Source organism: Oryza glaberrima, chromosome 6, assembly GCF_000147395.1.
Source record: "Oryza glaberrima chromosome 6, OglaRS2, whole genome shotgun sequence".
Taxonomy (NCBI): Eukaryota; Viridiplantae; Streptophyta; class Magnoliopsida; order Poales; family Poaceae; genus Oryza; species Oryza glaberrima.
Window position 1 is genome coordinate 16896494 of NC_068331.1, and position 71188 is coordinate 16967681.

The 71188-nt window shown below is 40.7% G+C and overlaps 5 protein-coding genes and 1 long non-coding RNA gene across 13 annotated transcripts in view; 4 read left to right on the forward strand and 2 right to left on the reverse strand.

The window, feature by feature from the left end:
* The first annotated feature begins 2112 nt into the window (after positions 1–2112).
* LOC127776376 (uncharacterized) lies at positions 2113–24522 on the forward strand. Of its 4 annotated transcripts, XM_052302735.1 has the most exons (15): positions 2113–2535; positions 4705–4821; positions 5931–5995; positions 7005–7104; positions 7192–7263; positions 8938–8997; positions 9117–9222; positions 9331–9521; positions 9597–9781; positions 10203–10330; positions 12839–13107; positions 13467–13607; positions 17511–17742; positions 18016–18756; positions 24422–24522. In XM_052302735.1, the coding sequence occupies exons 1-15, from the start codon at positions 2236–2238 to the stop codon at positions 24520–24522; spliced, it is 2808 nt and encodes a 935-aa protein (XP_052158695.1). In that variant the 5' UTR covers positions 2113–2235. The 4 variants fall into 4 exon arrangements, with proteins under 4 accessions (XP_052158695.1, XP_052158693.1, XP_052158694.1 ...); XM_052302733.1 differs by lacking the exons at positions 13467–13607; positions 24422–24522 and adding an exon at positions 18757–18967 and having other exon boundaries at positions 9117–9521; positions 18016–18518; positions 18588–18674; XM_052302734.1 differs by lacking the exons at positions 13467–13607; positions 24422–24522 and having other exon boundaries at positions 18016–18518; positions 18588–18967.
* LOC127776377 (anthocyanidin 5,3-O-glucosyltransferase-like) lies at positions 24511–28605 on the forward strand. Its single transcript, XM_052302736.1, has one exon. It carries the CDS (start codon positions 24608–24610, stop codon positions 26039–26041), a length of 1434 nt encoding a protein of 477 aa, XP_052158696.1. The 5' UTR covers positions 24511–24607; the 3' UTR covers positions 26042–28605.
* A 1214-nt stretch (positions 28606–29819) lies between these two features.
* On the reverse strand, positions 29820–31478 carry LOC127776378 (uncharacterized). Its single transcript, XR_008018150.1, has 3 exons — positions 31216–31478; positions 30163–31065; positions 29820–30061 (listed from the first exon to the last, which is right to left on the reverse strand). It is a non-coding gene; the product is annotated as an uncharacterized LOC127776378 (long non-coding RNA).
* A 7393-nt stretch (positions 31479–38871) lies between these two features.
* LOC127777406 (probable pre-mRNA-splicing factor ATP-dependent RNA helicase DEAH5) lies at positions 38872–45347 on the forward strand. 3 transcript variants are annotated; one of them, XM_052303991.1, is made up of 4 exons: positions 38913–39246; positions 39317–39456; positions 40034–40192; positions 41903–45347. In XM_052303991.1, exon 4 carries the CDS (start codon positions 41956–41958, stop codon positions 45199–45201), a length of 3246 nt encoding a protein of 1081 aa, XP_052159951.1. In that variant the 5' UTR covers positions 38913–39246; positions 39317–39456; positions 40034–40192; positions 41903–41955; the 3' UTR covers positions 45202–45347. The 3 variants fall into 3 exon arrangements, 2 of the variants coding, with proteins under 2 accessions (XP_052159951.1, XP_052159950.1); XR_008018328.1 differs by lacking the exon at positions 41903–45347 and adding an exon at positions 41099–41895 and having other exon boundaries at positions 38872–39456; XM_052303990.1 differs by having other exon boundaries at positions 38913–39456.
* A 611-nt stretch (positions 45348–45958) lies between these two features.
* On the reverse strand, positions 45959–58687 carry LOC127777407 (uncharacterized). 3 transcript variants are annotated; one of them, XM_052303992.1, is made up of 8 exons: positions 58304–58682; positions 58022–58162; positions 57731–57823; positions 57519–57645; positions 56500–56606; positions 55942–56049; positions 46640–46725; positions 45959–46543 (listed from the first exon to the last, which is right to left on the reverse strand). In XM_052303992.1, the coding sequence occupies exons 1-8, from the start codon at positions 58643–58645 to the stop codon at positions 46324–46326; spliced, it is 1224 nt and encodes a 407-aa protein (XP_052159952.1). In that variant the 5' UTR covers positions 58646–58682; the 3' UTR covers positions 45959–46323. The 3 variants fall into 3 exon arrangements, with proteins under 3 accessions (XP_052159952.1, XP_052159953.1, XP_052159954.1); XM_052303993.1 differs by having other exon boundaries at positions 55969–56049; positions 58304–58674; XM_052303994.1 differs by lacking the exons at positions 45959–46543; positions 46640–46725 and adding an exon at positions 46957–47228 and having other exon boundaries at positions 55969–56049; positions 58304–58687.
* Positions 58688–65648: 6961 nt separating this feature from the next.
* LOC127777125 (RNA-binding KH domain-containing protein RCF3) overlaps positions 65649–71188 on the forward strand; it is a 7359-nt gene continuing 1819 nt past the window's right edge. The window contains exons 1-3 of the mRNA XM_052303650.1: positions 65649–66534; positions 68886–69338; positions 70049–70297. Coding sequence (XP_052159610.1) covers positions 65812–66534; positions 68886–69338; positions 70049–70297 — 1425 coding nt within the window. The 5' untranslated portion in view covers positions 65649–65811. The remainder of the gene's footprint in view (positions 66535–68885; positions 69339–70048; positions 70298–71188) is intronic.

The window sequence follows — 71188 nt, forward strand, 5'->3', positions numbered from 1 at the left end:
CTATGGTTAAATTTGCTTACAGGAAATCTTAAAACAGAAAACCAAAACAAATGTTTCAAGCATTCAATGGAATCACTCTCTGCCTCTCGTCCTCCACCAATTACCTTTTCTACACCAAAAGCTCCACTAAATTTCAGTACAAACTATGGGTATAATATAATGCACTCGGTACCATGGGGCCTACATAGGAAGAGCAAACAATCAGTACCATAGCCATTTCATCTCTAATAGGACATGACAGTAAAATAAACCTGGAAACAAGCACATGACGGATTTTATCCTTACTATATTAATTTTCAAAAGATATATTTGTGGCACGGGATATAATTTTTTATTTTGTCACGATACATAGGAGGAAATCTGGTAGGGTTAAATTTCTTCGTGATTCTTTTTTAAGTGTCACTAAACATGGATATTATCTTAAAATCAATTTAATACATTAATAATGCATTCAGTACACGTAACGGAAGAAAGGTCTAAAAGCCTAAGCTTATTTCAACTATTAAATTTGAGTCATATCTTAGTATGATTCAATAACAGAGAAACAACGAAACTATAGTGAAAGTATACAAATCATCAACCTTCACCAAGACCACTTTAGGAAATCAGAAATACAATACTACGGATGGACATCCATTAGTGCCAAGGTGGGCTTGATTTCTGTTTATAAGAATCAAGCTTGGCCGAGATTGCTGAACTGACAATTACGACACTTACCCAATCCTCTTGAAAATAATATCTTGTCTCCTTTTGATCATAGATCAAACTGTGGAGAACAAAAATGTTGGTTCCAATCCTCTTGAAAATAATATCTTGTCTCCTTGTGATCATAGATCAAATCGTGGAGAACAAAAATGTTGGTTTCTGCTTTCTTCAGATTCTGCAGTTAATGACCATAAAAATTAATGTGTATGATAATGATCTGGTCAGACATTGCACAACTGACACCAAATATTACAAATCAATAGCAGCGCCTCCTTACCATTTCTTATAAAAATAGTCTAGGGAATCTAATAAAAGAAGCCTGCTGAAAGAGAAAGTCGTAAGAAACAAGCTCCAAACATCAGAAGACTGATTTTCCAATAGACATAATTAGTGTCCCCTTCGGATGTGTTTCCTGTTTTTTGTACACTTTAAATGAAGATGCAATGGACATAAAAATAAAGAGCTTATCATTATCACCTTAGGTTAGTAACATCAACCGGAACTAAAGATCAAAAAGTTCTCTTCAGCTTTTTAATCGGAACTAAAAAATAATCTTTAGTTTTAATTTTTATTCGAACCGGAACTAGTGTGGTTTTTGGTGACCCAACAAAGATCAGTCTCCGGCAGTGGATCTGAACGGTAGAAGCATAATGGATCCTCACCAGGCACCGACTGCCGTAGTGTCACCGGCCACAGTGCTTTGATCAGCTGAAGTTCTAATTGACTTCTTGATTGAACGTTCCATCTATAATCTGTTCTTTTTCTTATATTGCTAAACTATTACTACTAGTTATTTAGTTTGGTTGGTTTATTTTGAAAAAGTTTAAATTACCCCCTAAACTACTGCGTCAATACGAATTATCCCCATAATCTGCAAAACCAGACATTCGACACCTTTGTTGGTATTTCTTACGTTTACAGATAAATCTACAAGTGCACTGATACCGATATAGCACTTCACTCATGAATATTCTTAAGGGTATCATATTTATATTTCACAGGGAAGACAGTGCCGTAAAGATAATTATACATCATTAATCAATCTGTAATTAATCCACCATAATCTAAAAGGGGTAAGATAATATAATTAAGATAGTAGACTCACATGAGATTCACCTCTGTATTAATGTTTAGTAGAAAAAATATTAGGGAATTATGATACAACTGTATTTTTATACTAATAATGTTTAATATATAACTAGTACATGCTTACGATACGATATAGGACTAAGTTCCAACACCCAGGTTATTTGTGCTTCTATACTGAGGAATGGCCTTTAGACAAACCGATGGGCTCTGCGGTGGTTTTCGAGTCACTAGAGCCGTTTTCATCCTAGTCGCGACGTGTGTTATGTGTATCCAGCTGTGCACTGTGCGCGGTGGCCACGGCCACACGCCTCAGCTCAACTGGGTACTGGTAACGGCTAGTCCGACGCGCCACGAAACCTCCAAACCCTCGCCTCCTCTCCTCTCTACTTTCTTGCAACCATCCATCCTCGCCGTCTCCAATTCCCTCGTCTCCTCCGCCCGATGGCCTCCCACATCCACGCCGCGGCGGCGGGGGACCTCCCCCTCACCGGGATGCACGACCTCCGCCTGCGCCCGCGGCTTCTCCGCCGGGTGCTCGCCGAGTGCCTCCCGCTCCCGGATCCGGCCGCGGACCTCCAGCCCACGCGCAGCCCCGCCGACCTCGCCCGCGCGCTCTCCGCCGTCCGCGAGCAGGGACTCCTCGCCGTCGAGGGCGCGGCGGACCCGGGGCTGCTCGAGGAGTGGAGCGCCGCCGTCGACGCCTGGGTCGACCGCCTCGTCGCGCTCCTCGCGAGCGACAGGGTATGTCTCCGCGTCTCTGCCTATCCCCTAGGTTTCCATCCTATACCTGCGAGTGCGATCCGATCACGTCTCCCGTTTTTGTTTCGTCAAGTATTGGTGAACCATTATGTCTTTGTTGGGGGCGGAATTCACCCTATTTTGAGATTTTCTTTTATGCTGGATGACCAGTGCCTAGTTCCGAATTTTTTCTTTGGTAGTTTGGTTTGATATTAGTACGACGTGACCAATGTTAGATGCTCATCCTCTCTTGAGGACGTCTTTCATACTAGGCAACTGTGACCATTAATCAGGCAAGTTGCGAATCAAGAAAGGAAGCACAATTGTTGACTCTGCAACCTCAACTGCACATAGAACGCACTGTACTTCATCATCTCTTCTGTTTATCAGCATCACTGAGTTCTTGGAAGTTCAGTCTCTGGTGCACTGGGGCCAAGGCCCAAGAGTATATTTATATGGCATATTCGCATTCACTGTCAATTTAATATCTTAGATCATGTGATTATGAGACAAGCCGTCCACAACTCTGCATAAGAGGTTTATTTGAGTTAGGTCCCTTTTGAAATGGAGATTTGTATATGTTTTACATGAGCAGTTGAATGATCAAATCCCTTAGGGACCAAGGACAGTTCTCGCATTTTAAACAGGTCTAACAGGTGTTGATGACTGTCACCCGATTATAGACCAAGACGCTATCACATATATAGTTGACTAGCTAAAGCTAATGACAGTAGCCGATGAATATGTACATGACTAAAACATAATGATATCAACAGTTCAACACTCCAGCACTGCAATTTACACAAAATTTCACCAATTTTATAGGGTATGAAGATGAAATTGCATTTGTCTGTTGATTGTTTGAACATTTGTCTTAGTGAAAATTTCAACCATTTTAACCCTCAATACTTGTTATCACCTCTTAGATAATATATGGATTATCTATAGAAAACTGATTCATTTTTCTAGCAATTATTTCTGCTCGAAAATATAACTTAATACTGTTATTATGTGCTTGGGAGATTGAGAAATTAAGGCAGGTAGAGGAGAGGACCTCCCTGGTTGCCAGCACTGGAAAGCCTCAACAGCACAGAGGACTGAGTCACGAGCGCATGGCAAAATGAGGGACAGAGAGAGATAGATTGAACTTGCTTGATTTCTCAATAGATTTGGCCGCCATTATATGATAGGTTCCCCCTAATAGATGAGGATTCAAATCTTTGACTCCGAATCGATGACAACTCTGACTCACACTCTTCTTGATATCCTTCTCATGTGCCTAGGATCATGACTCCCCAATTGGGCCACTAGCTATACTAGAGCTCAACGACATCATCTCTCCCTGCAGAGACATCTTGTAGTCGAGCTGAAATGAGGGATTGCTGTAGATCATCCTTTTTGTCTAATACAGAGAACTCCAGTTTGTGATATTGAGGACCCTAGTGCCTTCCTTGTCATCTTGCGTGCATGCTGGAGTTGTAGCAGTGCTATTTCAATCATGACACCAAGATACTGTTGGCATCACCATAAACCTTCATCTTCTCGATGTGTTTGAAATGTGCTTTATGCCTATCCAGGTGCATGTTGATTGTGAAGAGCTGAGTGTTCTCCGTATCAAGCTGCTTAGTCTTTTCTTCAAGCTTCATGGTGTTCTTCAGCATGGTGCCCTGGATTCCAGGTGTGATGGATCTTGACACTGATAACATTCTGTTGTGTGCTGGGGCAATGAGAGCAAATAGAAGAGGGATCTCACTGGTTGCTGACAACATATTATTAGGATTCAAGTTGCTTCTAGCATCCCCTGGATCAGGATTCTATCTTTGATTGTGAAGTCCGTGACTTGACAACAATGATGACTGGACCATGATTCTTGGAGTTGACTTGACTAGGACTTTTGTAGATGAAAACTACTCCCACTCAGACTCTCTTGCGATCCTTCTTGTGTCCCCAGCACTGCGACATATGTTGGCTTGCCCCACGCTAGACTGCTCTGTCCTGTGCCCGGAGCATGATTCCCTATCTTAGCTATGGGCTGTACTGTATTCCAACCATAACAAACCTTCTGCTGGTATCTTCTTTTGTTTTGCTATGTGATAATATGATAACTCAACAAATTAACAGTACTATAACTGCACTTTTACTAATATACTACCCTATTCAAATTTTGGTCAGGAACACAGTTGTTGGGTGGGCACTTCTTTTCTTGGTTTGACATTTGAAGAGTGCAGTGAGGACCGCTTTGCAAACTCATACTCTTTCTGGTTTGAGAAGATTATGAAAAAAATTAAGGTAACATACATATTTTAATGCAGTTTTAAATACATGTATTCACATTTTGTAGGTTTCATGCATTATATTTCTCATAATTCTGTTGTGAACTATATGTTTTTTTTTCACTTTTTTGCAGTTCTAATGGAAAAGAAAGTTTGACATTTAAGTTACTATATGTGTGATCAGATGATAGTGAATTTTGCTGTTATAAATATTTAGATATTTTAAGAATGTGCAGAAGAAATGAGGAATCCTCAGTACAACTCATGCAGACAATGTTGTTCTAAATATGATTTAGCACACTAGACATTCTATTGAACAATCTATTTTGGTCTTAGTAATCGTTGATCAATAAAATTCTGAACAGTGAATGCAAATGAAGAAGTTGGGTTCTGGTTCAACTCTATCCTTATTTCTTTCTGCTCCTAGATCCAGAACATTTTAGTTTGCACACCTTGTTAGAAGGCAGGAAAAAATACAGTCCAAACTTCAAATGCTTTTGGAATGCTCAAAAACAAACTATAAGTGAAGGTCAATCTGAATTTTTTTAATAGGAGGGTCTATCTGAATTAATGTAGGCAAAAAGAACTTTTATGTATTAGGATTCTTATTTTCCTGTTTAGTTATTTTCCTGAAATCTAGGAAGTAATTGATCAGCTCTTATAATGATCCACAGAGTTGTTTCTGGTCTTCCTGTAATATAAAATTACAATATTGTTCTATTTCAAGCTGTATGTGGGACTGAGATTCTGTCTACTTTTTGAAACTACATTACCTTTATTTTCAATTCATATTACTGATACATGACATGCCAAATAATTATAAATCAAGTCATTACAGTCTGTGACTGAGTGACTCTCTACATAAGGTGCTTCAGAACATAACTGCTTCAAACAGTTGTATCCATTTCAATTCCCTTTTATTGTTACTAATCAAATTAACATATAATTTGTTCCAACACATGCCAATCTACAAACAGAAGAATGGTATCATCTAAATTATTCTGTTTATGTTCCAAATTTGATTATTTATGTTGTATTAGTATATAATATGGATTGTCTCATGCATGGCATGGCTATTGTTTCTTGGAATATAAACTGATAGATTCTCTATAATACTTTGAGCAGGTCCCATCTAGCAACAAAATGGTAAGCATAGCCACTTGTACTGCTATGGCTAGTCTGTTTATGAGGTATGTGACATGTATGGCTAACTGAATTTTTTTGACTATCCTATTGGGGAGTGCATTTATGATCATTTAATAGTAAAGCATAAAGGAATACAAATGGGTTGCAATGTTTCAACAGTGAGTCAACAACTATCACGTGTGGTTTTCATGAACACATCAGCTATATAGAGCTGCAAAAATTGTACAAGTAAAATAAAAAGAATGCATAGGACATGGTAATAAAATGCAAATTCCTTCAAAGAGAAAATATATACGAAGATGAGGTTAAACCTTGAAATTAAGCACTTTTAGTGGCATTCTAACGTCATTTCATTATGGATGTAAAATATTACAACTCCTTACTATCTTTGTATGTAAAATTTGTAGTCGTTTGAACTACAAGTTTAAATGTGCAGTTTGGTAGTTTGTTATAACCTATACAGGTTGTAACTTATACTTGCCCAAAGTATTATTATATATAGCATATAAAGGCCCATATTCAGCAGGTGTACCAGTGGCAAATCTAGTACAAAAGTTACCGAGGGTCCTATACGTACTAATGATCTAACCATTGACTAATATGATAATTAGCATGGCATAAGTCAACTAGAGGAGAACAATCTACCGATGGTCCTGTGTTGTGCACATGGGAAGATATACATAGGTATGCCCCTGAGGCGTACTGCTTGTGTCTGAGAATGCATGATTAAGGTCCGTACTAGATGATCAAAACTTGGAGTTCTATGTTATTTCTGTGTTCATGACAGTAAAGTTCCTTAGTTGTTTCACTTAAGTCAAAAGAAAAATAGTGCGATTGATCATGCAGTCACCAAACTGGGTTGCCACTGAATTTTATTGAGTTCAACAATCTCAATAAAATTCTTTAACAAGGGGAGAATTCTAGTGGAGGGCATCAATGGAAAAAGCAATGTGCACCACTCCTAAAAAGCTAGCATTATTGCTCATTTGTTGCAATTTCATAGTATAAGAATGCTTAGCATAAAAGCAAGGCAACCCATATTTTTTTTAACAGATTGGCTAAGTTTTCAAATTTAAAGGACGAGGCAACATTGTTAGCCCAAAAAGTTGTCCAACCATTGCTGCGGCTGTTGGACAAGGATGGTTCTGTTGCGGTATAAGCTTCTTTACACTTCAAGCAAGATGATTTCCTAAATACAAACTTCTCCACTAAGAAAATATATTGTTGTTTATGTGTGCAGGAGAAAGCAACTGACTTACTTGGTTTAATTATGAAACTCTTCCCATCATCAGTATATCGGCACTTCAACAAAGTATGAGCTACTTTATTTGTAATCTCCTTTGTTGTTTGTGAATTTCTTTGTTTGTACCAGCCACATCATAAAAGTATAGTGAATTTCTTTCTGGTTATTGTTTTACATTTTGATTGTCCAGTGCCATTAAAATGGAGTGATTAGACAGCATTAGATGTATGCTAACTTGTACGGGTGTCTGTGGCTTTTGATCGTTCATATTACTCCTTTGCCTGATTTTCATCATGAATATTCATAACCTTCCTGTTCCTTTAGACAGGTTGATTGAGCATTTCCTATATAATACTCCCTCCATTTCTAAATGTTTGATGCCGTTGACTTTTTTAAATATGTTTGACCGTTCGTCTTATTCAAAAAATTTAAGTAATTATTAATTCTTTTCCTATCATTTGATTCATTGTTAAATTTACTTATATGTATACATATAGTTTTACATATTTCACAAAAGTTTTTGAATAAGACGAACGGTCAAACATGTGCTAAAAAGTCAACGGTGCCAAATATTTAGAAAAGGAGGGAGTATACAGAAAGTCACACTGATTGAAAGTTTGACACCAAGAAATTGCTGTTATTTCTTGAAATGAATCTCATGTTCAGCAACTCCTCCTGGTTTGTAGCAAAGACATACGGATAAACTTGTATTCCAGAGCAGGCTGGTAACCTGTCTAATGACCCCCAGGAATGAAGTCCAAAATTTACACAGATGTCACCAGGAATTAAGTCCAAGAATTACACAATTTTCATATTATTTTGGGTACAGTGATTTATTTTTTTAGGGTTGTTTAGATCCGTTTCTTCCAATGTTTAAGTGATCTGGACTTTGTTTTAAACATAGAACATAAAAGGAGCAGCATAACAATTCACCATACTTAGAAAAGGATTCATTATTGGAACAGATAATCCAAACCATCTTGCGATTCTGGGTATGAAATTAAATGAAGAACACACTTCTATTTATGTGGGGAATCTAAACCATATTTTGCTGACAGTTCTTTGTAATTTATTTTATAAAAGGTTTTTGATCATGTGTAGTGAAGTGATAACTGACGCATATCCGTCTGTTATGGGCTTTATCAGTGCAAGCATGTCCACGGAGAGATTTATTTCATGTAGGCAGTTATGATATGGTTTGGTTGGCTAACTTCATGTCCTATGATTTTGGTAACTGCCATTCTTGTATCTGTAGATGTCGGATACATGTTTAACATTCAATGGCTATTATTCTTCTATGCTTTCATCCAAAGGCTTCCAATTTTTCTATGATGTGGCTTATTGGGAATGCTTATTTTAGTAATCAGAAGTATAGGAATAGAGAGATTATAATAACCTCTACCGCTCATTCTGTCGTCATAATTTGTTGGTACCTTGAGCTCAAGTTGATTTATGAATCTAGCACGTCAAATGCATCTCTTACCTTTTACCTGGTTTGACACATTAAGTACAAAATGGAGAGCACAATCTGGCTGATCAAAGATTCACAGTTTCCATCTGGTCGGTAGCATACCCCACACTCATTTCTTATATGCCTTGCAATGATATTTCTATGTGACAATATGATATACGCTCACCTTCACAAGTATATGGATAATGCTGACATTCTTACATCAAAGTGTGGATCTATTGGTTGTGTCTCACTGACTGTAGTAAGTTTTATACTGATATTAGTAATTTCAGGTTGAATCCATCATTGCAGCAAAGATTATGAGTGGTCAATGCAATCTACAACATTCAAAGGCATGGAATTTGCTTTTATTGAACCATTTTAATTTTCATTTGATTCCATCATTGATTTAGTTTTCATTATCATCAGTTTGCCACTTGTGACTGATCCTTTCATTTTTCTCATCTTTCAGAAACTTGCGAGCACTTTAGCACTATTGCCTTGTGTCAGAGTATCACATAATAGTTTGTCACTGATGATCCAGAAGATATTGATTGTGGTCAACAATTTGTTAAATGGTAGTTGTGTTGGACTGGATGAAGACAAAGATATTTGGTGCCTCATTTTTTACCTTCTCAGTTGTACTACAATTTTGTGCAATGTTGAACCACAAGTTCATTTTGCAGGCTATACTGGATTTGAGTTGATGCCACTAATTTCACCTGGAATTAAACCTCCACCACTGTCAGGAGGCCAGACAACCTATGGAGATTGGAACTTTCATTCAGCAAAGAAATTTTGCACATTTGCAGTTCCTACAATTTCAGCACTTATACACTGCTGCTCCATGATGTTAACTACTTCTTATCCAATTCAGGTTTGTTAGAAACATTATTTTTGCTTTTAATCTTTAGCACTAACAGACATTCTTGGGCCCTTATTTTAATTGAAGGTGAATATTCCAGTGCCTGCGGTGGTAACTTTTATACAACGAGTGCTGCTGACAGATGTAACATTTCATAAATCATCACTAGTACAACAAGACACCCCTTCATGTCATCTTTCTTTTTCTGAGATTCTAGAACTGCATTCATCTTTCTTGGATTTTCTTGGTGCCATTATTAAAGGAATGCGCAGGTAACATGCATTCTTGATCTTTTGTTTCTGCCTTACTTTCAAAATTATTCACACACAAATCACCAGGATTGGTGAGTAATTGTGTGATCTTTCACAAAAAAAAATTTAAAAGAACATATGAAGAAACAGAACACATAATTCCACACGCGCGCACACACACATCATTAGCAGACAAGCTTCAGTACAATATTTGAAATTTATGATCTTTAGAAAAATAACTTTGATTTTTTGTTTGTCTAAATGATTTCCAGAAGTGCTTTATCACTTGAAATTTTGCAAATGAGGCTAATGATGATTACTATACCCCTTATCTAATTTAATTGCAGTTGGTACTAGCTATAGTATTGTAGCCTTCATAGATATCTCATGTGATGTTAAGATGATAAATTGATTTAATTTTTAGTTATAATTTCTCCTGCAGTTCACTATTACCACATGCTGGTAGTGTTGTAACGCTCATAACTGAGTACTTCAAAGGAGCAAAGCTGCCTGCAGTAAGAAGAAAACTCTACACTATTGTGCGATTATTGATGAGCTCGATGGGTGTTGGTAGGTCATTCACACTTTTATAAAAAATATACTTAACACACCACTTGCATTAGTAGTCGAAACAAAACACTGATGCATTTCTTCTGTAAGTTAGTGGATAAATAGTGTTGATGTAATGGACCTTGTAGTTCGATGAGCCAGTGGCCCAAAGCATGTATAATAGGGATACATGCGTAGAGACTACTTAAAATAATCACGATGTTACTTGAGTTCCCCAATCACAATTCTATCTGTCCATTTTGTTCACTTATTCTCTACAATAGCCCTATGGAACAAAATTTTAGTTGATTAGAACTTAGGGATTCTGCTACTGTTTATTTAAAAACAATCAAATATAAATTGATAGCCATGTATAATATCAAATTAAAGTGAATAGTATATTACTAAATTGCCAACATAACCACCGAATATTAAATAATAGAGTTGATTATGGCACTATGGGTCACCCTGTCTTAGTTCGGAAGTTCAAACTATCATCACTTTTACCATCATACTCCCCCTGTTGCAAAATGTTCTATCCAAGAGTCCCATCTAATATTTCTTAGTTAAGTATGTTGTTAAAAGTTCACTCCATTTGGTTTTTTTCCCTAAGCAATCTCATGGATTGTTTCATGAAGAACTGTAACTCCTTCCATGGTACAATGTCCAAGCTTAAAAGCTGTTTGCGTGGATCTTATAAAAATTTTGCACTCCAGCAATTCTCATTGTGGTCACTTCAGTAAAGTTTTTCTCTAAACTCACATTTAGTAGACAAATGGTTCTATATTGTTGTATAGTTGTCATCTCTTTGCTTTTTTGTAACAACATAGTAGTACCAAAGGATGGCAGTAAAAGGGAAGTGTGCCTTTGCGAATCATATACTATGGCCATCAAATCAGTCCCTCTGATCTAGAAAACTTGGTAAAACTCTAGCTGGAAAACCATATTGTCCTGGGGCCTTATCATATTCCATCCGAAATATCGCCTCCATTCTCCATAATCCACATCTGATATTTGAGGAATCTCCCTGCCTCCTTGGGCCTCAAATATTTGAAAATGATAACTAATGTCTGATCCAAATAACCTCTAATCATCTTTAGTATGCACCTTATCCTCTCGAACTCAAAACACTTGTTTTGTAACTCTTACCATTAGCTACTGTTGATGTCATTTCTGGATCTCTTTGGGGGCCTGTCTGTACAATTGTGAATAGACAGAGCACCATTGAAAATCATTTCGGGGGTCTTAGGAAATAATGAGCTGTTGAGTTTTTTGGGGGGAAAAGGATATCAAACCAACTGTAGAGAACTCCATAAGTGTTCTCAATCTGAGTTGCCAACCAATAATATGTTTTCATTTAACTTTTCTTATTAAAAGTACTAGTTTGGCATATTTGAAGTTGGGTTAGCGAAATTAGCCAACTTGTGAGTTAATCGTACAAGTGTTCAGAAATGATAGTCCTGAATGGAAATTGATATGTTTCACGTGCTGTTTTTTGTCATCGATTCTATTGTTTAATTACTTTGTTATAATAAATATCACATCTTTAATTTCTTCGCAGAGTTGCATAGCCCCCTTTCACATTCAATAGTGAATTGTCGCTTACACGTGTTGTAGGAAATTTCTATACATGTTACCACAAATTATCAGGTTCTGGTATGCACAGATATTTCTTATTGACACGACACTGGTAATGTACTTGTCACATTTCAAATTGTGTTTGTTTTTGAAAAGTTAAAAAAGTTGCCAATATTTCCTATTACACAGTGATAGATATCCAATATTGCTTGGCACAATGAAGAAGGGAGAATACTATAGTTTAAAAACTGATCGAGATATTGACATGTCCACTCTTCCAGTTCCGATGCCCGATCGGGCTAACGAGGTTAACGACATTATTCTACGCCACTCTTGTCCTCTCACAGCAGTAAAGCTCCCAAGCACTATCCCTTGAGTTCGACTCCATGTAAAATAATGTTATGTTAATCTAAAACTGCTGCATAAGTGAGCATATGCCAGGTGTTCGCTTCTGCTGGAAAGGATATATAGAGGGTTTGTACATAAAACAGGTCAGCTGAATTTTGCTTAGACAACAACGTTCGTACAAACCAGACAAGCTGGCATTCTCTTTTTCTTTATCAAATAGACAGTCAGGCTCTATATTTAGAACTGTATAGAATCTATTTGTATATTTATGTTACTGACACTAAGTCACTTTATGCCTGCTTGGAGCCTTGGAGCAAAATAAATTTTCATGCCATTAGCAGATGATCTACGAAGTTTTATGCTTGGAAAGGGGGTTCCGGGAGAAAACCTTTACTCTATGTACTTGCTGTAACTGTTATTTTTTTAGTAGTTAACATGGACGTATCAAATGTTAAACCACCTGTTGAGTCTGAGCCAAACAACTGTGGTTTTGTAGTCCAGGATACTGCATTCACTGGATATGTCTCAGATGATTTCATAATATTTCACTTGTAATGCACCTTTCTGTTAAAGCTCTTAAATTTCTTGCCACTAATTGACCAGGGATGGGTATGCACTTGCTTCAGGTGGTAGTTAGCAACATTTCTGCTGATCTGGATGATAATTCTGGCAACAGCCTATTCGTTATGAGTTCAGCTCCAATAGGAGGAATAAATCAGTCTTCATTAGAAAGATCTTCCAGCAACAATCAGGCATTGCATGGGAAAAGCTCAATTGCTGGGAGCCCTGAACCTACATGCATTAGAAAATCAATGTCTTCACTGTGTGTCAAAATAGCAGCACTGGAAACATTTGAAGTACTTCTGACTCTGGTATGTGTATAACTGTATATTTACGCATTCTTTTGCTTAAGCAATCACTTCTCATGCTTAAGCGAAATAGATTTCTTTTACTAATACATTGTAGTTAAACAAGAGTGCATAACTCTCTAATTCACCTATTTGGCTCCTCAACTAGATTATTGTAACCAAATCATAACGTCAGCTTTCTAAATGCCTTAAATTTTTTTTCCTAGTCCACATTAAATACATTTTTCCTATTGTAACTATGCTTAGTGCTTATCTGGTAGTGCAAATAAGGTCAGATGAGCGAGGGCTCCCTCATGTTTAGGCCTGCTTGGTTGGGATCAAATGGGTTCAATGAGCTGATTTTTAGTTTGGGTTTTGCTCAGTTTGAGTGCACAGGTGAAATGGATAGGTGCGGATTGGTTTCAATTAGGTATTTTCGGGTTCAGAATGATTGTAAATGGACTAAGCACTTTGAGGTGGTGAATGCCATCTTCGCTCCAGATTCTAGAACACGCACAACCTTGGTAAGCTTTTTCTCTTTGATAAAGTTTGTAGGCTGCCTTTGAATTTCACCTTCAAGTCCATTCTTCTCATCTCAGCCATCTCTTCCTTCGAGCGCCGACAGTATATACGTAGACTTAGTCCCTCCTCGAAGATGTAAGTATATTTTCACTAGTCACTAGTCCCAAGGCTAGTTGACACCCCTCACTCCGCGTTGCTCCTCAAAGCCGTAAGCCACGTAAGTATATATGTAGACTTAATTTTTCCTTGTTCTCGGGAAGTCTTCTTTTGCTGAGAGCTTTCTCTTGTCTTTGTAGGACTTCCCCTGTTGCTTCTGACCAGTCTGTTAGTCGGATGCCTGCAGTCGGGCTAGCCATTGCTCCGGCCTTCCATTCCTCAGCCCCCACGATCACAGATGCATCAGTGCTAATCACCGGTGTCGCCTGGTCATTGGTGTTGCTGGCAGCAGTTCGAGAATAAGCATCTTGGAGCCAGAGCTGGATGAGGCCAAGAAATACAGCGCTGAACTCCAAAGCAATAATGAGGCAATCAAGACCTTTCTTCTCGGTAAAGGAAGAAGGTGTGGCAAATGGAGGAGATCCAAGCTGTAGCCTCCTCCTGTTGTGGTTGCTAGGGAACTTCAAGAGAAATTTGACAATAAGCCATCCAATCCGCATGCCTTCTCTAATACACCACTAGGAGTGCTAATTTTTTTATTTCATACCACTTTCTTTCTCATCATTTTCTCTTTTTCTTTCTCTTTTTATGTTTTATCCTCCTTTTTTCGGACTGTTTTACCCCTGGCCCCACCTGTCAGGTAAAACAGAGAGAGGGAGGGTTTTACCTGTTGCTCTGCGGTTAGGAGCCAGGGTGCTTGCTGCCCTTGCCTCTTCTCGCCAGAGAAAGAGGTCAGGAGCCAGGACCAAAAATCTTATCCTTAGCCATGAACACAGTATGGTTTCCTAAAGTGACATTGTACTTGGTTTCTAAGTTCCCCCGTCAACTTCTTTGCACCCATATTTGGATCCTTTTTTAGAAAAGGAATTGCCTTCTCTGCCACCCACTAACTTGCCATTTTGGTCTTTATTCTCCCAGTTGATGCACAAGTATGGGCAAATTTGTTCAAGGTAACCCGCAACATACGCAAAAAAAAGGTAACAGCCATGAGACAACTCATACAGTCAAACCAATATTTGAAATATGAGACATTGTTTAGTTAGTTATTAGTACCCTCATGGATTTTTCATTTAGGCATCAGCCTGGCCGCGATAGCCCATGGGCATTCGTTAGCTGTGCAAAAGCCCCTAAACTCTTTTATCAGACTTCTCTATCCCAAGCTGAAATTGTCCCTTTATAGCGTGTTGCCTCACAGCTAACCTAAATTCATTCATGCTTACATATGAGCTTCCAACTTCCATAGGAGGATCATCCCTGTCATAGAAAATTTCAGATTCTCCAGGTATTACACATTAACAGCAATCTTTACCTCGTTAAGGTTCAAATTCCCTTTAGTATGAGCTGGACCTGGTGTTGGAACATAATTCCTTTGCCTCTCAGCTTCAATTCTAGCTTGCTCAGCTCTCTCATCCTCAGTTCTAAATCCAACAAATGTATACATTTCATTTTCCTCCAAGTTGATGTTGTGGAATTGGTTCTATCTCGAATGCATCCCAATCAATAGCAAGCTGAGGAACTTGGTTATGTAGAATTGGAGCTATCTCTAGACTATCCCAATCAATACAACTGCTACATTCTTGAGCATCACCTTGTCTGCCTATCACAACTTCACCCATTGCTACCTCATTGACCTATAAAACTAACGAGTTAGTTATCAACTGAATAGGCTTATCCTCCACATCAACAAATAAAATCAACTTTCTATCACTCTTCATAACAAATAGTGCATGGACTACATTCATATTATCCTTAAACGGTGTTTCCTCATCGGTGCTCATGTCATAGCCACTGATCAGAACATGTTGGCATTTTACCCTTGCTGCAAGGTCCTTTTCCAAGCTCTCCAATGTGCACTGATGATAGTCCACAACCCATTCAAGCCATTTACGCACCACTTCAACACAAGTACCATCATCAAGTTTAGTTGTAAACTGACCGAACTGAACGTGCACGCTAAACTCCACATCATGGTCAGTCCTATCGCGTACGAACAAGAAAAATGAGAGTAAAAAAATCATTAGTTTACCCGCTAACCAATTACGTCCTAGTTCTGCTCCTCAGCCCGTTAGTGCAAATAATGGAGATGTGGAGGGTTATAGCATTACCTAGAAGGGAGTTCACTTGGAATCGAGGAGCATGCCGCTTGCGCCATGATCTCCTCTGCAGCAGAACCGTCACCCCCTTTCCCCCTCTCCCTTCAAACCCTAGGGACCAGAGGCTGGCTGGCAGTGAGGCGAGGTTGGCTGGTGGCAGCGGGTTGCAGGGTGATGGGCAAGGAGGCTGGTAGCGGCGCCGGCGACGGGTCCTAGTGGCGGCGCCCGGCGATGGGTCCTAGTGGCGGCGTCTAGCGACGGGACCTGGAGACGGCGCCGGCGCAAAATAGGAGCACAACAAGTGTCGCCTCCCCTTCCCGATCCCCTTCTGCGGTAAAACCTCTCTCTCTCTCTTACCTGATAGGTGGGGCCAGGGGTAAAACAGTCTGAAAAAGGAGGATAAAACAGAAAAAGAGAGAAAATGAGAAAATGATGAGAAAGAGAGAAAGTGGTATGAAATAAAAAAAAATTAGCACTCCTAATGGTGCGTTAGAAAAGGCATGCGGATTGGATGGCAAGTTTGCAAAGGTATGCGTATTTAGTGGCTTATTATCAAATTTCTCGGAACATTCAAAGAGGTCATGAAGTCTTCAAAGTGGACATTCCTGCATCAGCGTCTACTGATCTGCTGTAGGTAGTGAGTTCCCACGGTGACTTGGTCGCCAACATTGTCATGCTTCCGGACACCCTCAGCAGGTGTTCGACCATGGTGATGAGGCCACATATGCTCTCGCCTGCGTCGTCTATTGACTCATTGCAATTGACCTCACTATGGACTTAGAGGGGATTCAAGTGGAGATGTGGGGGGTTGAGGAGGAAATGATCTAGCGGTGTTGACCAGCATGTGATGCGGCTCTCTGAAACATTATTTCTAGTCCATAACTTCTATTTGTTGGTTTTGGGTGGTTGTGGTCAGTGATTGCAATTTCAGTAATTTTGGACCCCCTCCCCTCTTGGGCAAGTGATTATCTCGGCCGAATTTTTCTGTTTTTCTCAAACTTATGCAAATTTGGTCATAATTTAGTCATTCAGTAAATTTATGTTAAAATTTCAAAAAAAAAAATCGGTCCAAAAAAACCAAATTTTCAGGAATTTCGATAGAACCGAAATGGCTGAAATTTCGGCCTAAATCGAACTTGAAAACCATGGTTGCGGTGGTGTTTTCTTTGCGCTTGTACGTATTGTAACTTCCTTTAGTGTATATTTTCTTATGTAAAGTTGCCCTTTGTATATCCATCCTTTTGTCTTCATTTGCAAGACAAGTTCTTTTGTTCATATCTATTTCATGTGCAATTCTAGCATTTTGTTTTTTGAACGGTGACTATTTGAACTGGTATTACTATTTTACTTTCACGGTGGCATTCCTTATAAGAACGGTTTAACTGTTGGTCATTAATACAAACAGAATACTGTAGAGTACCATTATCTTCTTAATCCACTCATCATTTCGTATCTCTACTCAATTGGCTAGGTTGCCTCCAAGGTGTTATTTATTGTGCCACTCTTACTTTTAGGATGTATAGACATGTGTCCCAAAAAGACTTCGTTTGTCCAGATTCATAGCTAGAAATGAAGTCTTTTTGGGATGGGGGACTAGTAGTAGATAATCTTGCGTATATTCTGTTGAAATTGGCTATTGACTCTCAACATGAGCAGGGTGGTTCATTCAGAGCATGCTACTGGAGGACACAAATAGACCTGCTTCTTATTAATGTTGCAAGAGAGTCTTTCTGTACTATGGGGATGTATGAACTAAGACCACTATTGGCAGGAGATCCAACTTTTTCAGACTTCCAGTTAGCCTTGTTAAAATCTCTATTGGCATCCTTTCTTTCTTCTCCTGACAATTGTCCTTATTTAGAACGAGGTCTTGAGCTCTTCAACAAAGGTAATACCTTCTTCCAGGTTCTGAGCCAATCTGTATTTGCTGTATTTATCATCTATTTCCACATGCATTCCAGTTTTGCTAATTCATTGGTAAAACGTAGAGTTAACGATATACAGAAGAAACCCACTAGGACACATACGCATGAAATTTGTTAAGCTAGCTAAATAAATCATGCATTTCATATAGCAGTTCATTTACTTAATTACATCCATGTAATTCTCAAAACGTGTTAATTTTGTTTGTTGTAGTATTTATCTTTTCTTGTCATAACAGGGAGGCTAGAGACTGGTACCGAGCTTGCAAAATTTTGTTCACATGCTTTGCTGGCTTTGGATGTCCTTGTACACCCTCGTGAACATTGTCTACAATATGATCCAAAGATTCCTCTCAGAAGAGCAGCTCATGGTGATCAAGGATCCCTGTCGATTGCTTCAGACAATGAAGTATTAGATTCCGGGAGATGTAAGAACCTCCACTCTGCATGTAAAAACCAAGCTACCGAGAATTCAGGAGATGAAGTCAATGAATGGCTATTCTCTACTGACGATGCTCCAATTGATGCTTTTGTGGAAGACAATACTGCGGAGAACCATGAAGTGAAGGAGATGTCCAGAGATCATTTGGTGCAGAAGGACACTGTCATCGGAGAACATCAAGAAATTGTTTTAAATAAGTTTCATGGGGAATTGCTGGTTCCAACGTCCAGTAGAACTGATGCCGATGTGGCTATTGCAGGAACAAAAGGAGGAACATACAACAGCCCTGCTGATTACATGGTGGGTTATCCTACTCACTTTTTCAATGTTGATTCAGCTCGCATCAGCATAACACCACCTGATACTCAGGATCTTGGGGGTGCTACATTTTCAAACAATAAAGACGACCAGCATGGAAGGACCATTTCAGGTGCTGCTTCAAGTAGCCAGAATGTGGTAAGGCACACCGCACCGATTTGTGATGCTTCAGGCGTGTCTGGTACTGAGTGGGACTCACTTGACCCATTCCTGGATATAGGTAATTTTGGCACTGAGACAACTTTTTCCTTGGACATGGCTAATCTTGATCCAGGCTCCAATTAGGAGGTGTCAGGTGTCATAAAGTTCTGCCTTCCTAGATTTAATTAGATAAAGATCCAGATTTCTAACATATAATAATGATATGGCTCAACATTGTAATAATGGAAGTTGCATTTGAGATGGTGCACGTTGGGTGAATATGATGCGTGTAAGAGATGCCAATTTACCAACATCACTACAGGAAGAACCAATTGATGAGGACATATTCTATGTGTGTTAGCCTGTTAGGCGTTGGTAATGTAGGAAACTCTTTACCTTGCTCGATAGTAACATCTATCCCCTAAATAATTAGATAGGTTATTAGCCTAGAGATGAGCTATTATTAGGTACTCCCACTGTCCCATTTTAAACGTCAGCCAATGATTTTCCATGTCCAACTTTAATAGTTCGTTTTATATAAAAAAATTATGATTAATATTTTTATTGTTATTAGTTGATAAAAATGACTAGCACTTTAAGCGTGGCTTATGTTTTTTTAATTTTTTTAAAAAAATTTAAATAAGACGGATAATTAAATTTGGATATGGAAACTCATGGTTACATTTAAAATGGGACGGAGGGGTATCATTTGTAAAGTATCGGTTTAGGAGACATGGTTTATTACAAAGCCCAGGTCGCCCGTTCTGAGATGATTTTTTGCTCTCTTTCTTGACAATAACAATACGGGCTCCTTTGGAACAAAAGCTTTTCTTTTTTAAAAGAATTTTGTAGGATGTGGAGATTTTCCGATATGCTCCTTCGGAACAAATGAATGCTATATAGACGAAGAGCTACTATATCTAGTAGTAGGTTGATGGGCTTTTTAGGCAAAAAAGAGTTTAATTTTAATTATTATGGGGATAAAAAAAGGAAAAAAGGAAACGGAGGTCGGATGGATAGCACGTACGTTGCGCGCGGAGGGATCCTAATTACTTACGGAGGGAGATTATATTCTTGTGAGATAAATTTAATGATCAAAATTAATGGGTTCACCAATTTAAGTGAAAATCAATGCTCGTATTTATCTATTTTATTAGTCATGTGACGACTCGAAAACGTTTTTAGAAATATATGTGAATATCGATGGTCAGATTTATCTATTTTATTAGAGTGACATGTTGTGACTCGAAAGCGTTTATACGATACCACATGGCAGCTTAGGAGCATTTTTAGAAAGTTTAATGGAATTTTAGTATATAAATTTTTTAGATTTCCTCTAATTTAAAAGTGTTATATAGATGTTTAGAATTTTTTTTAGATTTCCTCTTATTTAAGAGTGTTATATAGATGTTTAGAAATATTTACATCATATTTAATAGAGTGTTTATTAGGAGAGGATAGAGGAAGAGCTAGCTATATATCTAGTAGGTTGATGGGCTTTTTAGGCCTAAAAATGTTTTTAATTTTAATTATTATGGGGATAAAAAAAGAAGAAAGGAAATGGATGTCGGATTGCATAGTACGTATGTTGCGCGAGGAGGGATCGTTTGTACCTGCGGAGGGAGATTGTTTTCATGTAAAGATAAATCAAACGATCAAAATTAATGGGTTCGCTAATTTAAATAAAAATTGATTGTCAGGTTTATCTATTTTATTAGAGTGACATGTGGCGACTCGAGAGCGTTTATAAAATGCCACATGGAATCTTAGGAGTATTTTTAGGAAGTTTAATAGACTTTTAGTATATAATTTCTTAGATTTCCTCTAATTTAAGAGTGTTATATAGATGTTTAGAAATATTTAGATAATGTTTAATAGACTATTTATTATTAGGAGAGGATAGAGGAAAAGCTAGCTATATCTAATAGGTTGATGGGCTTTTTAGGCCCAAAAAGGTTTTTAATTTTAATTATTATGGGGATAGAAAAAAGGAACAAATGAAACAGAGGTCGGATGCATAGCACATATGTTGCGCGTGGAGGGATCGTACTTACCTACGGAGGGATATTGTTTCCATGTAAAGATAAATCTAACGATCAAAATTAATGGGTCCACTAATTTAAATAAAAATTAATTATCAGATTTTTCTATTTTATTATAGTGACATGTGGCGACTCGAGAGCGTTTATTGGGCATGTCAGTTTAGGAGCGGTTTTAGGAAGTTTGACAGTCTTTTAGTATATAATAGATGTGGCGACTCGAGAGCGTTTATAGAATGGCACATGTCAGTTTAGGAGCATTTTTAGGAAGTTTAATGGACTTTTAGTATATAACTAGAAAGTTAGCCCACGCGAATGTGCGGGCGAATGTGCGGGCATGCATTGTAAGGTTCATTTGAGACAATTATAGAAGCAGAATATTAATTGGATAACATTTGCATGCCATGCTTCAAATGTATTATTTATTCATTAATTTTCTTTTTGGCATTGCTTAAATAATTTTTTTTAACCTATCAGAGTTGTTCCAATTATCTAAGGCAATTATTATGAAATGGTTATTGCAATAGTAGCTTCAATTTAAGTGTGAAGTAAGAAGCAAAATTTCTCCAATTGGTTAAATTTACTCCCAATTGGTATTTTTTGTATTTTCTATTTATTCTATATAAATCTTATTTTAAGTATAAAATTTGTGATATGATAAATAGTAACAGAGCATTACACTTTTTTTTCAACTTTCATGGAAATTTCAATGACATTTTATATAAGTTGGTAAGGCCAATATATATTCTCATTGGTCAATAATTGGTGGATTGGATAGGACATGAGACTACACTATGTACATGGGTGGGTTTGTAGAGTTCAACATGATTATGTGGTGTGACACACAATCTATTTATGAACGCTATTTGTGTGGTGTGTGAGGCTTCACGCAACCTAGCGTGAACACAATCGAACAACTAAAATTATATAATTAGCATGCATCATTATTTTTAGAATGTGGTATATTGTGATTGTTTAGATGATTTAAATACTTTTCCATAAAAAAATTAATTTAATATTAGGAATTTTTCCTTGAGATCGACTACTATGTTATTTTAATTTTTATTTAGTTAGCCTGTACCTGGCATGTATTAAGTATATTTATATTATTATATAAAGCCTATAATACCTATCCAGTTGCTATAATTATGTTGTATCGTATCAAAGACCATAGAAAATCCCTGTGTTCCCAAGACCAAATGAATTATTTCATGTTTTTCATTTCTAGCATGAAAATTATTTGGTTGCTATACGATCATATCTAATTCCTAGTAAATATGTTACATGCTTAAAAAATACGCTCGTTGTGCCTTGTCCCATCTAATATTGATACATTATTCTTAGCTTGTCAAGACTGGCTTACTAACTCTCTCCGTACTTCTCTTTCTCTCCCATGCACTTGTTTGCGCAAGAAAATGTCTGGGTTCCAAAGTCTGAATAAATTTATTATAATTTGTGTGTATAATATATGACAATTGTTTTTAATGGTTCATGCACAAAGAAATAAATGGAATTGTGTTCATACCTGAAAGATGTAGAAAAAATCTACATATGATATATGAGGGCGCAACATGTGTTGTTGAATTATTTTGTAGCTTTTTATTGCAATTCAGACGACATGTAAAAAGGCAAGTGTTGTCTATCGATAAAAGTATTCTTTCATACTTGAATTTATAAATATATTTTTTTATTCTACTAATTTAGTTTAGCTATGCATATTTATAGAATGATCTATGTAATGATGTAATATTTGTTGATATTTTTTATCATATTTCTTTGTTATTTGGATGGCATATATAATACATGCATTGACTATATATATTTCATATATAGAAAAACATAGGTATATGAATCTTAATTTGTTTGGTTAATTATAAATAGAGAAATAGTTATATTAGAAATCATACGTGTAGCACGTAGTTTAAAAATTATCATCATTTGAAAATTACAATTATTAATTATTTCTATTTTAGTTGGATAACCAAATAATAGGAATGGGGGAAAAGAATAAATAGTGCCAGTTCAAGCAAGAGGAAGGAGCAAACAGGGATATACATGTGAGAGGAAGGGGAGGGGGAGGTGAAGTAGATGGAAATGTTTGGAAATGAATGTGGTGTTCCGTAATTATTAACTCTATTTTGTGAGAAAAGGCATAAAAAGGTATAATACAGTTTGTGATTTTTTAATTAAAATATTGTTAATACGTGATGTAGTATTTTTTTTCTTTTATTATAGAGAGCATGGATGTTCTATGTTTTATTGATCGTTGTTTTTCTCGATGGTAGTGCATATGTACGTAGGTACATGTTCTTTAATTCTTTTTTCCATCGATACTGTGCTCAGTTTTGTTATTTTTTCTGGGGTATGTACGTACATATTTTATTTTCCTTTTTTTCCCCATGAATACGTGTATATATTTACGTACGTGCATATTATTTTTTTCTTGCTTTTTTCTCTTGGGGCCACCAGCGGAGAAGTGAAGGATCATGTACCATATAGGCCAATAGGGAAAAGGAGAGAGATTGCTTATGGGGTTTTTATTTTTTTTCTAAAAAGGAATTTAATAGTTAAAAATAGTGGGTCCACCGATTTATGAGAGTGCCATGTGGCAGCTTAGGAGCTTTTATAGGGGCAACATATCCTATGCACACGGGCCCTCACGTGTACACACGTGCACACCAACTAAAAAATGTCACCAAAAAATCTAGAAAAAATCATACACATACTTTCAATTGTATTACACCTAGGGTTAAAATCTTAACGTCAAATTCATTATATTTTAGCCGTAACAAAAAAAAACAAAAAATCTGACAGTTTTAAGGTTGCAATTTTGTCAGAATTTTATCTTTTTTGTTATTCTCTATGTAGAATGAATTTGAAGATGCGACTTTGCACGTAGATGTAATACTATTGAAAGTATATGTATGAATTTTCCTAGAATTTTTTGTGATAATTTTTAGTTGGTGTACACGGTGTGTACATGTGAGGGCCTGTGTGCATAGGATACGCTCCCTTTTATAGGATGCCATGTGGTGGCTTAGAAACGTTTATATAAAGTTTAATGGATTTTTAGTATATAATAGATAGATAGATGAATAGATGGCCCAATTCATAGTAATTTTAGAGAAAATTTGTGGATTGGTGATTGAGAAGCGGTCTTTCCACCATAATTGCCACCTGCCGGATCCAGCGTGTTAGCTGTGGTCTGTGGAAGGCTAGAAGCTGACACCCATGCTTTTGATCCATCCAAGTACCCTATTAGTATGTTCTAATTTTTCCCTAAAGTATTTGCTCAATTATACAATTATACGGTTGTATTCATTTTGATTAATTTGAAAGAGGCCATAGGATTATATGTTAAAGAAAAAAAAAATCAACCGTTCAAATTTAATGATCCGTGTGTGAGAAGCCAATATTTATACGACTCGTTGCACATTCAATATTTTCGATATTTTGGTAATTGGGTTTAATGTTTAATGTAGTGGTTATTGATTTAAGGGCGATATTTTTTTAATGTGTAATTAGTTGATACATTTAAAAGTAATAAAATAGTTTACATAGAAGTGGTGAAACAACGCCTAAATTTTCAGAAATCGAACGCACAATTTGCAGTCTTCCCCAAATCCATTTGGATCATTTTAGTACGAAGTAGAAAGTTAGGTCATTAGTTGAACAGATACAGTGATATGTGTATATATTTGACAGTGATGATTAAACAAAAACGGAAAAGCAACCACGCCACGCTAGTCCACACGAAAGAAGGGGAAAAAAATGAAAAAGAAAGGACAGAAAGTCCCTCAGATTGATTAGTAGTGCATCGTCTCTATCCGTCGCGGATTGCCCACCAAGAATTCAAGAAAGGCAAGAGCAGAGGTGAGCAGAGATCCTCCAATGGCGGCTGCAAGGAGAGTGGTCTTGTTCCCCAGCCTCGGCGTGGGCCATCTCGCCCCCATGCTGGAGCTCGCCGCGGTTTGCATCCGCCACGGCCTCGCCGTCACGGTCGCCGTCCCTGACCCGGCCACCACCGCCCCCGCCTTCTCCGCCGCGCTCCGCAAGTACGCATCCCGCCTCCCCTCCCTCTCCGTCCATCCACTCCCTCCTCCTCCTCATCCTCCTGCCTCCTCCGGCGCCGATGCCGCCGCTCACCCGCTCCTCCGTATGCTCGCCGTCCTCCGCGCCCACGCGCCCGCCCTCGGGGACCTGCTGCGTGGCCCCCATGCCGCTCGGGCGCTCGTGGCCGACATGTTCTCCGTCTACGCCCTCGACGTCGCCGCCGAGCTCGGCGTCCCCGGGTACCTCCTCTTCTGCACCGGCGCCACCAACCTCGCCGTTTTCCTCCGTTTGCCACGGTTTTGCGCCGGGAGCAGCGGAAGCTTGAGGGAGCTCGGCGACGCGCCCGTGTCGTTTCCCGGCGTGCGCCCGCTGCCGGCGTCGCACTTGCCCGAGGAGGTGCTCGACCGTGGGACGGACATAAGCGCGGCCATGCTGGACGCGTTCGACCGGATGGCGGACGCCCGCGGCATTCTGGTGAACACCTTCGACGCGCTGGAGGGTCCCGGGGTGGCGGCGCTGAGGGACGGCCGCTACCTCTCCAACCGCGCCACGCCGCCGGTCTACTGCGTCGGGCCATTGATCACCGACGGCGGCGCGGAGGAGGAGAGGCACCCGTGCCTCGCTTGGCTCGACGCGCAGCCGGAGCGCAGCGTCGTGTTCCTCTGCTTCGGGAGCCGCGGCGCGCTCTCGCCGGAGCAGGTCAGCGAGATGGCCACGGGCCTCGAGAGGTCCGAGCAGAGATTCTTGTGGGCGCTGCGCGCGCCCGCGGGCACGAAGCCGGACGCCGCGATGTCTCTTCTTCCTGACGGATTCTTGGCGCGGACAGCCGACAGAGGCGTCGTGGTGACCGCGTCCTGGGTGCCGCAGGTGGCGGTGCTGCAGCACGCATCCACGGGCGCATTCGTGACGCACTGTGGATGGAACTCGACGCTGGAGGCTGTCGCAGCCGGCGTTCCAATGGTGTGCTGGCCGCTCGACGCGGAGCAGTGGATGAACAAGGTGTTCATCGTGGAGGAGATGAAGATTGGCATCGAGGTCAGAGGGTATAAACCCGGGGCACTTGTCCAGGCCGACATCGTCGATGCCATCTTGAGGCGGATCATGGAATCGGATGCGCAGCAGGGAGTCCTGGAGCGGGTCATGGCGATGAAGGAGAGCGCAGCGGCAGCATGGAAGGAAGGGGGATCATCGTGCACTGCATTCGCTGAATTTCTCAAGGACATGGAGGAGGGGAATGTTGCCATGGCGCATTCCAATCAGGTTGAAACTTGAATTTCTTCCTGAGCATGGCTCTTGACCTTTGCATTTGTCTTCCATCAATTAGGATCCATAGAAAATTGTCCAAACCCATCTGCAAGCACCACAGTTGGTCAAATGCTTGTTTATGATAAGCTTAAGTTCAAATGAAATTCACTGACCCCAAATATGTGATGACAGGTCTCTTGCTTGTTAGAAATTCAAGGTTTTCAATTTCGTAGTTCGTAGTGGTCTGGTCAATTATACATGGTGCTTCATTGCTGTTGAACAGTTGGGGAGGCCTCCAAGATAATTTCCCATTAAGGCCTTGTTCTTCGGTTAATCCCCATAATATGGGTATAATATGTACATACGAGCAAGGATAATGGTGAGCTATAAGCAAGCTAAATGCTTATGTGGAAGAGAGAGATAAATAAAAGTGGAGAGTGTTGGCTCTCATGCAAGAGCTAGCTCCACACAAGCTCCAAGAAATATGCATTAAATTTGTAGAGAGATAAAGAGAGGATGAAAAAAATAAAGCTAACCTTATAGCTAATCTATTATATATGTTAGCTTTAACATTGGCTTATAGTAAGTAGTGGGCTGTACTACTAAACTTGCTCTAAGAAAACATAAATTTATGGAACCTTGTGGAGGACAGGGGAACTTGTTAAACTCCAAGAACTAAAATGGGACTTATGATCCTATTGCATCCGAAACAAATGCAGGACGATTTTTCTCCTTGAATAAATGCCACCGGTCTTGTGAAGACGTTTCAATCAGATTCTACCTTGAGGCTCTCCTTGTGCATGCATTTATCTATAGAAAACTATGTTGTTCAGCAGTATGTTTCCACCTATCTGAATTCAGAGTTGATCATGGACTCATGGTTGTAGACTTGTAGTAGGTAACTGAAGGTATGACAAGCTTTTAGTTCAGCTGAATTTATCTGACACCCAAATATATGATCACAGGTCTTTTCCTGCTAGAAATATATGATCAGAGGTCTCTTCCTGCTAGAAATATATGATAGGAGGTCTCTTCCAGCTAGAAACTGAACCTTTTAAATTTTGTCCTTACAATAAACTGAACCAAAGCAACATTGGTCCGCTAGTCCGGTTTGATAGTTGTCAACAGTAAAGTGGTCTAGTGATAAGTACGGAGTACATTCCTTAGGTGCGTTCTAATGTAAGGATTAGAAACTTCTCTCATGTAAAATGGAGCGACTCATTAGTGTATGATTATTTAAGTATTAGCTGAAAAACTTGAAAAATAGATTGATATGAATTTCTAAAGCAATTTTTCTATAGAATTTTATTGAAAAAAACACATCTAACAGTTTAGAAAGCATGCACACGGAAAACGAGAAGTTAGAAGTTGGGAAATTGCCCTATCGCGCGGAAAACGGGGAGGTAGTGTGCAATTGGTATTATATGTGTGGTTCAATATATTCTCTTTTTTTTGTTTATAGGACTTACCAAGCAAATATAGGAGTAGTATTCCGGTTTTATGAAAGCTGAAAAGATGACACAATACTATGAAAAAATGTGACTATTTAACCGCTTGCAAATATGTGATGGTAAAAACAAGTCTAGTTATACACAGTGGCGGAGCCAGGATAAAATTATAGTAGGGGCTAAACCAAAAGTGGCCAATAAAAGTTGAGATATGTCTCATATAAATTGGCTATATGTCTAATACAAAGTATAAATATATAGAGTTACCGAAAAATAAACATTATCCATATCAAAGCAATATTGAAATGTCCAATAGATGATGCATGATGTGCGACACTAGTACACCCTATCGCCAATTATTCTTCATCAGGGGTAGTCTATAAAAAAGAAATGTCAAATTAATGAATAATGACAATTGACAAACAATAGCTTCAAATAATTATTTTTAGGTAGTAACATTCGACGCGCTTTCATATCTTCAAACCTTTGGATGATTTTTTCATTACTAATACTTCTAAAAATTTGCTTCTCAGTATAGCATATCATCAAGTCATTTAGCCATTCATCCCCCATTTTGTTTCTCAAATTTGTCTTTATAAGAGACATGGTTGAAAAAACCCTCTCAACTGAAGTCGTTGCCGCCGGAAGTATCAATACTAACTCAATGAGCCTATACACCAATGGATAAGTTTTGTTCTTTCCTGTTTGAACCATTAATTCTGCCACCTTTGCAAGATCTTTACATCCAACAAATTCTTTAGCTCTCCTAATATTGGTAATAAAATTTGCAAGTTGAGGCCGTAGAAGCAGAAGATCACCAACCAAAAAATCTTGACTATAAATTTCAGCAAGCCTCACAAGCTTATCCACATCAAAATTAGATAAGAAAATCCATGGATTAAAGGCTGACATGCATACTTAGTAACTCTGAACTAACTTCACTAAACTGACGATTCATTTCTGCCAAAATTGCATCTATGGCTGCAAGAAAGATCTCAACATGGTAATAATGCTTATTTGTTACCTTGTGCTTTCGACGTAGAGATGTCCCACTTTCATTTACCTCCTTGTCCATTTTGGGAACTTCAATCTCATGTTTAACACAAAATGATGCTACTCTGTTCATCAAAGGCTCCCATCCATTCTCCCTCATGTAACATCAATGATTAAATTCATTGCCTCAACAATGTATTGATCCTTTCTTTGCAAAGCACGTGACATGTCATCTGTTATACTCAAGATGTCTATCATCAAATGCATTATGAACACAAAATCAAACCATTGCATTTTACCCATCAAACCAAATGCTCCACCAATAAATGTTGGTTTAGTAGAATCTTTCTTAACATTCTCAAGCACATATATGTGTCGACGTTTGATGTCGCGATTCCGGTATTTGCATAGTATGGGGATCGTTGGTACCAGGGTATATGCGAGATTGTAATAAAAGAGATGGGAACGAAGATTTTTATATAGGTTCGGGCCCCTGAATTGTCAGGTAATGACCCTACTCCTGTTAGCCGAAGCTGGTCGTTGCTCTTATTCATCATAATCACACCAATACAATATTTGGGGTAGCCTATCTATCTGTTGTCGACTTGGCGGTCTGAAGTGTTGACTCGTAGTCGACAACAGGGTAGCTTTCCTCCTCGAATCCGCATCCGGCGAGATCAAAGACAGCGCTTTTGTCTCTCCTGACAGTATCCGTAGACACCATAGGGGACTAGCCATGCTTATCTCTGAAGTCGATATCCGGCATCTTGTCTTAGCGTATGTTGGCTTGTATGTTGATCTTGTGTCTTGATCTATTGTTCTGTGTCCCCTCTCCTCCTAGGGGGCCTTGTATTTATACCCATAGGTGTCCCCTTGTCCAAGTAGAACTAGGGAAACCAATATGGATACAATCCGAGTGGTCCTTGTCGTTTCCATGTAGAACTGTACTCATCCTTCCTTATGCGGAACTCCTCCTATATCCGAAGGTTGTTTCCGTATAAGACATGGTATGTGGTGGGTCCTGCCGAGATTTAGTCAACTACTATTAGGTATGTGGTATCCATAACCCTGACAATATGATAGCTTCCCACATCACCATAATGCGAAGCAAAGTTTTAAGATGTAATCCCCATCTAGTATCTCTAGGCCTAGCTAGGCTACATTCTTGGTTCAGCCCTCTTCCCGTGGTGATCTCACCATTCTCTACCTTTTCTAACAATACATCATGATGTTTTGCAAGCAAGGCATCCTTTCGCATGCAAGATGCACCCACAGTGTTGACTATTAAAGGCACATAGTTAAAAAAAATCTATCGTGGCTGCAGTGGAAGATGAAACAGTAACAACCACTAACTGTAATTGATGGGCAAAACAATGGACAAAATAAGCAAAAGGGTTTTCATCCCTAATCAATTTCTGCACACCATTAAATTCCCCTCTCATATTAGAAGCTCCAACATAACCCTGCTCACGAATCCTAGAGATGATTAACTTATAACTAGAAAGCATACCAACCAAAGCTTCTTTTAATGCAACCGTTGTACATCTCTCAATGTGTTTAAGACCCAAAAATCTCTCCATCACTTTCCCTTCCATCATTCACAAATCTGCATGGCAAAAATTAATAGGGTTAGTACTTAAAAACAAATTGAAATTTTACAATGAAAGCATCACAAAATGGCAAAAAATTAATAGTGTTACTACTAACCTCAAGATGACACCCATTTGCTCATTTATCGATACATCACAAGATTCATCAATAAGCATGGAGAAATTTCAATGTCCAATCTCATCCATAATCACGGCCGTCACTTCTTCTGCACAAGCTTTAGTAAGATCCTGTTGAATGTCATGTGATAACATTTGGCAATTTTTATTGCCCTTATGGGACCTTGTCTTTGTACCAATTAACCATCTCTCTAAATTTACCCTTATTGAGGGATGCATTGGTCTTATCTTGTCCACGGAAAGGATCACCTTGCTCAATGAGAAACCTTATAACATCTAAAGAAGATGTCAACCGAATCTTGTATCTAATGTCTTCCTCCTTGCTAACAATCTCAATTTTCCTAAATATACTTGTCCTTTGGTTCATAAAGTCTTTGCATTTTTTCCTAGTATCATTGTGAGTCTTACAATTACTATGTGTAGCAAGCCTATCTTTAGCTTTCTTCCAATTAACAAAACCTTCCTTAGCAAATACAGAACTTCCAAATTTTTTAGGTTTTCCTAGCTGAAAGAAAAGATAACAATACAAGCAATAAGCTGCATCCTTTGAAACACTATACTCAAGCCAATCGAACTCATTGAACCAAGCTTTTTGAAAGGACCTCCATTCACCACTTTGCCACTTACGAGGAAATGTGCAAATATCTGGTTGAGTTGGACCACTCAATGCATATATCCTTTTTACTTGATCTCTAATTTCAGGTTGATAATTCTCAATTGGTTTCCATTCCACTGGATCACCAATGATATCCATATGACTAAACTCTGCCCTAGGCCTCTTTGACTGACTTGCAATCTCATTATTGAGTGGAGGATCGTTGGTATTTGTGTTACTTAAACTAGAATAATATGTGAGCAGTGTTCTTTTCGGCATCTTCACAACCTAGCAATATAACAAAGTAGCAACTAGGAATCACAAACAAAATTTTTCAGTTCAATATCTCTATGATTTCTTGAAGACTTGAGCTATTAGTAACAACTAGACTTGACAAATGAAATTGATTTTAAATGACAAATCAAAAATGTTATATACCACAATTCCTCAATCTGCTGTGCTGGGCAATGGGCTGATGACCTGCTGCAGTGCTGCTGCTTGCTGCTGACGCCCTTTGCACCTTGCCCAGATGCCCCCTTCCCTGCTTGATGCCGCGTCACGCCGCCGCATCCCCCAGCTGGCCGCCAGCCCACCTGCGCCCTGCCTTGCTACCGGCCGCCAGTAGCCAGCGGCCGGAGTGCCGCGTGCCCTGGCTGCTGCAGTGTCGGCGCGCCGCCGCTGCGCTTGCGTCCCCGGACCCCCCCCCCCCCCCCCCGCCGGCCGCCGCAACTCCTTCTGGAAGTCGTCGGCCCGTCGCGCTCGTCTGCCGCCGCCACACGTCAACGGGAACGCCGCCAGGAGGCCAAGAGCCGTCGTCCTCTCTCTGCGGCTGGAGGCAGGAGATTAGGGTTGGGTGGGGTTGTGGGGATTTTTTTTGTGCTTTCTAAAATCTCAAACAAAGTCTATCTTAGCCCTCCCATAGGATTAGAATTTTAGGGGGTATTAAGGGGGCTCTAATGGTTCATTAGGGGGTAGTGGGGTCTAAAGACCCCCTACCCCACCCCCACACTGTCTCCGCCACAGATTGTACAATCGGCTGCTTACTCCTAAAATATCATGTCAGTACAATACTAAACTATTGTAAAGTATCCTTATATCATATCATGCTCTATCCCAACAGTGGGCATTGTCTGTCTTGGAGTGTATATAGCTAGTACTTATAGCATCCATATATAGTACTCCCTCCGTCCCATAATATAGCAACCTAGTACCGGATGGGACACTTGATAGTACAATGAATCCAGACATGCTTCCTGTCCAGATTCGTTGTACTGTAAAGTGTCCCATCCAGTTCTAGGTTACTATATTACGGGACGAAGGGAGTATATCATGCATGCATGGGTATTAAATGTGGGGCCTATGTCAAGCATAGCACCCCGTGAGAACTGGTGCAGTGTATAAATTGACGAAAGATATTATCACGGCCCCATATAGATTAAAACAAGATAAAGAAAACCAGTCATCTCTCTTCAACATACTGGCAAAAGACATAATTTGTCTGACATGTGGGCTCAGTCACATTCTCTTTCCATTAGAATCGGACTATGATTAGTACCCAGCTCTTGCTCAAGATTGGCCAAAAATGATACCATGCACGGTGTATGGGTGTGGCTCTATCTTCCTCCCCCCCCCCCCCCCCCGCTCTCTCTCTCTTGTAGTGCCTCCTCTAAGTGCAACACTGCATATGCTCTTAGTCGCTAGTCTGTGTTGTCTCTCCTCAAGTCCCATCTCTAGCTTACTGTTAAAACCAATGTGGCAAATTTTCAGCTAGCAATTATAGTTGGTACTTGCTCGTAAAGTCATAAGAGCAGATTTCTAGATTCCATGATTATTGGAATCGTTTACCAAGAGTCGATGTTAAACTTCTAAAATTCAGTGCGCGTAACGTACGTTTGGAATTTTGTATCCTAGCACACATGTAAGGCCAAGGGTACTCTGTCCAAGAGATAAGAGCAAATTTTTGTAACTTTGTTAAGCAACGTCCAACTTTGACGTTTCCCGAGCAATGTGGGCAGTTACTCAAGACTTGGTGAAATTTCACCTGAGAAACAATCTGTGTGGTTTGGAGTGGGATCTAGTGGAAGTCTATGGCGCAGCCCAGGTACAAGAAGCTCGCTTTGGTAAGCAAGCACACTCACATTAGGACAGCCAGACCATAATAATGACATGTTGATGTTGGGTCGAATGAAAACCGGAGGAAAATTAAGTAGGCTAATTGTGTTCTCAAGGAATTTTCAAATTAAAAATAGAGCAATTCATCGAACAAAAGATTAAGGTTCTGTAAGTGCATTTTGGATTGCTTGAAAGGAAAATTTCCTCTATGTTTTGAAGGAATTCTAGCATAAGGTCTAACCAATACAATATCCTGTCATGTAGTTTCGTTTGATTATTTAATATTATTGTTTTAAACAATAAACATAGTTATGCATAACAGTCACTAATATTAGGCTCTTAAAATTGCCACTAAGGCAAATTTCTGTGGTATAGCAAAGGAAGAGTAGAGAGAAAAGTCGATGTTGAGCTTAACATCGATTATTGATGGCTTTCCGTGCGTATTGATTGCAACCATGGTAGCCACACAACGAAACACTCGAGTAAAAGTAAAAGAAAGAAAGTTCTAGTCTAACAGGTCGTGTACATGACAACGGCTGATGTTTGTGTGTACTAGTCCAATGCTTCTTCCTACAAGTTAGTTTTAAATCAATCTAGTACTCCATCTGTTCTATACTACCAGAAATTTTAGAGTTAGACATGATTATTAAGAAAGTAGGTAGAAGTGAGTGGTGGAGGATTGTGATTGGTTGGGAAGAGAATGTTGGTGGAGAAGTTGTTATATTTGAGACAAATCCTAAGGGCTAAAAGTTGTTATATTTTGAGACGGGGGACTATGAGATATGGTCATATGACACATCCTAGTACGACAAATTTAATATCACATTGGTTTATTTTGAAATGGAGGGAGTACAACGCAGGAAATTCTAACTTTTCTTCTTCCTCCACAGGTGTTACTGCTAGCCACATATTCACTATTCACTATTCCTATATAATTGTCCCCATAAGCTGTGATTATAGGCTACCACATCATCTTATTTATTTCAACCATTAGATCAACACAAATTTTGATAATTTGACCCTTTGTAAAAACTAATTATATAAATGAACCGCGGTCAAAACTTATTTCAGAAATGACCATTTTGTTCAGCGCCAAATCGTATGGCGCTGAACTTATACACCTCAGCGCCACGTCAACTGGCACTGAATGCCATGCCATCGTGGATGGGAGGCTGAGTCGGCGTGCCAACGTGCATTCAGCGCCGTACTATTTGGTGCTGAGGTGTCTAAATTCAGCGCCATACGATTTGGCGCTGAACAAAACGGTTATTTTTTAAATAAGTTTTGGCCACGATTCGTTTGTAAAATTAGTTTTTGCAAAGGATCAAATTGTCAAAATTTGTGTTAGATCAATATCAAACTTCAATAGCAATTGTTTAAATCACTTTCCTCCTATCCTATGTCTCCGTATGCATGCGTCTATTAGAAACATCTAGCCGTAAAAACTGCCATCAAAGCAATTTTTAAACTAGAAACCACCACTAACAATAGTTAGACAATTGCCTATGGTTAATCTCATTTATTCTCTCATACGTCTCTTGCAATTCCTCCTATAATTAGGACAGTCCTCACACCCCATCGGCATCCTCTATCTTAAGAGCGAGTGTATCGTCCTTCTTGATCCATGTTAATCACAGGTCCAGCATCGGTTAATTTCCTCTACTGTTTTAGTTTTATTGATTATCTATGTAATATAGGATAACTTGCCTGTTTTTGTTATAGTGTTCTTCCCAGATTGAAAATAAATCTTAAGTGCTTCATTGCTTCTACTCCCTTATTTCTACACACATTGCAAATTTTAAGCACATCCTTTTTTTATCAAGTTTTCAAGCATTTCATTGGTCCAGTTTCAACAAATTTGCTTATTCCCCAATACACATACAAGAACAAGTTTTACTAATAGACAACTCAATCATCATACAAAACAAGACACACAACCACTTTATAGGATAGCAAATATATTTTTTTACTATATTTGTCTTTCTAGATTGCCAATATATGCTACGTTAGTTAAATTAGTTTCAGGTTACGAAGTGGTACCTACTGTCTACTAACAGTATTGCAATATAAGGGCCCCTTTGAATCGCAGGATTGAGAAAACATAGAAATAGGAAAAATATAGGATTTTGATAGGAATGTAAGTATAAAACAGAGGATTGCAAAACGCAGAAAAAATATAAGAATAACCGTTTGATTGAACCGTAGGAAAAACATAGGAATTGGATGAGAGAGATAGACTCAAAAGAAAGTTTACCAAGAGGTTGAACCTCTTACTAAATTTCCTGCAAAATCTCTATAAGATTGTCTATTCTATAGGAATTTCAAAGAATTGGATAGGATTCAATCCTTTGTTTCAAAGGGCTTCATAGGAAATTTTCCTATAGGTTTGAAATCCTCCGAAATTCCTATGTTTTTTCTCCAAATCAAAGGGGCTTTCTAGAACAAGACTTGATAGCAACTACTTCCAGCAAATTCCGCATTTTCAAAGCTTCCTCCAAATAGTTGTCTTGAAGATGATTCATAAATACAACACATATTGCAACATATATCATAACCAGTACCATAACCACTCAATTCACCTGGTTCATATCAATAGTTTGGAGGGCTTCACATTACACATGTCCATTATACCTAATTTACATAAGTATATCATATGGCTTTTCAGTTAAAGGAAAGCTTATGTGAAGGCATGTTCAAGTTTTGACTATTTGAAGTAGTTCTATACTCATGTGACTTTTAAGTTCTTTATAATGAAGTTGAGAGTTTCTACACATTGGATTTTTTTATTTACCCCCACACAAATGTTTATACCTATATATAGGTAAAAGGAAAACCCTCAGTGACATAATAGTACAAAGAGCCTAGCCTCTCATGTTTTAAGTAAAACTAGACCTACACGATCATATGCATTATTTTCCTTCAATTTTCAAACTAGGCATTGTCAAAGAGAACTATAATCATGGTAAAAAATAAAATAAACAATTATCACTGTTCAATTTTTTTCTATTTTGCACCTTCGAAAATAATTCTCCTTTTTTATATAAAAGTACCCACCACAATGCGCGGGGCATTACCTAGTTAGCTACACTTCGATGCCTCCATCATTATCTGAATCATTTACAGAGGATGTGTACACAAGGCACTTTGTAATTTGCATGTTGATCCGCTCTAAATTGTACTCTCGGTAAAAAAAAAACCTTTTTCATAGAAAATCCCTCCGTCCTAAAATAAAATAAAGCTATTTTATTACTCCACCTTTATTTAAAATGAAGTTATTTCTTCACATGCTCTCTCATCTCAAACAATCACAACTATTTTTTATTTTATATTTTCTACCTACTTTTTCTTTCTAACCAATCAAAATATTTCACCAATCATTTTTCCCATTTTTAATACTTGTGTCCACCTTTAGAAATACTTACATTTTATGACGCAGGGAGCAAGTCCTAGCCGTAGACCTTCGTACTCAACTCTATTGTAGAATGTTGGGGTGTACGGCATAGTGATCAAAACCAACATTTTTATGGCGAAAAACAGCTTCAATAGAAAAAAAGTTTTAAATCTCACATGTTGGAAGGTAAAAGGATATTGTTACATGTGCTCCACCAAGAACAACATTGTTGGGTCCTTCCCAAAATTTTCATTATTTTAGATGTATTAGATTATATCATGCAGACCAAAGCCCTTTTGGCATGTAGGATAGATCTAACTTTGAGCCCTCGGTGTTAGATGATGCACAAACGGTATGTTGTTTGTTGTCCAAGATAGTCCAAACGAAAATTTTTCACCTGTACAAACTTTTTCCATTTGTAGAAACCTTGATGTCAAGATACGAACGTTCAATTAAACCTTCAAACAGTAAAACAAATTGAAAGCATCTTTTACATAATCTTTCAACTCAAGTCGCTCATTTTCTTTAGTTTGTCCGAACTTGCAACTTCAAAATCATGAACTTACAACATAAATCACTAAAATTTATATTCCAATTCTAAAACTTTCAACACAAACGTAATTGCCCTTCAGCTTGAAAACATGAACATTGAACACGAAATCACCAAAAAATAATTCCTATCTGGAACAACTTTCAACTTTTACAATGTTACAGCCATACATGAGCATCGGCACCAGCATCGGCACCCGCAACCATGCACATGAAGGGATGGTTGATAGCTAGCTTTCCCATCCAAGCACCCAAATACAATGCAGCACTAGCTGCATTGTGCAGGTTATCCTGTGGGAGCAAAAAGCTTGTTGGTAAGGATGGACTTTACGAGCAATATAAGACCCCTAAGGGCATGGCCAACGCAGGGTACCCCCAAGTGCTACCTAGGATGGGCCAACACTCCCAAAAAGCTAACTTCCCACAGTGCAAGGGTCTATTCGGCTACTTTGTACCGCTGCTGTACTGCCACAACCGGAGAAACAATATACAGTGCTTGTTGGCTGAACCACAGTGAAAATAATGGTAGCCGAACAGAGCCCAAGTTGCTTCAGGTGGTAGTCTTATTTTTTTTATTTCAGCCCCTGGTGTTTTTCATTTTAGCCCTCACAATTTTACAATTTATATAGAAGTTCAAATTTTACACTAAACACCCCAAAATCCAGAAATTAATATAAAATCTCTCCTCCTCCCTCTTCTCCCCACCGACACCCCAATCCCCTCCCCACGCCTCTCCAGACTCCAGCTCGAACTCTCCTCCCGCTGCCTCTTCTCTCCTCCCCCCTCCCCGGTAGCGTCGGATCGACGCGGCGGCGGTTCTCTCTAGTCCACCCCTTCTCCATCTTCTTCCCCGGCGCGGGGGCGATGGCTTGGGTGAGGCATCTCCCCAACGCAGTTCCTCGTTCGTTCCTCGCCCACAAGCTGACGAAACTATGCGGTCCCGCCCGAGCTAGCGTGAATATTCGCCTTGGGACGGATGAGACCACACTCCAGCGTGGAGCGTTGGCTATGGCCTAATAAATAACTTGCACTGTATCGTTTGAGGAGCTTGGTCTAGGTGGCATCCGAAGCGCGGCAAATGCGGTGGCCGCACTGAAATCGCCCTTAGAGCAAGGATAATAGTAGAGCCAACTTCCTGCTAATACATCTTAAAGCCTACATTTAAATTAGAGATTAGCTATAAGGTTGGCTACAATTTTCTTCTCCTCTCTCTATCTCTCACTTATATCGATTATCCTACGCCTCGGTCGCCCGGGGAGGGGAGGGGAAAAATCGGTCGCTCCCTTCCCCCCACGACATGCGCACATGCGCACCCTAGCCCCATGATGTGTCCCAGTCTACCTGCTACGTGTCCCCACTACATACTCCGTTGCAACAAATCACACACATATTTTGGAAACCCTCTATTAAGGGATTTCGTTTCATTTTTTGTTCCACCAGAAATATTTCACCTAGTGTACTCACAATGTTTCACTATGTATAGATGAAATGTTGCAGCGAACTGAAACATTCTTTTGCAACAAATCAGCCACATATTTTAGAATCCCTCTATTAAGGGATTTCGTTTCATTTTCTTTTCCACCAAAAATGATTCACCTAGTGTACTCACAATGTTTCACTATGTATAGATCTAATATTGCAGTGAGCTGAAACATTCTTTCACTATTTGCTAAACACATTGTTTTTATATAAGGTGAAACAATGCCCGATTTAAACGATTGAAACATTTTTGATCTAATTAGTGAAACAATTCCGATATACTTGGTGGAACATCATGCAACATTTAAAAATAATTCAATAATAAGCTAAATTTTTTTTGTCAGAATATATCCATGTGTGGTCTTGTTTTAAAGATTTAATTGCAATGAATTTAATGGTGCAATTAAATCATGATTTGAATAAATAATTTAAGAGAAAAAAATAGTTTAAAGTGGTTTTACACGAATGCGTCATGCTTGACGTTAGCGCTTGATTTTTCCTCTTCCCCAGCGAACGCTCGATTCTAAGTTGGCTCCCACTTATACGAGTTCATCAAACACCCATGTTTTCTGACTCTTAGATCGATTCATCTCACAGCTTATATCAAGAGATCTGCCCCTCAATTAGCGATTCCCATGTCGGTAACCAGCGGTTAGCGAAAATAAAAAGAAAAGAATCCACTGACGCCGAAAAAGAAAAAAAAAAAAAAAGCTATCCTCCTGCGCGGCGCCGCCTGCCGCCGCCTTCTACGCGCCCACCGCTCGCCTACTGCGCGCCCGCCGGCGCCACTCCGCTCGCGCGCGGCTGCACCCGCCGCCGCCTCCTCCCGCCTGAGCCGCTGCGCCCACCGCCGCCGCCTCCTGCCCAAACCGCCTGCTTCCCTGCTCGCGCCGCGACGGAGAGGAAGGAGAGTTTGTGCTGCTGGTTCTCCATTCAAGGTGGCTTGGGTGTGCGTTCTGATCGATTTGGCGTTCTGATCGATTTGGTGTGACGTGTTTGTTTCAGCAGGGAAGGACTGCAAGGAGCACCCCAACGTCAAGCAGGTATCTTGGTGACGTGTTTGTGTTCCTCTGCTGCGTTGCCTGCTACAATGTGTGTTCTGATTTGGTTGATTTGGTGGTGACAAGTTCAAGTCCATGCCTGATGCTGTGAGTTCCTCACTTCCTGTGCCCATGTTCCAAACCGTTACATATGCATTTCTCACTTGATGTCCTATTGTTTGAAACTTGCTGCCTTTTAGAACCTCCTTAGTTGTCTCAATGCTTTTACTTTTATTACTGCCATGTTAATGATCTTGTGGCTGAGTCCTTCTGTTTTCATGGAGTGCATTGCATTAAAAAAGATCCCGTAGATTTTTCTTCATTTGTTAATTATATTGCCAAAACGTGCCTTGCACGCGCACGACAACATAGTCAGCTTAGTAGAAAGACTGCATTTTTTTCATTATTTGCAATCTGGTTTATTTTGAGACATGGTTTGGGCTTGATTATTATCTCATTCTTTTGCTGTACTGAAATTGGTTTTGGATTTAATTGTGGACTATGTCTGTGTCACTACAACATCAGGTATTGGTTATAATGCAGCTAGAGGAAAGTAGAGTACTTTGAAGTGTTTGAATGGTTTTCACATGTATACTCTGCTAGCTACCCTTTAGGAAGTATATTCATGTAAAGGGGAGTAATAGATCATTGCACTAATGTTCAAACTCTATTGAGATTGTCCCAGGTGTCACTTTGTTCACTGAAAAAAAAAAGAGAGAACATTTATAGGTTTTTTTTGCTGCTTGGGAGAGGATGCTGCCGAATTGAATTAAGACAGCCTTCAGAATCTGGTATATCTAATGGTCTGTAAAATTTTACACAAGCAACAGGAGGGACCATCAAGGTGAGTGATTATCTTATCCATTCACTGGCAGCGTACATTGTCTTATATGATGAGAATAGAGTTGAAATGTATTTGAGTTCTTATTTCAGTGCTTCGTGGTCGTCATTTGCTATGTAAACAATTACTAAACTAATAAAACACTTAAATGTTGCCTGTCAATTATATTTTTTTAATATGTATTAAGATTAGTACGCAGCCCACACTTTTGCTTTCTGTGGTAGGCCAAGTCCATATCCTTATTAGGATTAGGAGGAAAACTGATGCTCCATGTGCCCAAAATGTGTGTGAACTGTACAAGTTAGATAATAATAGATGGTTGGTTAGCTAGATCCAAAACTTGAGCTTTACTATGGCTTGGTGCCCTGTTATACAAGACGTATATGGATAATGTTTTCAGTATTCTGCTTTGTTTGCTATCAGTATTTTTAGTGCAGAAATGCCTCAAGCCACTGTATAATTTGTATATATAGCGCAACTTGGCAGTTAACAATTTCCTCTTTCATGTGATTAATTTTCCTGTTACAAATTTGCTTCCATATATTCGTATCCAGAATTTACTTAGCCTAAAGATATCAGAAGGAGAACATATTTATGGAGTGCCGATATAAATCGGTAACCCAACATTCATGAGCAAGTAACTATCGTGTTATAAATTTTATGCCACATTCCAGAGTTTTATAACCTTAAATTTTTTCTTATTACACACACGGAATCAGTTTTATGAGTCACAATTCATGCCAATTGATTAGGTAGATTTTAAGAATTAAGGATTTAAAAAATAATGCTTTAAGATGATAGAAAGAGAACATATGCTAGGTAACCCAGCATTGATATAAACTGACAACATGCTGCTGCTGAGAATACGTGTAACAATGCCAAAATCTCACATCATATTATGTGTAACAGGGAATGTTTCACATGTGATGGATTTTGTATAGAAAAAGGAGATTCATTGTTTGCTGAAGGTGTATTGAAAGTTGCTTGCCGATAAATAAAGACCCCATGGATAGATGCAATGATGCATTAAGCTCTTGAAGGAGGATTAACGGAAAACTATGTCGAGTTTTTAGTAGCCTTGTTTGGGCTAACGACACTCGGTTTATTGTTCTAGATCTCTGACCTAAGAATCCTGTTTTAGTTTTTTTTAGATCTCTTGCTTTGGGTGTTGTTTGCTCTAGGTGTTCTCGTTGTCCGCAGTTTCAGGTGCTTTGTAGTGTAGTTTAGTTTGGGGGTGTTCTCAAGGTGTTGTACAGTGAATTGGTTTCGGTGCTTGCCCTTTGTTGCGTTGGTGTTGTTTATGTTCTCTATATCGATGAAAGATGTTAAAGCTTTTGCCTTTGTTTCGAAAAAGATTGAAACCACATACAAATAAATGGTTGTGTGAAATGTAACATTCATGGATGCAAAATTTACCACTAAGTTATCAAATCCAGAATCATGGCATGTACTAAAATGATTAATATTATTTATAAAATCATAAAAATGCTTTACCTGTAAGATGGCATGTTAAAATTAACAATTGTAGATAATACAGAGTATGTTTTGTACAATTTATATTGGTATATACGTGCATTACATGTGCAAGATTACTAGTACATTTAATATATTTATTTAATGTATTTGTATTAGCTTGCAATAGCCTCAGGCCTCAGCCCTTAGTAACCGACTCGAACCCAAACCGACTATCGTTCCTTCCGGCTGACTTAACAGGAAAAGGTACAGGAGAACTTCTATTGGCCGTTCGACACGCGAAAACCAACCCAATGGTGGCGGCCAAGGCGTCGACCCCTACCGGCGGCGCGGTGCGCGACGGGCTCCGGCGGCTCACGCAGCTCTCGCTCGTCTCCAAGGTCTGCTCGGAGCTGGAGGCGCACCTCGGCGTCGGCGACCGCGTCCTCGCGGAGTTCATCGTCGACCTGGGCCGAGCATCCCCTTCCGTCGCAGACTTCGACGCCAAGCTCAAGGCCCACGGCGCCGACCTGCCGGACTACCTCGCGCGCACCCTCCACACCGTCATCCACGCCATCCCTACCCACGCCGACGACGCCCCCGCCCCCCAAAACCCTGCCTCCCGTGGCACCGGTGCAAGGGTTTGCGGGAAGGACAAGGCGGAGGAGCGGGTGAGAGATGGGGATCCGGGGCTGTACCAGGTGTGCCGCGGGAAGGTCACCGGCCTGGCGGACGCCGGGTGCTTCGTCCGCCTCGACGACGCGCGCGGCCGCGAGGGGCTCGTCCATGTCTCCGAGATGCCCGGCCGCTGCATCGCCGTGAAGCGCGGGCAGGAGGTGTTCGTCAAGATCGTGTCCGTGCAGGGGCGCAATCTGGGGCTGTCGATGCGGGACGTCGACCAGGACACGGGGAAGGACCTCCTACCGTTGCAGCGTGCTAGGGGGGAGGATGATGTGCCGAGGCCGATGGCGAATCCGTGGACCGATCGAGCCGCCGCCACTGGGAGAAGGACGGGGGTGTCAGGAATTGTGATCCCCGAGGACAACCAGACTGGCACGGCATCGTCGCGGCAGCCAATTAGGCGGATGAGCTCGCCAGAGAGGTGGGAAATGAAACAGCTGATTGCTTCAGGGGTTCTGAATGCGAAGGATTACCCGGCGTTCGATGATGAGGATAGCGAGGGGATGAATTACCAGGAGGAAGGTGTGGAGGAGGAGCTTGAGATTGAGCTTAATGAAGATGAGCCAGCATTCTTGCGGGGACAGGGTCGGTCCACAATTGATGTGTCCCCAGTGAGGATTTCCACGAACCCTGATGGGTCGCTGAGTCGAGCGGCGGTTCTGCAGAGTGCGCTTATCAAGGAGCGGCGTGATATCAGGAACGAGGAGCAAAGAGCATTGGTTGACTCCATCCCAAAGGATCTGAATCGGCCATGGGAGGATCCTGTGCCTGAGGTCGGTGGGCGGTATCTCGCACAAGAGCTACGTGGTGTTGGATTATCTGCTGAAAGCATGCCAGAGTGGAAGAAAGAGGCTTATGGGAAGACTGTAACATTTGGTCAGACTTCAAGGCTTTCAATCCTGGAACAGAGGCAGAGTCTTCCAATATTCAGGCTGAAGAATGAGCTTATCCAAGCTGTTTGTGACAATCAAGTTCTCGTTGTTATTGGTGAGACCGGTTCAGGGAAAACAACCCAGGTTACACAGTACCTTGCTGAGGCAGGCTATATTACGAGGGGGAAAATTGCATGTACTCAGCCTCGCAGGGTCGCTGCAGAATCAGTTGCCAAGCGAGTATCGGAAGAGTTTGGTTGCCGATTGGGAGAGGAAGTTGGTTACTCAATACGTTTTGATGATCACACTGGGCCAGATACTGTCATTAAGTACATGACGGATGGCATGCTCCTTCGTGAAATTTTGTTGGACACTGACCTCTCTAGTTACTCCGTGGTCATGCTTGATGAGGCACATGAGAGGACTATATATACAGACATTCTCTTTGCCTTACTCAAGAAGCTAATTAGGCGTAGAACTGATCTCAAGTTAATAGTCACTTCCGCCACTCTTGATGCAGAGAAGTTCTCTGGATATTTCTTCGATTGTAATATTTTTACAATTCCCGGAAGAACATATCCTGTGGAGATACTGTATTCAAAACAGCCAGAGAGTGATTACATGCATGCTGCGCTGCTCACAGTATCACAGATCCATCTGACTGAACCTGAAGGTGATATCCTCTTGTTCTTAACTGGCCAGGAAGAGATTGATCATGCCTGTCAGTGTCTCTATGAGAGGATGAAGTCTCTAGGTAGGAATGTACCAGAATTGCTGATATATGCAGTGTACAGTGCTCAGCCAGCTGAAATGCAGTCAAAGATCTTTGAACCTACTCCTGGGAAGAGGAAAGTGGTCGTGGCCACTAACATAGCGGAAGCATCTATTACAATAGATGGGATATATTATGTAATTGACCCAGGATTTGCAAAACTCAATGTGTATAACCCAAAACAAGGGCTGGATTCACTGATCATCACACCGATATCTCAAGCATCAGCTAAACAGAGGGCAGGGCGTGCTGGACGTACAGGCCCAGGAAAGTGTTATCGTCTATACACTGAAAGTGCCTATCGCAACGAAATGCCCCCCACAACTACTCCAGAAATTCAGAGGATCAACTTGGGGGAGACGGTCCTCAATATGAAGGCAATGGGAATAAACGATCTACTGTCATTTGACTTCATGGACCCCCCAGCTCCTCAATCACTCATAACTGCAATGGAACAACTGTACAACCTTGGTGCCTTAGATGAGGAGGGTCTCCTTACAAGAGTAGGGAAAAGGATGGCGGAGTTTCCACAAGAACCACCACTTTCAAAGATGCTCCTTGCTAGTGTGGACCTCGGATGCAGTGATGAAATACTGACCATCATTGCGATGATTCAAACTGGGAACATATTCTACCGGCCAAGGGAAAAACAAGCTCAAGCCGATCAGAAAAGGGGCAACTTTTTCCAACCAGAAGGGGATCACCTCACCCTGCTCACCGTGTATCAGGCGTGGAAGGCAAAGCAGTTTTCAGGTCCATGGTGCTATGAGAATTTTGTCCAGTTAACATCCCTGAGGAGAGCACAGGATGTCAGAAAACAGCTCCTTGAGATTATGGACAAGTATAAGCTTAACGTTGTCTCTGCAGGGAATGATCTCACCAAGGTGAGGAAAGCCATCACTGCTGGCTTCTTCTTCCACGCTGCCAGGAAGGATCCCCAGGGAGGATACAGGACCATTGCTGATCATCAGCAGGTGTATATCCACCCTGCCAGCGCTCTCTTCCAGCAGCAACCAGAGTGGGTTATCTATCATGAAGTCGTCATGACCACAAAAGAGTACATGAGGGAGGTGACAGCCATTGACCCAAGATGGCTTGTTGAACTGGCACCGAGGTTCTACAGATCTGCAGACCCAACGAAGATCAGTAAGCGGAAGCGCCAAGAAAGGATTGAGCCTCTGTATGACAGATACAACGAGCCAAACTCATGGCGTCTCAGCAAGCGCCGAGGGTAATTTGTCTGTATATAGTTTTTACTTCCACTATAGCTGCTCTTTATGCAATGTAAGCTGAGTACTTGTATGTAAGTGTAAATATACTCTGCTGATAAGTTCCAATACATATTGGGATATTAAGCTTGACCATCTTGTTTCTCTTTTCATTTAGGAAGCAGATGCTGAATGAGGTTGACAATTTTGACTGTTTCTATATTAGTTGATCCTGAAACATTACTATCTTTTGCTTATGTTTCGTGAAACTTGCTCTTTATTTCATCTCGAAAATTTACACATTGAACTGTTCTGTTCGTGGTTGTCGAGCCCAGCAATCGTTGAAGCCTTTTTTCTTCAGCGTATATAGTGATTTCCTATCAAGCAGGGTTTGTAATTTTGAAAGTAGGATTTCTACCGCAGGTGGGCGATAGAACTGAAATTTTGGAAATTTCAGATTTTTTTTTTCGTACGAAATTTTTTGAAATTTTGACTGATTTTGAATGTATCTGAATAAAATTTGATCAAATTCACAAAAAATTGCAAAAAAACCAAAAGTTTCGGACAAAATATGAGCATTTCGGTGGGGGCGAAATTTCCGAAATTTCGAACCGAAATTTCAAACCCTGCTATCAAGCGCCGAAATTTGGCTCCGTAGCCAGAAAGGGAATAAATTTTTCACACAACGCAATGATAGGCGGTATTGATTATGGAGGTCATAAAAACAGAACGATGAACTTTTATCGCTGCAGAGCATTATAGGAACTTTTATCGCTGCAGAGCATTATAGGATAATTTGTATTCGATGTTCTTTTCAGCACTATAATCTCGTCCAGTTCTCCCTTATGTTTTACAAATCCGTACAACCTTTGCTGTTTCAGTCTGTTGGTATCACAGCTGAAAACTTAGGCATTCTCCAGATTAATTTCCTGCCAAAAGAAATGTTTTACAACCTTTGAATATGCTGTTTCAGTTTTTTGCTAACATCACAGCTGAAAAGATTTCTCCATATTAATTTCCCGCCAAAAGGAATGTTTACCATATTTCAGCAGTTGCTAGTGACCTCAAAAGAGTGAAGGAATACGCTTTAACTATCTAATCAGCTTTCCTATTCTGCAAAAAAATGAACCCAGGCTTCCAGGCATGCAACTATATGCAGTTCCTATTATGCCTCTGTTTTCGGGTTATAGATCGTCCCAGGCGAAGCCGTCGTGCCGTGAGAGCATCAAGCAAGACATCCAATGAACACTCCACAGCTTCAGCCTGCTTTCCCAGCTCAAAGGCACCGAGCTCGGACCGCATATCCAATTCCCAGAGGAGGCCAGAAGCTGCTGCTGCGGTGCACGTACGATCCCACGCTGGCTGCGGTCTAATATGAGAGCAATGTCAACAGAAGTGAGTTGCAGGCAGCCAAAGAAGAAAATTGTTTAAAGCAATAATGTAGGAAGAACTTGTGTCACCTCACCTTAGCTTATGCATGACTGAGGCGCTAAGCGTAGACAGTGAGATACAAGGTATGTCTTCCTCTCCCCATATTGCAGTCCATCTCTCCTGTATAAAACGTTAACATTAGGGTTTACTTAGCTGAACAAACTGGATGTAGTTGTGTTCCGTTTTATCTACTTGTTGCATAAGCATTAGAGCTTTGAGGAATACAGAGTTCCCAAATGCTGAGATGACAACAAATTATCGCTGTCTAAAGATATTAGGACAATTGGCTGAGACTTAAATGGAAGTGACCGAAATCAGAGTCAAGCATCAGAGTCAAAAGAAACCTGCCTGATAAAGGTGCTCATGTTGTACAATCAAGTAGTCCACCAATGGACCTGTTTGGGGTGGCTACTGGCTAGTGCTTCCTCAATCCTCAGAAGCTTCCTTTTGGTTGTCTGCCCTTAGGAACCTTTAGAAGCCAAGCTAGAAACCCATCCATTTTTGGTCTGAGCTAGCTTCTTTTTGTTCATTTATAGTGCTCGCTTGCCTTAAACTTTCTTTTGTAGTAATTCACTTGATGTATTAAGTTTGGTGATGAGTTGATCGCACGAGAATATTGTTTTCTTTTTGACAAAATTAAAAAGTGAAACATCAATGGTGCAGAATCACTATCAAAACAACAATGAAATATCATTTGATTTCATCTACAAATTGCAAACACATCTGCAAAAGAACCATTCATGTTGAGTGGTTTGATCTGGGCTCACAGACCCAATAATTCTTCCTTTATTTGATAAAGGGATCATGGCCATTTTTTTTTCTACCAGCACAATTTACCAAATCAATCAAAAAATCTCTGCAAGTCATCGCATAAGAAAATATCTACTTCTAATACCACCCATTTGCATCAGTTTCAGGTTTGGAGAAAATACAGTTTGGAACCCAGCCAAAAAGGCCCTTGCCATTGAAGACAATTAAAATTTCTCCTTTGGAAAAAAGCAAATTAGATCATTAATCTCAATCTTTCTTTTGTGGCCAAGATGATACAAGCCCAAACCTGTTCTATACTGTGAATGGGATCTGGAATTTGTCTGAGATTTCGAGTAATGGTGCAGGGTGCTGGACTTTGTGATCTTATCAAGAATACTTTTCAAATCTAAGTGGGAAAAAGTACGAATTACCCCCCTGAACTATCGTGACAGTACGAATTATCCCCCCGAACCACAAAACCGGACATTTTACACCCTAAACTTTCTAAACCGGATAAATTACCCCCCTAATACAAACTGGAGTGGTTTTACATCTATGTGGCGTCCACGTGGCAATCCGATCAGAAAAAAATAATAAAAATAATTAATGGGCCCACGTGTCATCTCTTCACGCTGTCTCTATCTCTCTCATATGCTCAATACGAGGCGAGTGGAGTGCGTGTCCTACTCATCCACGTAACCACATGCTCCAATTCCATCTCAAGGATCAAGCAATCCCGGACGCCGCCGATGGCCTCGCGCTCGCGGTGGTAGTCGCTGGCGGCGAGCGCGCTGATCCAGTGCTTTGCGGGGAGCTCCTACTGCTTCGCCGTCTACTCCTCGGCGCTCAAGGCCTCCCAATCCTATGGCCAGTCCGCCCTCAACAAGGTCGCCTTCTTCAAGGACGTCGGCGCCAACGCCGGCGCCACCTCGTCTAGGCAGCCGGCGGCGGTGGCGGACCAGGCAGCCATAGGTGGAGGCGGCAGGCAGCCGGCGGCGGAGGCGGACCGCGGCCACACTCCACCTCGACGCCGTTCTGCGTCACCACGGCGAGGAAGCTCGTGTCCTGGTGCGCAGGGAGCCCCAGCCTCCCGCCGACCTCCACCCCACTGCCAGGCGCCACGTACTCCGACAGCCGAAGCATGAACGCCGTCGCCGCTGCCTGCGCCTCCCCGGCCTCCGCCGACGTCGCACCGCCGCCTCCAGCGCCTCCACCGTCGCACCATCCGCCGCACCGCAGCCTCCACCGCTGCCAGCTTCTCCGCGTACGCAAGCACCGCCTCCTCCGGGAACGCGGCGGCCGGCCACATCCAGGCGGCGAAGGCGCGGACGGCGTCGGGGGAGAGCAGGTCGGCGATGGCCAGGCTCTCGTAGGGCAGGCTGGGGATGTTGCCGACGTAGCCCATGACGAGCTCCACGGAGACGGAGGCACGCCGGTTCTCTCCTCTACTCTCCTCTTCACGCGCGCCGCGGCGCCGACGCGGCCCTTTCTACGACTCCCGCAACCATCTCCCCACTGTCAGGAGCCGCAGCGGCGAGCCGATGCGCGAGTGGTCGTGAGGAGGCAGTCGCATGAACGGGACCATGCCGGCGCCTAGTCGGCCTTCGCCTCCGTCGTCGGCCGCCATTGCCTGCCTGCGGTGCCGCCTGCCTGAGCGTGCACACGGGAGAGAGAGGGGTATGACAGGTGGGACCAAGGAAGGCATTTTTATTTTTATTTGCTGACTGGATTGCCACGTAGACGCCACGTGTGCAAACTCAAGTGAAAACCGCTCAAAACAGTGTTGAGGGGGGTAATTCGTCCGGTATTAAAAGTTGGGGGTGAGTAATGTCTGGTTTTTGGGTTCAAGGGGGTAATTCGATTGACCGCGATAGTTCAGGGGGTAATTCGTACTTTTTCCAATGATACAACAGAGTTAGCGAAAACTCAAGCAATGATATTTCTTAGGAATTACTAATTATCCTAAAACTTTCAAGAATATTAATATGTATTAGGTATGTGATATACTTTGTTATCATTTTATTCAAATATGGGTATACTGTCTACAGATTATCTGGATATATTATTCCAATATAGGTATGTTGTCTAGGCATTTTTAGGATAAAAATTAAGAGAGTAATTGGTTTTTTCTAATTGCCAATGAGGTTTTTTATTTTCAAATATTTCTTATCTTTATATATAATGTACTCTTACTGATAATACATGTAATTGGACTTGGCTACTAGTATGCATCACATTACAACACGTCGAGGAAATAACAACCTTCACATTTGCTTGAATAAAAAGTTAGTCCTCTCTAATCGTATTGTAATCAATCATCAAAATCATTAGGGGCCTAGATGCACTTCCAATCTCTCCATTTTTGCTGATTGATGACAATACGATTAGATCACAAGAGAGAATGAATATAATAGATGATTTTGGTGCAAAGGTTTAGTGAAAGCTCCCCCTCAAAGTGTGCATTAAAGCAAGTGAAGAGCTCCCCGTAAATCTTTGCATCCACATTGAATCTCACAAGACAACAAATATATCACATTTTACTCATCACATACATCACTTCATATGCATAATAACCATTACATCTCATCACAAGCACAATATAAAGGAAATGAGACATTGCATCACATTAATCATAAAACATAATAATATCCATTACATTCCAAACATCCATAATTAAACAATAAGGTCTTACAATAACATTAAACTAACTCAAGAACCACACATAGTCTTATACAAAGAAAAACCAACTATGATCGACCATAATAAAAGGATAGATATTCTCCCTTTTTGGCATCGAAGCACCAAAAAGAGAGGACGAAGAGAGAAACTCAGACAAACGGCGCCTGGGAGGATCCTCAAGAGAAGGATAGCGAAAGCCATGGCCAAAACCGAAGAAATCGTAATCCGGAGGCATCCCAGCAAAAGGATCCTCGATCTCTTCCTACCCATGCTCATCGGGCTCGGCCTCAAAGCCCGGAGGGGAGGGAGAGACATCCACGTGAAAATGCTCGTTGAGCTGCGCTTGCATGTTCTTGACGCGCCGAGCCGTCTTCTTGACCTCGTTCCACGCTCTGCGGTTCTTTTTGGCCTCCGCAGAGCAAAGGCCAAAGAGACTCAGTAAAATGCGGAATAAGGGAGACTGCTCACAACGAGCCACAAGAGAGGGACGCTCACGAGGTAGTAGGAGGCTGAGAGGATGTGGAGGGGATGTCCTGAGGCACAGAACAACGCTTGGGTAAGCGCAGGGAGAGATGTATGTGGCTCCTCACATACAAACTGAAGCTGAGAGATGTGCTCAATCATCCGCATCAGGTGAGGAGCATATGGGAGCCCCCTCTTGTACTGAAGAGATGCCATGCGGATTTCCTCCCAAACAAATTGAAATACATGAAAAGGACGACAAGGAGGATTGAACCTAAGGAGCACGGAGCGGGAGTAATGGTTGATGTTGTTTGCATCACCATCCTTGAGAGTCAGAGTCCGCCTCAAGATGCGGTTGAGGTAGATGCGAAACCCTACAGTTTGAGAGTCAGAGTCCGCATCTACCTCAACCACATCTTGAGGCGGACTCTGACTCCCAAGGATGGTGATGCAAACAACATCAACCATTACTCCCGCTCCGTGCTCCTCAGGTTCAATCCTCCCTGTCGTCCCTTTTCATGTATTTCAATTTGTTTGGGAGGAAATCTGCATGGCATCTCTTCAGTACAAGAGGGGGCTTCGATATGCTCCTCACCTGATGCGGATGATTGAGCACGCCTCTCAGCTTCAGTTTGTATGTGAGGAGTCACATACATCTCTCTCCATGCGCGCAGGGCCGGTCCTGAGTTTTCAGGGCCCCAGTGCGAAACTAAATGTAGGGGCCCTTAACATACTACTACAAAACAAACAATTAAGCGCTAATGCCCGCGACGCCGTGCGTCGAGATGACCTACATATGTTTATGTTTTGATATCGAGAGATTAGACAGCAGCAATTATATTAATAATTGGGCTACGGAGATGGTGTATTGGTGTGCTGATTACTAACCTTGCGGAGGGGAAGGCAGGCGATGGAGGCTTAGGAGATGCCGAGCAGCAGCGACGCAGTAGATTGCGTCGTCGCTGAGCAGCTGGCAGCAGCAACAAGGGAGATTGCGTCGGTGCCGAGCAGCTGGTGATGGCCATGGAGTGAATTACGTCGGCACCGGCCGCCGGCGACACGCGATGCAGTTTCGATTTTTGGCTTTTCGCCAATTCGCCATCGCCCGGTCGCCAAGCGCTGAGCGCGTGCGCGTGAAGAGTAGAGGAGGGGATGTGGGCGGCGGCTATCAGGCGCGTTTCTGTTTTCTTTTCACCGCGGGGCGCTTCGCTTTCCAGCTTCCGCGCATGCATGCGCTCAATCTGCGGCCCAGGGACGCGGGAGGGAGGGGGGTGGGGGCCCCTGCAATCTGGGGGCCCAGATCGGCGGCACCGCTCGCCCCCCGCCAGGGCCAGCCCTGCATGCGCGGCTGCCCACTGCTTCGCCCGCTCACGAGCTGCCTCCCTCGTCAGCTCATCATCGGTGTTGTCGGAGGCGGAGACAGAGCTATTGGTGCTACTGTCGCGCAAAGCCTTGAGCTCTGCCGCCGCCGCACGCGCTGCATCTGCCGCTGCCGCTGCTTCCACTTCTACCCTTGCCGCCGCCAATTCCGCCGCCACCAGCCTTGATGCCCTCGCTACCATCGCAGAAGTCTCTGCCGCCGCTCGCTCGTGTTCCCCTACCGCGGCGAGCTCGGCCTCCTGCCGGAGCCGCGTGCTCGAGGCGACCGAGCGCTGAGACTGTCCTACGGACATGGCACGCTACTGGGAGGCTGCTGCGTGGGGAAGAGGCTGCCTCTGATGAGCTGCTACTTGTCAGCACTGGGGAAGAGGGATGAGCAGGAACAGTCGGTGTTCCTGCTGCCGGCTGAGGACAGAGGGGAGCTCAAGAAGGGGATGAGCAAGAGATGTCTAGGCTACAGGATAGAATGGCTCTGATACCACTTGTTAGTAGCAAAATCTTTACTCTCTGAGAGGATGGCGCTAGGAGAGTTGGGGCAATTTTCTGTTTATTTTCTCATGAATGCCATACCATCTCGGGGGAGGGTGGGATACATATTTATAGCTGGTAGCTGGCTGGCTGCAGCTAGTCTAGAGCATCCTAGAGCTAGTCTAGATGCTGTCCTAGAAAGTGAAAAAGGAAGATGCTGTCCAAGAGCATCTAAAACAGAAAGTGAAAAAGAAGATTATGCCTAGAGCATCCTAAAAGCTGAAAAAGTAAAAAGATACAAAGACTAATCAGCCACAAGACTTATTCCATCAAACCATAAGGTTGACCTTAGAGATGGTCAGAGTCAAGATGTGCTATAAGGATCAACAGCGTACTCCCTCCGTTTCAAATTATTTGTCGTTTCAAGGTTTGTCCTAAGTCAAACATGTCTATCTTTGACCATTAATTTTTAGAAAATTGTGTAGTTTAACATGTGAATTATATATTATAGAAGTATTTCTCATGGTGAATCTAAAAATATAAATCTTATAATGTTAAACTATACTCCCTCCATTCCATAATATAAGGCAGAACCACTTTTCTTAGATGTTCCATAATATAAGGCATGCATGCAAGCATGCAATTAACTATGACATATCTCTATTAAATTACTACTTTTTTAAAATATTCCACTCTCTATGTTATCTAATCCTATTGGATGCATGCATTATATTTATTAGGATGATCTAAACTATAAGATGATAATAATTATTTCTTGGTCTTTGGGTTAATGGTGGTTGTGCCTTATATTTTGGAATGGAGGGAGTATGAGTTTATAGAAATTGATGGTCAAAGATTAAAATGTTTGACTTAGTACAAATATAGAACAAGTAATTTGAAACAGAGGGAGTACCATATTTGTTTTCAATTCTGCTTTGCTTTCATCAGCCTTATTATGAGTTTGCCAAAGGGCAGCCTCATATTCAATATACTCTCCTCCCTTGAAGATTGTCTTATGTTGATGCAAGAGTAAGGATAGATGTCTTATTCTTCAGTGTTGACATAGAATGACTGTAGACCCTCTTCTCTCTTGTAGTTAGCCTTATTTATTCCAATTCCTAATATATACCATAAATCAAAGCCCTTTTAGCGCAAGGTTCTCTCCTCCGAATACAATTCTCACTAATAGGAGTAACTATATGCCAATGTGCCAATAATTGTAGAAGACTTTATTATTATCCTAAATAGGCGGCAATAGGCCCATCAAGAAAAAGTCTGACTAATAAATAGTAATATAGCTAGTTGCCACACATAGACTTGAGGTAAGGGCTTACTCATCCTAGTCTTCTCTTTAGTACACTACTTAGTTATAAGTTATAGGATCAGAATGAGATTTTCTTTGAACGCCGTTATGGGGAGTGAGAAAGCAAGCTAGACACGAAAACTCAGGATAGACAAAGGAAAACTCGGGATAGATGCGCTGCTTTTCTAGCTTTGGTTGGAAATAGAAAAGTAAGTTATAGGGCCCATGCAGCATTCCCTCAAATAGCAGTTTTTTTTTTGTCTGAAGAAAAGTTGCTATTAATAACAGTCTTCCCTCTTTCATAAGGCTCTAAGGCTGAGTTCGGGAGCGAGGGTTGGGAACCCTCACTCCCAACACGCAAAACGGAGCGACGATCAGTGCATGATTTATTAAGTATTAGCTAAAATAAACTTGAAAAATGGATTAATATGATTTTTTAAAGCAACTTTCCTATAGAATTTTTTTTTGCAAAATACGCACCGTTTAGTAGTTTGGGAAGCGTGTGCGCGGAAAACGAGAGAGTTGAGTTGGGAAAGGTTGGGGAAGAACACAGCCTAACTTGTGTATGGAATCAGGGAGCTACAGTTGTTTCCCGCCCCTTCTGTTCAGATCAGATACTATTCTCTACGGAAATTGAAAGAATTCTTTGATAAGATAAAAAAAATTAATTCACCATGGTAATATCTCATAACCCTGTTATGTTCAAGTGTACTATAATAAGAATTTCAATAAAAAAGATTGAAGCTCACATAATTGTGTGTCAGTGTCACTCTATGTACTTGGCAGTATTATGACTCCCTACTACAGTGAAAAAACAGTATATTCCAAAAGTGATCTTGATCTGGAGAATGAAGATGGTGAACAATTATATTCTATCTACAAAAGATCTCTTTCCAGGTTTCCTTTCTGTTTTGTTTCCCTTCAATCTTCATGCTTCAATTATTTGTTATTAAGTTACCAAGTTTTCCACTCTTTCTTTAATTATGATTCCTGATGACTATGGATGGAATAATTTCATGGGAAGAATTAATTCCAAAAGAGGAAGTGAAGTCGGGGCAAATGAGGAAAACGTCCTACAGCTTCGTCATTGGGCTTCTCTTAGAGGGCAGACACTTTGTAGAACAGGTAGTTTGATCATACCATCTGCCTTATCTTATCAAATAAGGATGATTTGGCTGACTCCCTGTTATATTTGTTTTCTTTTTCCGTGAATCATGATGTAGCATCAAGCATTCCTTGACATGGTTTTTCAATCTAGTAAGCCTCTTCAGATTCCAGGTGGAGCATTATTTTTAGTTCCTTCAAAAATAGTCCTGAATCTGGAAGACTTTACCTAGCTAATAGTGGACTGAGTTTTCAATTATGAAGCAAGCATGGATGAGGGGGAATAGTGCAATTCAAGAAGCTATGGGATCTCAGTCAATTGTGCAGCTAGGTCTTTTGATGACCTTAGCCAAGACTGAACTAGCAAGAGGTTTCAGAAGCACCCTGGGTGATTTCATAATCATGACGCTTCAGCTCTGTTCAGTGTTCTTCACTTTCTACCTTGGGACCAAGTCACATTATTTTCGACACACAATTCTCCATGGTGGTGCAAAATATAGAGCAACTGGCAGATGTTTTTTTGTTCGCCATGTAAGGTTGACTGAGAAATACAGAATGTACTTCAGAAGCCACTTTGTGAAAGGACTTGAGCTGATGTTGCTGCTAGTAGTCTATCAGTTTTAAGGTGATGTTGCTACGGATTCATCTGCCTATATACTTCTGACATCATCAATATAGCTCTTGGTTATCACTTGGCTCTTCAATCCATCAGGATTTGATTGGCAGAAAATGGTAGATGACTGGAATGACTGGACCAAGTGGATTAGCAGTCGAAGTGGCATTGGGGTTCCTGCTAACAAAGCTTAGGAATCCTGATGGGAGGAGAAGCAGAAACATTTACAGTCTACAGGTCTACTGGGCTGTTTCTGGGAGATCATACTATCTCTCAGATTCTTCATGCTCCAATACTGTATGTCTGTATCATGTATCACTGAACAAATGCACCTAGACACATATGTTGCTACTTTCCAGACACACAAAAATCAGAATTACTTACTTAACTAGGCAATGAGCCCACCCAACTACCTATACGGAAATCGGAATTATCTATAATTTAATTACGCAATGAGCTCACTGGAGCTTTCAGTTGTTTTAGTAAACTATCTAGTCTGAATCATGGTATCAAGATAACATGAACAAATAATGTTTAGATGTAAACAGAAATCCAGACTAAAGAGGGAGTGCATTACGTTGAATGTGAAACTCACTGAACTAACCTTGAGCCTTCTGTATAATGCAGCAGAATTACTCCATGTACCATCAAGCAAAACAAAGTTAAAAGGTTCATCTTTCACATCCTACATTGCAAAAGATATTTCATTATTTCATCCATACTTATTTACATGATGTTTTAGAATGTGCAGCGAACCTATTTGGATGTGCCATGTGCAGATGACATTGTGTAGATGTCTCATAAAGGTAATCTTTGAGAACTTATAACTAGAAAAAGGAATGGTCAAATGGGTGTGGGTAATTGATATCTTATTGATGTCTTAAAATGAGAAGTAAGAAAGCATGGAGGAAGTACCATGTTACTTCTACAAGAAAATACTTGTTCTTACTGCATTAGCATGGGAAACCAGTTACCCCAAACACCATCAGTACTTATCATGTTGGATAAAAGGAGGTGATTGGAAAAACAGATCCTCCAAAGAAGGCAGCATTGTTTATGCTATAGAAACTTTACTAAAGATGGGTGTGCAACAGTGCAACTTATTAATACACAGCTTAAAGAACAGAATACATACCTCCTCCGGATGATCACAACTCAAGTTCAAACCATCAAATTTAAGATCTTTGACAGACATGGGGGTTGTACTCTTATTCGGATATAGAAAGGAAACCTTTCCCTTTCCTGGCAAAAACCATATCAGAATGGAAATATACAGTATTTAAACATGAAGTGCACAGATACATATATCCTTGCTAAATATAGCAGGGCGAGTAGAGATATTAGACGAAAAATTAATGAAATAATCTTCCATGGGCCACAAGAAAATTAATTCAAATCTTATTTCTATTACTAGTTCATACATTTTTACTTCTGGTTTGGATTTGTTTCTGTGAAACACTACCCTAGTTGTTCAATGCGCCAACAGGTTCAAAACAGCAGCCACGAAGACAACTTCCAATATGCAACAGTATATTCATTTATGCAATGATTAAAATAGAAGGATAGAATGCAAACAGAAAAGGAACATCGATAATGCAAATATTTTCAGTACAAGCAATGCATTGATGAAATAACAAAGAAAAGATCCCCTGGTCATTAGATTGTCAGTAAATGTGGACATTTTTAAGCTCCTTCTAAATTAAAAATGCCACTCAATATGTGAAGAGGGTTGGGACAGGAATACACTTATCTAGACACTAGCACAGAGAATTCCAAACGAGCAAATATAATCTTTTACTAAGCATTTGCATTTCTAAAGAAAGGTATGTTGCAGTGTAATCACTAGCATAATTTGTGTAGTTCGCACTAATTCCCTGCCCCTTCCAAGAAGAATACTTAACAGCAGTTGAGAGTCTAAAGGCCAGTTATGTTTCCAGATCATAAACAAGAGCTTAAACTTTAAACACATCAGGAGAGATTGTGCGCGCCAAAGAAGCTTAAGAGAAAAAAAACGTTGAACAAGCATGCTAAGTGAAGCTAATGTAAACTACTATACAGAAAATGGGAGCTCCTGAAAGCATTTAATATACTTTTTTAATGTAACTGATTTCATATGTTTAACAGATGAAAGTTGGCATTGACTTTTGTAACAACCTGAACGCTGGAAAGCATCCCACATAATGTCTTCGTGCTCTTGGATGCCAAAGAGACACAAGGGTGCAGCTTGGATGCCAAATACTTGCCATAGTAACTTTCCGGTATTGTTTTGGCGCAAAAAGTCCTGCAACAATAGATTATTAGAGATACTGGCATACCCAGAAGAAAGAACAGAACAAGAAATTCAACATAAACCCCTTTGAAGAGACCTTCGGATGCATATATAGCCAGAATCTAATTCCCTGCCATAGATTGCAAGAACCAAGCTTCGCACACATACAATCTTCCATTGGCAGCCAACACTGTAGTTTTAAGAGGTAGGCAGATCAGGCAAACTGTGGGAGATGAAGAAGAGCAAAGAAAGGGCACATAAATGTTAGTAGCAAAAATAAGCTTCAGTTGAATAAACCATTAAGGCCTGATTGCTGCATTGTGTATAATCGCTGCAAAAAGAAGTGATTGACAAGATGTGCATATACTAGCTGACACTGTCACATCACCTTCTGGCACAGATATCCTCTACTCCCTAGCAAGCGGCAAGCAATCTGCCGCGCGGAGAAGTACTGCAGCTTCTTGTCCGAGTCGGCGAGCGTCTGGTAGACAGCCCTGTGCTTCTTGTCCTCCATGTCTTTGAAATCACCCTATGAGTAACCAGTTCAAGAAACAAGCAAACCATGAGCCGATATCAGTTTCAATTCCTGCAAAGCTGTATCACCTCGGGAATCTGCAAGCAGCATCCAGGACGTGGAAGGGGATTGAGATGAAGCCAACAAGCCGTTTACCTTAATCTTGGAGCCGACGCCGCCGAAGCGCATCTTCTGGCCAGCCTCGGCCTCCATCTCGAGAAGCTCGCCGACGACGGCGGCCACCGCGGCCGGGAGCGGCGAGGAGGTGCCCCACCGCCTCCACTCCTCCGCGGTGACCTCGCCGGGGCCGGTGACGGGCGGGAGGGCCTCCTCCTCAGCCTCTTCGGCCGCCGGCTCCGCGGAGAAGGCCATGGCAGAGCGCGGGGGAGCAGGGTGGGTGGGGGGCTGGAGGAGGTGGGGGCGAGGGGGAGGGGGAGGGGGAGGGAGGCGGCGATGGAGGAAGGCGAGGGCACGCACGGAGGAGGGAGAAACCAGCATCTCTGCCCGCTGTATTTTTTAATGCTCTTCGGATCGGCCAGCAGGCGGCGGCGGCAGCAGCAGCAGCGCAACTGTCGACTCCACTAGTCAGGATTCCACTTTTCCATTCTATGAAAGGCAAAGCAATATCTTGATTTGGAGAAAAAACATAAAAATTATAGAGAATTTTAATCTTATAGAAAAAAATTTTTATAATGTCTTTAAATCAAATGATTGAATTATATTCAATTCTTTAAAATTCATATGGAATATACAATCCTACAGAGATTTCGTAGAAAACTTAGCGAGAGCTTAAACCTCTTAGAAAATTTCCTTCGAATCTATCTCTCTCATCTGATTCCTATGTTTTTTCTACGGTCCAATTAAACAGTTATTCCTGTGTTTTTCCTGTTATTTTACAATTCTCTGTTTTACACTTTCATTCATGTTAGAATCATATGTTTTTCCTATTCCTTCGTTTTTTTATTCCTGCAATTCAAATGAGCCTTAAGAATATTTGGTCTACTTATCACTATTTTAATATTACTCAACATCAAATATTATTGACCGGAAGAATTGTTCTTATCCTCAACATTCATCACAGTCAATAATATCTCATGATATTAGCAATTACTCCATCTATACTAAAATAACTCAATCTAGATGTGACATATACTTATTCAAAATTGTTATAGTGTGATACTTCGTATCTCCAACCCATTATAGCTTTTGTTGTTTTGGAACAAGGAAGTAAGGTCATGTTTAGTTCCTACGCAAAAACATTTCACCATATCATATCGAATATTTGGACGCATGTATGGAGTATTAAATATAGACAAAAAAAACTAATTACACAAATTGCGTGTAAATTGCGAGACAAATCTTTTAAGCCTAACTGCGTCATGATTTGATAATGTGGTGCTACAGTAAACATTTGCTGATGACGAATTAATTAGGTTTAATAATTTCATCTCGCAGTTTACAGGTAGAATCTATGATTTGTTTTGTTACTAGACTATGTTTAATACTTCAAATGTGTGTCCGTATATCCGATGTGATACGCCAAAAATTTCACCCCTAAACTAAAAAGGGCCTAAATCGTTTGTAATTGGTCTGAGTCATGGTTTAAAGCATTCAATCTGAACCGAAATTGTTGGTTTGGCTTCTCTAGCACTACCTCCATCCAAGAATATAACATCTTTTAGTTATGAATCTGAACAAGTGCAAATCCAGATTTGGAGTTAAAAGTTACTTCCTCCGTTTCATATTATAAGACTTTCTAGTATTGCCCACATTAATATAGATGTTAATGAATCTAGACTCCATTTCATATTATAAGACTTTCTAGCATTGCCCATATTAATATAGATGTTAATGAATCTAGACTCCATTTCATATTATAAGACTTTCTAGCATTGTCCACATTAATATAGATGTTAATGAATCTAGACCACATCTATATGAATGTGGGTAATGCTAGAAAGTCTTATAATATGAAACGGAGGGAGTACTACTATATTTTAGGAATTTTGAATGGAGGTAAGGTTGAGAAGTAGTTTACCCCGAGACGTAGTCAGGAGCGACCGCTTAACCAACTAACCTAGGGAACTAGGTGGCAAAGCTAAGACTAAGGTCTGGTTCGATCTAAGATGTCCGGCTAAACAAAACTGTGACATAGAAAACACGGCCAATAATTAATACATGATTAATTAAGTATTAACTATTATCAATTTTAAAATACATTAATTTGATTTTCAAATAAATTTTGATATAATTTTTTTTAGAAAAGCGTTGTTTAGCATATCAGGAGGCATGTTCACAAATCACAGTAAACAAAGTAGTAGATTCCAAATAGCACAAACAAATTAATCCTAAGAGCTAAATTGGAAAAGTTATACATAACCACAACCAAACAATAATTGTTCAACTTGCTAGTTGTAGCCAATTAACCTAAGCTTTTAATTGTTAGACATTGTTTAACCCATTTAGAGCCTTGAAATCTGTTAATGTTAATATATGAATTGGCTAAATGAATTAATATCCAACTCTACTCGAGCCAAACCTAGTCTTTCTCGTCCTTATAGAACAGCACATACAAAATATTATATCATCATCAAATATCCAGCGATATCTACTTGCGTGTTGCACGTACCTATAAGAATAAGTCGGTAGATGTTTTTTTTACCACCTTTATTCATCACCTACTATATTATTGATGCACTAGTCATCAATATCATCATGTCGATATGCAACCAACCAACCAAATTCAACATGCCTACTAACTTAAGTTATAAAATTAATAAAAATAGGTTGCGATTCCTCTCTCTGTGTTATATTAAACATGTTTTTTTTTGCTAGTTCACATATACATATATTTGGTGTTTTTTTAGATAATGGAAATGGATTACATCTCCGGCTTCTGTCATAAGACACACAACAGTAAATTTGTTAAGAAAAAGGTAAATATAAAAATAAATAAATAATGAGAAATAAGGTGATGGGACAAATCCCCAACTCCCCTTTATTATTGACTAGCGTTAAACTCTATAGATTTTTTAGCTAGAATTCTAATGGAACTATGCCACTTATAGTGAAATAAGAGACCCTTGGCTACCGACTTTAAGAGTGTAGCATCATTGCGTATAGTATCCTACTCCTTAGCAATTTGTGCTTTCCATCAATCACACAAAAGATCTTTTTATCACGACTGACATGCATTTTTTTAACTGATTTTTTCACCCGCAAGTACTTTTATTTCCCAAGAAATATGTGCTAAATGGAATGCCCATCACCAATAGCCTATTTACTCCCTTTATGGAACTTATATAAAATTAAGATAACCTAGTGCAACTTACTATTACGATTTGCTATGAATTACCCTATGCGAGGTTGGAAAAATAGGCAATATATTTAGTGAATAATAAGCCTATTCCGTGCAGCACCACTACTATCTGTAGTTTGAAATCAAAAGGATGTACTAAAAAAATATCCTTTTGTTTGTAAGCTTTGCTCTATTGAATGCCTGCTACTTGCTTGATTTTCTCTTTGATCATAAAACTTGACGTTTATGATAAAATTTGATTAAATTTTTGAAAACTCCGACTGTAAATAATTTCTATAATGCTTAGTTTTTTTTAAAAAAAGGTACTTTAGATTTTTCCTCGAAAGTACTATCATAGTATTTTGAACCTAATAGATTTTATAAACTTTTAAATATAACATTGATGATCATAAATGTCAAATATTTCTAATCAAATAGAGGACCATGTAAAAGACTTGCATAAAATTAAATCAAAACAAAACAAACACATAAATGAAAATTGAAGGAGCAACAAAATCTTCGGTATTTACACAAGTACCTAGGAGTTGTTTGGTTGGGTCGTTTTTGGCCCGTATCAGTTCCCACCGTGAATAGATCACGTTACACTCGTTTGTTTCAGATGGACCGTAATCGGATAGCCCGCAAACGAATTCCGGCCCAATACAAATCTGATTACGCTCCTAGACGGGTGGAATGTGATACCGATATGGAGAGGAGAGCGTGACCTAGCACCGCCAAATCGAGCGCCACCGCCACTACTGCCTCGCAGCGCACGCGTCGCCGACGCCGCCCCAACACCCCGCGTCTGTTGCCGACGTCGCCTCCTCACCCCGCGCCCGTCGCCAGCGCCGCTCCCTCCCACTGCACGCTCCACTGCTCCCCCGTCTCGTGCGCTCCTCCACCACCGCTTGGCCAACCCGGTGCGTCGGTGCTCCCCACATCCAGGAGTTCTGCCTCCGGAGTCCCTCCTACCCCGTCCAATGTGCGTTGCCACCTCCCTGGAGTTCCACCTCCTTGGCGATTGGATCTTGACGGGAAGAACTCCATGGAAACTGGATCTTGACGGGAAGGGCAAGGACGTGCAGCAGGAGGCTAGTCGGAGATTCTGCTGCCATCAACTACATTCGTCTTTCGTCGTTGCCGCCGTCGAACGATCACCTCGCCAGTGAGAACCCTCCCCCTACTGAAACCACCTTATTTTATGGTGATATACCTGTGATGCTGGTGAGTGATGATCTTGTGTTAGTCTTCTAAAAAATCATGTAGTAGTTTATACAAGTAAATCACATGTGTTCCTGCCTCATATCTGTTTGCCTCACATGGGTTATGTAGAATCTATTTGCCTCGATTGCATGAAAGTTGAACATCAGTACATGGTTCTTTTTTTTTTTTGAGTGTAGGGAAGTTGGACCAACTCATTTTACTATCTAGATTTTGAGAATTTTGATTTTCATTACTGCCAGGTGATATATTATTTTGCACAATATTAGATTGGGGAAAAAAGTTTTGCGTATTGCCTGTTTGACAGAATATGTTCCAGTAGTTAAATATGTTCTAGTAAAACATCACATACATGTAAATATGCTCCTTGAATGGATGCTTGATATTGTGTTCTGGTGAATTACTTATGTTTAGCAACAAAAATAAATTTGTACTGTCTTTTGTTTGAATGGTAGCTTGATGTGTTATGCATGCTAGCAGGATATATTCTGGACATAGGGTTAATGCTTTTGTTTTATATATTTGTAGAGTGCTATGGCTCGCCTTCCCTTAAGTAACAAAACGCAGAGAAGGCAATGGCTGAGGAGGACCCACTACAAAAATTTCACAACGAAGCTATTCTTGAGTGTCAAAAGCTTGGATTGACTGGTATTGAAGTTGTCAATGTTGCAGCTGCTTTTGTAAAAGTGCCGGCTCAAATGAGTATGCTTCTCGCTCTTTCAGAGTCTCTCAGGAGGGAGTACGTGCTAAAAATACTTGCTGGTAATTCACTTGATCACTCTTGTAGCGTTGCAACTGCAACAGGCAACATATCACTTTATTTTGAGATCATTAATTGTAAGCATATTGCTCTTTACCACTTAGCATTTCATATATGCATTCATATTATTTGCCTTGCACTAGTATAATGCATCAATGGGCCCAGCTGTCCATCTCAATGCTATAGTAATATCATATTCACTTCTAACTGGGGTATGTGCTTGGTCTTGCTTACTTGCATACACCTAACAGGGAGTTTTTGTACTCCTAAAGTTAAAAAATGCTACCTATTTCTGAATATCATATATGGCTTGTATGAGCAAGAATATTCTTAATTTGGTATGATGCTGAGCACTATATATATTCTTTCACCTAATGTTTCTTTCACTAATTTCTGAAATTTTTTGTTATCAGATGAGGCAAAGAAAAATTGATGTACTGATGTGCTGGCTGTCAAGCAGGATCTACAAGATGTTCATTATCTGTTCTTTAATTATTAGAATTCCATATAAGCGTATGCCTTGGGGATTAGAGACTACCTATGTCCTAAGGATGTTTAGTTTCAGTGCTTCAACTTTATTTGCTTGAACCATGACAGTCTACATATTCTGTGATCAAAGTACTGTCCTGTTTTCAGACAGAAGTATTGCCCCTAGCTTATTGTTTAATCTGGTAGTTTCATCCATATATTTCCTCAGTACTTTATTTAGACAGATCACAATGTATCCTCTTGTTGTTTGGTTCATTGAACTTCTGAAGTTATCACTTCCAGCATGGATCAACTTTTCATCCACTCCTTTGTTGATTAAATTTTGAAAGTAGAGTAAAGTCCATCACCGGTCCCTAAACTTGTACCGTTGTGTCATCCCGGTCCCTAAACTCGCAAATCGACCGTTCAGGTCCTCAAACTTGTTCGACTGTGTCACCCTGGTCCCTAAACTTGCAGATCACTCGTTTAGATCCTCCAACTTGTTCAGTTGTGTCACCCCGGTCCCTAAACTTAGATTTGAATATCATCTGGGTCAAATAAGACAGTCTAAAGACTTTATATTTAAAAATAATTCATAAATTTTTCATGTGAACTCTAATGAAGACAAACTTTATATCAAACTTGTAGCCCTCGACGCGATCTACAACTTTGTAGTTGAGTTTTTTTTATTTTAAGTCAATTTTTGTCCCAAAATGTAATTTTAAAATTAAAATTTCAAAATATATAAACATGCAACAATATTTTGGGACCTAAACAGTTTTAATTCAAAAACTTTTCAACTACAAAGTTGTAAGTCGCGTCAAAGGCTACAATTTTGATATAAAGTTTGTCTTCATTAGAGTTCATATGAAAAAGTTATAAATTATTTTTTGATATAAAGTTTTTAGACCGTCCTGTCTAGGGACCGGGGTGACACAATTGAACAAGTTGGAGGACCTAAACAAGTATCTGCAAGTTTAGGGTCCGGGATGACACAGTCAAACAAGTTTGAGAACCTGAACAGTCGATTTGCGAGTTTAGGGACCGGGATGACACAGCGGTATAAGTTTAGGGATTGGTGATGGACTTTACTCTTGAAAGTATATCACTGATTAAATTCTGCAGAATATGTCTTTTTGTCTCGAGTTCTCACTGTCAAAATTTGTATCCAAACATGAGGTGACGGTGTTTTGCATATTATGAACTATCTGTCAAAACTCTGCTCGTTGCATGCATTTGCTTTGTATTTGCTTCTTGTGTCCGTCTCAGCTTCAACTAGCAGCTCACTGCATCTATTACCTAGCGGCTAGCGTGCAGCCGCGCATCCAACCAGCGTGAGTGACTCCGGATGTGTTACCGCAACAAACCAAACAAAGTACTTATCTGTTACAATGGTATCGATTATGGACGGAACCACTCCCATTAACATTAGCGTTACCTTGATCTAACCAAACACCACCCTAATAAGTAAAGATATACTTAATTGATGACGACTAACCTTATCACTACCAATTTTATAAAAGACGTGGCTAACAATTAATTACCATAAATGTAATAATGTTTGGTTAAACCTATAGCGTACGACACACGTAAAATAGTTTATAAATTATGACTTATTATTATAAACTCTATTATAATAATAATCTACTTCACATACAAAAATCAACACAAATGAGATGAATCTGATAGAACAAAATTGGGCTGCTACAAATCCCTCCTTTGACACGTACCGCACACTTTTTGAGTCTGAGAAGGTGTTGGTGGCCTACCTAGAGCAGTGAGCACACACGCTCACCTCCTCACTCTCCGATCCATGGCGCCCTCCCCCTTGTCGCTCTAAACCCTAATCCGAACCGAGCAATCAAACCAAAATCGAACGAATTCGAGGACGAGGGTGGGGAGCCCTCGAATCCGGCAATGGATCGCCCGCGCTCCTCCAAGCGCGGCTACCACTACGACCAGGACTCGCCGCCGCCCCGCTCCAAGCCACGCTTCGACCGCCGCGGCGGCCCCAACCCTAACAACAGCTACCACCGCCGCGGCCCCCCCGGTGGCGGCGGCGGCGACCGCCGTGGCGGCTTCCAGCTGCCACCCGACGCCGCCCCGCCCCCGCCCCCACCCCCGCCGCCTTCCTCCGCGGCGGCGGGGGGCGGGGGGCCCGGCATGACCACCTCCTTCCGCATCCTGTGCCCGCAGTCCAAGGTCTACGGCTTCCCGCCCAGCTTCATCGCCAAGGTGCGGGACGACACCAACGCGGTCGTCACCATCCACCTGCCCTACCCTGGCGACGCGGTCCGCGTCATCGAGACGTCCGACGGCGCGCGCCGCGAGGCGGATGGGCGGCCGCCCTCGTTCTCGCCGGCGCAGGAGGCGCTCCTCATGGTGCACCGGCGGATCCTGGAGACGGAACCAGACGACGGCGATGAGGATGGCGAGTATGGGCCCAGGGCCAAGGATGCCAGGGACCGAGGCAAGGTGACCACGCGCCTCATCGTGCCGCGCCTCCATGTTGGGTGCCTCCTTGGTAAGGGTGGCAAGATCATTGAGCAGATGAGGGCCGAGACCAAAACGCACATCAGGATCCTGCCACGCGACCAGCACACGCCGCGGTGTGTATCGTTGTCGGAGGAGGTTGTACAGGTAAGAGGCTGCTTACTATAATCTGGTAAAAAAATTTCAATTTTTACTTTAGACAATGGTACATTAACTTGGAGTTATGTGTATAATTTAGTTGCATAGTTATATATTAATGTACGGATAAAAGGAAAGCAAAATGCTAAACAGATTATGCTACGTGTTGGACAAGACTTAGATGTGTTCTTGATACTTAGAATATGCTAGAATCGAACATTTGATTGATGAACTGCTGTAGAGAAGAATATTTCCTAATAAAATTTCTAGTTAGAGTGATGTTTAGTTTAGTTCGGTTTGGTTTATTGGCCAAATTTGATTCACTAAAATGTGTAGTGTACGCTGATCAAACCTGAACACTCACAGATGAAAACGACAAAAAAAAGGTTTAAAGAACAGACACAAATCAAACAACAAATCTAAAAGCAGGACAAGACAAAAATCTTCATGAATATATTGAAAAAAAAATGTTTCCACAGCACTGCAAGATACCTGCATTAGTAATACCTACCTTTCTTGGTGCACTTTAATACCACCTAAAAATACCGTAAGTTTTTATGCAGTCTATGTTAGTATGTCCATCAAGCGCTTTGGCTTTTTTAAAAGACTTTTTGGGACAAATACTTCTCTAGAAATCCCTGAATCACCCCTCAAATCATGCTCAGCTCTTCATTCACTTGTCCTCATCACCATTGAACTCTGTTGGCTCCATATACCGCTTAACAGTGGTCAGCGGCAGCTGCAGCTGAGGCACACCACTCATCGTTTAATCCCATATGCTGCTCACTTACGGCAGAGATTTGTGGATGAATGGATGGTGGCGCTGACACAATGGCCAGCTTTTGGGTGACCGCATCTTTTTGGATGAGCATGTCGCTGGAGAGCGCTGCCTCCTAGCTCAAGAAAATCAGCATGCGGGAACAAATTCAGAAGGAATGATCAGTTGTGGCCTTATGGGGCTAGTGAAGTAATGGAATGCTTAGGAAAGGGATCTGACACTGCTTGAGTGTGTGGGGTGTTGGTGTCATGGGGTGATGGTGTCGACCCAACCGTGGTGCTGCTGCCATACACGTAAACCGGGGCATACCCCATCCCTTCTTCGCCCCATTGACAATATTTGGGAATGACTCTGTGCATACTATTGGGTCTGTTGCCATGGTTTCTGCAGTAAGAGAGAATTCATAGCTTGGATGGGAGGGGTGAAATTGACCAGCAACTTGTTTCGATTTGGACAGTGCCGATAGCCTATGAGGGTACAGGATCGGGAACAGCTTGTGACTTGTGATGGCGGAGAACTAATGTCAAATAGCAACATTGCTTTACTGAACACGTGGTAGAAAATACGTGATACTATTAGGGTGAAAACAAATTCAGCTATATATATAGCAAAAATGGTAATCCCTCAGTTCCGTAGAACTGATTTTTTTTTCCAAATATATCTGAAAATTTTAGGAAATGCTCCAAGTTCCAGTACTCTAGGACTTTTCCTACTATCTCTCACAATTATGTTGACTGATGACTCTGTTCCCATGATGTTTCCTGTTCAATAACTGCTAGTACCTGTGCACTAGTTCTGGATGTTTCTCGCTGTTAACTTTATAATGTTGCTTAGCATTAACCTCTCTAGTATTCATATCTTTAGCTTCTTTTGAGACATTGAGTTTGGCATTATAACTGATTTAATATCACAATATATTAATTCTTGAACTGTAGTCATCACCGTGTAGTTGGTTACAAGCAACACAGTGGAAACTGATTTAATGCTTTCAACAGTAAGAAATCTGCTCTACCCTTGTTCCTAGTCAGTATTTAATTTCAACTTTGTTTACACACACATTTAATTTAAAAATAACCTGTTTTCGTTAGGCTTTAATACCAGTTTGTGAAATTACTCTTTGCACAGTTTATGGGGATTTATTCATATGATGTTTGCTTAATGCTGAGCTCTTGTATTAAATGAAATAAAATAATAATATAGTTGGACATATAGATTTACTCAGCTCACTTGTGGAACAACTTATTATTTGAGACTATATTTCAAATATTATATGAAAGACACTGTTCCAGATTTGTCTTCTAGCAACAGTGGCTTAAACTATCTCTCTTGTCAACTTTAACCTTAAAAGTGAAAACTTTAGCCTTCTGTTTGCTTAGTGAAAACTGTTCTGACATTGATTTGTAAATTCATTCAATTATGATCTGAAATGATCTAGGTTCAACATGATAAATCTGTCTCTTAGCACATGTTGTAATTGTGATTTGGATGCATAGAAAGATAAATGATACTCTTTATTAGACTTCTTTTTACTTGTGGCACTTCTCACCCTACTGTGTATTATTATCATGATATGATGTTACAGGTTGTTGGAGAGGGGAATTGTGTTAAAAAGGCTGTAGCGATAATCTCCGATCGCCTAAAGGAAAGCTTACACCGTGACCGTGGCCCCTTCCGTGGACGGATGAATTCACCAGAGCATCGATTTCCTCAAGAGGATGAATACTATGGTGGTGCACAGCAGATGCCTGCATATGAAGAACCTTATGGTCGACCTGATCAAATTAGAAATAATACTAGCATGGAGCCGCCAGGGTATGAGTTTGATTCAAATGGTGGCAAGATCAATGATCACACAGAAATTCTGTTCGATGACATCATATTTCGAATTCTTTGCCCAAGTGACAAGGTTAACAGTTTAGTCGGAACACGTGATGGATTGTTAGAGATGTTACAGGAAGATGTTGGTGTTGATATTAGGCTTACTGATTCTCTTGATGGCTCTGACGAAAGGATCATAATCATCACATCAAGAGAGGTAATACACACTCACTTATGTCTTTTAGTTCACCACTCTCCATACTATTACTGACATGGCTGTTTAAGTTATGTAAAAACTTGTACGTTATAGGAAGGGTTGGGTTACAGTTCTGTGGGTTTTTTCAAAGTTACATTTGCAGCTTCAACAGACGATGCTATGAGTGACGCACACTGTTTTGTAGTTTTTTTCCAATCTCAGTTGCATATGAAGTTATATTTATCAGACGGGTCCTTTTTCTGTGAGAAATTCTACTGATCTACTCATTGCTTCACTAATCTAAAGTAGTGTTACTAGATTGCTAGCTAGATTTACACAGTCCAGGCAATGTTTGAAGTATTGCTTGATGAAAGTCAACTATTTTTTAACTAGTCATTGTAGTAGTTAAGTAGGTTGTCTTACTGATGTGAATGAAACAAGATGATTTTAGCTTGTTGGATTATCCACACCTATAGTCCTATACAGTAAGCTATTCAGATCTGAGGAGCTCTTTGTTCCAAAAATGCTTACAGCAGTGTCTGCTTGCGTGTAACATCAGTTTGGCCTCAATTATGATGGATTTTATTTGAAATATTATGTTCTTTCTGTTGGTATTTTCTGCTATTTGTATCAACCATCATTGTTATAGCTGGAATTTGGGTTCAGTACCCCTCCCTTCACTGACATGTTTCAATATTTTATTCTTAAAATGGTCCTTACGATTGTTATAGGGCCCAGACCATGAGCTTTTCCCAGCTCAGGAAGCATTGCTGCACCTCCAAACTCATATTGTAGACCTTGGTCCTGATAAAGACAACATTATTACAACAAGGTTACTTGTCCCTTCAAGTGAAATTGCTTGCTTCGAGGGAAGGGATGGATCATTATCTGATATACAGAGACAGACCAGTGCAAATGTACAGATATTACCAAGGCAAGCTCTTCCATCTTGTGCTCTAGAGTCTGATGAGCTTATACAGGTCTGTCTTCTTTCCCAGAAGAACCTTCATTTTTGTTATCTTGAGGATTTGACTAGATAGTGGAGATCCATGTGTTAAATACCTAGATGACTAGGGGTGGGCCGAGACCGAACAAAACCGAGCCGAACCGAACCAAATCATCAGTTTTTTCAGTCATCGGATTGTCCTTTGGTTTTCGTTTGGTTCTTGTTCAGCTTTTGGTCTTTTTTGTGGTTTTCCATCCTTGCCAACCGAAGAAGCCGATCAACCAAACTACCTCCCATGATCCCAGCGCAGTGTGGCAGCACCTCAAGGCCCACATTCCTCCATCCAACGAGGCCCATAGCAACTAGGCCTAATTTATACACCAGTAATTGACTGGTTTACCTCTACGTAGATGGTGGATCACGCCATGCCACTGGTGCCACCTAGCACCTCAAGGCCCACGTTCCTCCATCCAACGAGGCCCATAGCAACTAGGCCTAATTTATACACCAGTAATTGACTGGTTTACCTCTACGTAGGTGGTGGATCACGCCATGCCACCGGTACCACCTAGCACCTCAAGGCCCACGTTCCTCCATCCAACGAGGCCCATAGCAACTAGGCCTAATTTATACACCAGTAATTGACTGGTTTATCTCCACGTAGATGGTGGATTACGCCATGCCGCCGCTGCCACCTGGTCTACTGCTTCCGTGCGTTAGATGTGTTTACGGTTTGTTCGGTGAAGCCGACACACCGAACTGAATTAATCCGGTTACTTCGGGCCGGTTTTAATTTTTGTTGACATGCACTTCTGTTGGCATATCTCAAAACCGTGATTCTCGGAAACCGAAAAAGCCGAACCGAATGAACCAATGAAACCAAACGCCCACCCCTATAGATGACCATAATCCATATATTTACAAT

Coding starts and splice junctions, on each gene's coding strand:
- LOC127776376 (XM_052302735.1), top strand. CDS start 2,236: ATGGCCTCCCACATCCACGCCGCGGCGGCGGGGGACCTCCCCCTCACC. Junction 7,105..7,191: donor ACAAGGATGGTTCTGTTGCG/GTATAAGCTTCT, acceptor TTATGTGTGCAG/GAGAAAGCAACTGACTTACT. Junction 10,331..12,838: donor GATGAGCTCGATGGGTGTTG/GTAGGTCATTCA, acceptor CTAATTGACCAG/GGATGGGTATGCACTTGCTT.
- LOC127776377 (XM_052302736.1), top strand. CDS start 24,608: ATGGCGGCTGCAAGGAGAGTGGTCTTGTTCCCCAGCCTCGGCGTGGGC.
- LOC127777406 (XM_052303990.1), top strand. CDS start 41,956: ATGGTGGCGGCCAAGGCGTCGACCCCTACCGGCGGCGCGGTGCGCGAC.
- LOC127777407 (XM_052303992.1), bottom strand. CDS start 58,645: ATGCTGGTTTCTCCCTCCTCCGTGCGTGCCCTCGCCTTCCTCCATCGC. Junction 56,607..57,518: donor GGATGCTTTCCAGCGTTCAG/GTTGTTACAAAA, acceptor GGTTTTTGCCAG/GAAAGGGAAAGGTTTCCTTT. Junction 46,726..55,941: donor CAGTGAGTTTCACATTCAAC/GTAATGCACTCC, acceptor CGTTTTATACAG/GAGAGATGGACTGCAATATG.